The following is a 72,089-nucleotide window of genomic DNA, read 5'->3' as shown; positions in this document are numbered from 1 at the left end:
TGTGTTTGTCTTTCAAGGTAACGAGGAGTCCCTGGTTCATGCCTGGAAACGCGTGTAGGACGCGGTTGAGATACTTGTATGATGCAGGCTTGATGTGGGTCGGATCAAGCAAGTGATTGAGGAGAAACCATGTGTTCTTGTATCCCAGCTGCCCGTCGAGTCGGTAGCAAGTCTGATGCCATTGTTGTGCACTAAGTTTGGTAGAATAGGCTTCCATCTCTCGTTCGAGGCAAGCGATGCGAAGCTTAAGAGCGCGGCTGTGTTTGCGTCGGAGCTATCGAGCGTGGAGGCTGCGCATGGCTTCCCACATATGCATGAATTTAGCATCTAGGGTGGGGCCAGCTTCCTCCTGGGTGACTGTGGAGGTGGCGTTGACTGCGTCGCGGCGAAAAGTATCTCTTCATGTACCTACCGGAAAGCATCCCGGTTGGTGCGTTTCAATGAGCGGCGGGGGCCCTTGCTGTGTGTGGCTGTAAAGGTAGTGCTAAGAACATATTGATCGCTACCTATGTTCATACCGAGATTTTTTGCAGCGCGCATCTGGGATGTTGCGGGCGAAAGTGAGGTCGGGGCAACTGTCTTTCGTGATGCTGCTACCGAAACGGGTGGGCCATTCGGGGTCGAGGAGGAGCGTCAGAGCCAGTGTCTGGGTAGTACCCCCAAGCTTGGCTCCTTTACGACCGCAGGTTTTGCTTGGGTAGCCCCACTCGGCGTGTGGTGAGTTAAAGTCACCTACTATAAGTAGTATATCGTTCCGCGCAGTCACACACGCCTTGCGGAGGAGAGTGCCTAAATTAGTGCTCTTGTCTCTTGGGGGGCTGTACGCATTTAGGATGTCGAGTGGGAATTCGCTTAGGCTTTTTGGAAGGACCTGCACGAAAGCGTGAGGGACTTCGGGGTAGTCAAGATCGAGTTGATTTGCGGTGAGGTTGCGTCGTACAAGGATGGCGGTGCTGGGGTGGAGATCTGGCGCCACCGATTGGTTGTTAACGGTATAGCTGGCGAGTTTGGTGTCGGTGTATGATTCCTGGAGCGCTATAATGTGGGGTGCAAATGGCTGGGCCTACAGGGTATACTCCAACGCTCTTCGCTTTTCCTTGAAGCCCCTGCAGTTACACTGCCATACTGTGATGGGCGCACTAGCCATCGCGTTTCCTGTAGGGTTCGGGACGCTGTGGAAACGCTACGTCGGTTTTGAGGATACCGCCGGCAGACGCGCGTGCGGCTACACTCTCGGTCGAGGGAGGCGGAGCAGGAGACTGAGTGGGCTTTGGTGTAGTGAGGGCGTCAGTTTGCGGAGGGCCCGTAAGGTGGTCGAGGCGTGTGGTTAGGGTGTGAATATTGGCACCATGTTGGTGCAGCCTTCAATGAGCTGGTCGATAGTGGAGGTCAGACGTTTCAGGACGTCCTCTATTTCTTCAGGCTCTGGCTGGCTTTTGTAGGTTTGTCGAAAGAACAATCAGGCCATCGTCAAAACGAAGCACAAATTTAGAGCCAACCGTTCACAGGTAGGGTCCGCGCGATCACTGAAACTTCGGTAGTTAGCACAGCGGTACGAGAGTGCCGTCAATGCAGAAGCCAATCAACAGCAAATAAAAGGCGGGAAAGCGAAGATAGAGCTTTATGTGGTTGTCGCCACCGAAACATAGGATATCCGGCACTAATCGTTGTGCACTGGGGTGTGTAGAGTTTCTCACAATAATACTTTAGGGAACTCGGGAGCTGCAATCGTTGAACCACCATTGGAATGATTGGAAGTATGTGGGTTTGTCTGACCTTCGTGCTCGTGGATTCAGACCGTCTTGTTTCTTTGTTTATAAAGCTTTATATGCCTACATTGTCTTACTTTCAGAGCAATCTGTACTTTTCTTAGTTCAGAAGAAGCTGCCCAAAAGTGCAGTCGTTAATCATTGCAAAGATTCAGCTTGTCTAGGAGGCCAAATTGAAACGTGCCAAGCGATTCAAGGCACTGGTTTGTCCGTGACGAATTCATAAGGGCGTTTTATGTCGCTTTTCGACGCACGTGTCCTGGTGTAATGGTTTCAATATCGGGCTTCTGTGCTAGAGCCTCTGTGTTTGAATCCTGCCGTCAGACAAACTTAATAATGTTTATTTATTTATTACGCAGTACTTTGTTAAAAATGACAAATTCACAAAGTCACAAAGCTGTTTGAGACAGAAGGACGTAGTCTAGTAAAATGCGTGTACTTCCCATAATTCCTGTGGTGGCTGAACCGTCCTAATTGCGGCTCCCGTAGACGCTAGTGCCAGGGTTCCTTCCAATAATCATTGCATGACACTCTATGCTGAAGTGCACTGTGGGAGCCCATCAACCACAAATAAAACAGCTTCGAACGTCACCAAAAGCCAAAACTATCCCTCCGATAGGCTTCCAGCGACATGGCTCCGAGATCGCACATCAGTGGAAGGTGCGCCAGGGTAAGCTCGGATGCCTCGGCTCACTGCTGCACTCACGGGCGCCCGCCATGGTGCTAGCTGGGCTGTTGCACCATGGCGACTACTCTCTGGTGTGCCGCCGAAGAAAAAGCATGGGCACGCTGGAACTGCCGTTTCAGCTCCGCATAAACATTGCGCCAAAGCAGCAGTGAGCCGAGGCGCCCGCCATGGTGCTAGCTGGGCTGTTGCACCATGGCGACTACTCTCTGGTGTGCCGCCGAAGAAAAAGCATGGGCCCGCTGGAAATGCCGTTTCAGCGCCGCATAAACATTGCGCCAAAGCAGCAGTGAGCCGAGGCGCCCGCCATGGTGCTAGCTGGGCTGTTGCACCATGGCGACTACTCTCTGGTGTGCCGCCGAAGAAAAAGCATGGGCACGCTGGAACTGCCGTTTCAGCTCCGCATAAACATTGCGCCAAAGCAGCAGTGAGCCGAGGCGCCCGCCATGGTGCTAGCTGGGCTGTTGCACCATGGCGACTACTCTCTGGTGTGCCGCCGAAGAAAAAGCATGGGCCCGCTGGAAATGCCGTTTCAGCGCCGCATAAACATTGCGCCAAAGCAGCAGTGAGCCGAGGCGCCCGCCATGGTGCTAGCTGGGCTGTTGCACCATGGCGACTACTCTCTGGTGTGCCGCCGAAGAAAAAGCATGGGCACGCTGGAACTGCCGTTTCAGCTCCGCATAAACATTGCGCCAAAGCAGCAGTGAGCCGAGGCGCCCGCCATGGTGCTAGCTGGGCTGTTGCACCATGGCGACTACTCTCTGGTGTGCCGCCGAAGAAAAAGCATGGGCCCGCTGGAAATGCCGTTTCAGCGCCGCATAAACATTGCGCCAAACCAGCAGTGAGCCGAGGCGCCCGCCATGGTGCTAGCTGGGCTGTTGCACCATGGCAACTACTCTCTGGTGTGCCGCCGAAGAAAAAGCATGGGCACGCTGGAACTGCCGTTTCAGCTCCGCATAAACATTGCGCCAAAGCAGCAGTGAGCCGAGGCGCCCGCCATGGTGCTAGCTGGGCTGTTGCACCATGGCGACTACTCTCTGGTGTGCCGCCGAAGAAAAAGCATGGGCCCGCTGGAAATGCCGTTTCAGCGCCGCATAAACATTGCGCCAAAGCAGCAGTGAGCCGAGGCGCCCGCCATGGTGCTAGCTGGGCTGTTGCACCATGGCGACTACTCTCTGGTGTGCCGCCGAAGAAAAAGCATGGGCCCGCTGGAAATGCCGTTTCAGCGCCGCATAAACATTGCGCCAAAGCAGCAGGTTGTCTGCCTGCCTTTTCGGTCACTTTGCTGGTGGAAGTTTTCTGTTAACGAGCAAACGGCTACGCGGCCGGAGAGAGATTATGGCGGCGAGGAGGAGGAGCAGCGTCGAGCTGTCATTGCTGGGGATAGCAACATGCGAAAAGTAGAAACGCTGACAAGAGAAAGGGGAGATAGGTGCAGGCGAACGGCCCAGATTACCGTGCTTCCAGGGAAACCGGCCAAAAAGTTATCGCGAAGGCGAAGCAACACATTAGGTACCACACATTGCAATATTCCGTCGTGTTCGAGGACACTTCGTCTTGATTGCCTTTCAGACGAAAGAATGTGCTTAGATGCTATCACTTTGACAGATTTAACCCATACTAACGCGGCATCAATACGACGGACGTTGAAAGGCTGCATCTTATGCTACTAGCCAAGCAACCACGGATATCCGTGCACGTCTGCAGCAAGTGTGAATGTCCATCCATGTAAATATTCATGGCGTACCTCCATAGGACGTACAAAAAACGTTCTTATAGCGTTTGCATGTCCAGGGAACAACCGATCAGGATGCCTGGGGAACATTCCGTTTTAAACGTTCCTTGGCTGTACATGAATGGGCATGCCTAGGACATAATTAGGACATGAATCAATGTCCTAACATCAACAATATAGGAGAAAATTCTAAAGGTGTGTAATTCATTTCACATTTGGTATGTTTCTGCACTCTATTGACTATATATTGAATAAATATGAATGCACAACGATCGAACGCCCTTTTAACGAAGTACTTATTTTGTCCAGAGCGCCCGTCGCCGTTTTACATCGAGCGCCTACGCCTAGTCACTCTGCCAGGTCACACGGCAACATGGGAACCATCCAACTGACAATTGAAAAGAACCCGCCGGACCAACAAATGCTTCTGCGCATCCTCATGAGCCCTGACGTCACCAGCCGGGTACTTAAATGGCTCCTTGACTGAGGGCGGTGTCACACAGGAGCAGTCCAGGCAGCCACAACGATCGAACGGTCTTTTAACGAAGTACTTATTTTGTGCAGGTACGCCCTATTTACATCGTTACTTAAGTAATCGTTACTAAGGGCCGTATTGACAAACGGAACTAACCCTTAACTTATGACTTAAGTAGCCGATCAATGCTAAGCGCCTTTCATAGACAAAGCTTGTACTTAATGCAAACTTTAATCGGCACTTGAGTGCCGGAAAGTAAAGTACGGTCATTGGCAACCTTAAGTGCGACTTTCGCTACTGTCGCCGAGCAAGCAAGATGGCCGCCTTCTACGGCAGCCTCGACGACTTTGCCGATTTCGCCGGACGTGTGCGCAATATTACGGAGAATGAGACATACCGATACGTGTCGCAATTACGGCCACGGCTTAAGGATCGACAGAATCCCATGGAAGTATACAACGACGCGGAATTCTCGTGGCGGTACCGCTTTTCCATGCAAGCGGTGTTACGGCTGTTATAAATGCTGCCACTGGTCCCCAGAGACAACGAACGTGGTCACCCCGTGCCGCCGCTGGTCCAGCTTCTAATCGTGCTGCGATTCTACGGCGCCGGAACATTTCAGGTTGTCACCGAAAACCTCGTTAATGTTTCGCAAGCAACTGTGTCTCGAATCATTGCACGAATTTCAAGAATGATTGCCGAGACTTTGTTCCCGCAGCTCGTCAAGTTGCCAAATGCTAATGATTTGGCATGAGTAATGGAGGAGTTCTATGCCATTGCATGGTTTCCTGGTGTGAGCGGGTGCATTGACTGCACTCATGTACCCATCAGAAGTCCCGGAGGAGATGGCGCGGAGGTTTTTCACTGTCGAAAGGCTGCGATGGCGCGAAACGAACTCAAGGAGCACGGCGCGTTCTTCCTCGGAAAAGTTTGTTTTCCTTTTTTTGCATCGTCCGCGCGGGTTGAAAACACGCAACGCACATACACACTCTGCGCAAGAACACCGCAACTTTTCAGCAGCAAAACCAAAAAAAAAAAGTTGGTATGGCGACACGCAGAACCGCAGTGACTGCGAGAGCCAAAGGGAACTTGTGGCCAGACGAGTTTGAGTAAAGCGCTAAAACCAAACCGTTCTTTGTATTTTACTCAGAAGAATGCGCGAGCACGCACTGCAATAGTTATATCCACATTACTCTGCTGCAAAATTATTTTTTTTGCGATTGAACCTATCGTACACGTAAAATATTTACGTATCCTCGACACCAGACGACATACTTGACTGGAAAAGTGGTACTTTCGAAAGTGATACTTAAGTGTCGTTTTTGAAGTACTCCCCTAAAACTTTCCTAACACTTGTACTTTTCCCTCGCTTATTGACGCTCTGCTTAAGTTCTGTTTCTGAATACGGGCCTTAGGCTACCGGACTGCTCCCTGCTGTGTGCGCAATATGAATGAGAAGGCTCCTACGACCATTAAAGAACTTGCTAAGGCTTTGGTAGATTTGACTAGTTGATTTAATGAGAAATATGACGAAATGAAACACCACCTAATGATATTGATAAGAAGTGAGTTGGACCCACTAAAACAAGCACTGAACTTCATCAATGAGAGCTTTGCGGCATTTCGAGCAGAAATGCAAACATTAAAGAGCGAAATAACCAAAGTTAAGGACGACAATAGGGAAATAAAAACCAGAGCTTGCGTCTTGCAAAAGAACTCGGAGACATTAAAAAGAGTTAACTGGCATGCAGCAATACAGTCGTAAGAACAACCTGAAAAGAGAAGGAATACCTTTAGCCCGAGACGAATATCTAACTTCGACAATGAAAGCAATTTCAACTTGCATTGGCTCTGAGGTTGACGAGTCTAACATCGAAGTAATTCTTCGAGTCCCGTCGAAGGACACAGAGAAACCCAACATCATAGTAAAATTGCACTCTCGCAAAGTGAGGGACCACGTTCTGAGAGCGGCGAAAAAGCAGAGGCTGAACACGTCCACCTTGGGATTCAAGGATAGTTCACCAGTGTTCATGAATGAACACCTTTCTCCCGCAAATAAGATACTTTTGGCAAAAGCATTGAATGCAAAACGCGAAAAAAATTGGAAGTTCGCCTGAGTGTCAGCCGGCGAAGTGGTAATGCGCGAGACAGAAAATTCGAGGGTTCTGCACCGACATGCGCAGAGGATCTCGATTGAGTACAGTAACCAATCGAGATGACTAATAACGCAGAGGTTGTAAGGGAGTGGCAAAAACTAAAAAAAAAACATATTAATGTTCCATTGCAATATCCGCAGCATAAATAAAAATTTCGACCAGCTATTAATCTATTTGTCACAACATTCATTTCAATACGATATCATCGCAATAGCAGAAACATGGCTAAAGGAAGATGAGGATGTAAATATATCTGGATATGTGATGTTGTCACAGCCGAGAGCGCATGCGACACGTGGCGGTGGAGTAGCTATGTCTATCAGGAACGAGCTTAGTTTTCAGCGTGTAAAGGATATCTGGAGCACTCAACAATCTGCGGAAACACTATGTGCGACAATTGAATGTGGTGTCACAGCTGGTCTAGTTTATCGCCCCCCAAGCTCAAGCGTAGGTGACTTCATATTTCTCATGGAAAGTGTGCTGATTCGACGTTTAACCTCGCATTCCCAGATATTATTCAGTGGTGACTTCAATATACATCTGCTAAAGGATCAGTGCCATGACTACTTGTTCCTCCTACAAACATTTAATCTTAAAAATGTTATAACCGAACAAACACATTTTTCGGAAAATTCTGCCACACTTATTGGTCACATGCTGTGCAGTCTTGATACTAAAGTAGAAGCTGGTGTTTGTGATTTTGCAATTGCTGATCACCACCCGATTTTTCTTTTCATGCCACAATCGTACTTACGTCATTCTCGTAAAACAGAAAAGTTGCTCGCAAGATATCACACACGCGTTAATTATTCGCAAGTACGCACCCTCTTGCAACACACTACGTTCGAAACGCTGTATAACGATGACGTGCACGTAGAATGTGATAACATCATTTGCAGTATCACGAATGCAATAAAGCATACATCGTATACGTGCACCCGACGTAGGTATGATCACGCCATATGTCCTTGGACAACACAGCCTATTGTAGCACTACTGAAGAAAAAATATTACAATTACAATATGCTGAAGTTAAACAAAACAAATGAATATTACAAGGCTCAGTTTAAGTACTTCCGAAATCAGTAAGTTGGGCTATTGCGTAAATCTAAAAGGCCACATTATGCATGTCTCGTTGCCCATTGCGACACAAAACAAACATGGCAAATAGAGAAATGACAGGGCTCGATAACAAAAAGAAAATTCTCCGTGACAACGTCACAAATTGCCTTACAAATTATTTTAATGATTACTTTGCCACGATTGGTGAAAACATTACGAAACAATTTAGTACTGCACGGCCCACCACTTATGTTGAAACAGTGAAAACAGATTTAGCTTTCACGCCTTATCAGACGAGCTGGTGGCGTCTACTATAAAAAATGTATAGTTCAACAAAGCCACAGTAATAGATGGTATACAAGTAGTGTACTAAAAGACAGTCCAGACGTTGTGAGTGCTCCATTTTGTCATCTATTTACCATTCATTAAATCCGAATTCTTATCCAGATGTATTCAAAATGGCCAAAGTTGTACCAGTATACAAAACGGGCAACCATAATATTCCCAGCAGCTACAGACCAATATTCGTATTGAGTATAGCAAACAACAGCTGAAGGACTTCTTTAGCCATAATAACACAATTTGCCATGAACAACATGGTTTTGTCCCAGGGAAATCCACATCAACAGCGGTGCTTACTTTGTCTCAAATACTGAACCATGCCCTCAACCATCAAAAGATTGTTATTGGAATTTTTATCGACATAAAAAAGGGGTTTCATACCATTTGTCACTCGTCACTACTGACAAAATTGAAGTGCTATGGTATTATCGTTGGCGATCATGACTTCTTTTGCAGTTATCTCACATCGCGAAAGCAGAAAGTACCAATGCATAGCTTTTTATCCGGATCAAGGAAAGTCACATGTGGCGTATCGCAAGGATCTGTACTGGGTCTAATTCTATTCACTCTATACGTTAATGGTTTCCCGCGAATTCGACAATCATCTAAAACATTAATGTATGCATACAATACTGTAATTTTATTCACAGGTAGTTCACGTGAAACCTTACAATATACTGTATCCAATTAACTACTAGCTGTTTCAATGTGGCTTCGTGAAAATCAACTATTACTAAATGCTGATAAAACGAAATGCGTTATTTTCCATTCACGAATGAAAACACTGAACTACGTTTCAATTAACATATCATTAAAAAATTGAACCATTGAATGTGTTCCGACTATTAAGTATCTAGGCATCATATTTAACAGCAACCTTAACTGGAGAGACCAAATCAATAATGTTGGTAAAAAGTTGTCATTCAACTGTTACACTCTCATACGAGCACGTGAAAACTTTGATTTGACAATGCTACGAATTTTATATTTTAGCCTAGTTCACTGTCACCTTAGCTATTGTTGCGAGTCATGGGGCCAAACGTAGATAACATACCTTACTCTGTTATTCTGATTACAGAAACGAGCTGTTCGCGCGATTGCTTTCTCCTCGGTGCGTCATCCCCTCTCAACCTCTGTTTCAGAGGCTGCGTGTACTGCCGTTTACTGACATACAAGACTCCAAGATTTCCTTCTTAGTAAATAAAATAATAAACACAAACACATCTCTGCCACGTGCTATTTTCAGGTTTCCGTCCTTAAACACACGGCATGCGCGCAATGCTAATCTTAATCTCCGTTTATGTTCGAATCTGCACGGCGAAATATTAATTTAGTTCTCTGGTGTTAAGCTGTGGAACAATTTGCCTCTTGAAATAAAACTCGCAAGAAATTTTGTCATTACAGGCAAATGCCAATTCTTACCTTGTCAAGCACGTTCTTGATTTTTGTTTTTGTTGTGTTCGTTTTTAGCTCAGTTCTGTGATTATATATAGTATTTACCGCTTATGTATGATACTTTCGCAATATTGTTTTTAAACGACTGCTAATTATTGCAAAACATTTTTTGTATAGGACCAATCACTAGCCGCTTTAGGCTATAGGACCAAATATCTTTGTACGCACTTTTGATATTATTGTGTAATAAAATTCCCTTTTGATTTGATTTGATTTTATATTCTGAGTTATTTTGGGAGCAAACGAGCAGTTGACACATCCTTGCACAGCAGTAATACAGATTTAAATATTTGGACAAATCCACTGTAGCATGACGCATAACAGATCCCAAAGGCTGTGCTTTCAGTGTCTGTATGAACAAATATAGAAACAAAAAATATATCATAAACGCCATGAAATGGCAGATAATCTTTAAGGCTTTGCTATTTCTACGTATAACATTGCTATTTATATTCAACAGACACGATCTACCTAGCCGGAAACACGTCACAGACGTTTGGTATTTGAACACCACTTATTCCAAGAAGAAGTAGTTACATCACTGCCTAATTTCATATATAACAAATATGTTTCAACAAAAGTACTTATATTTGCGGCAAAGTGTCAAAAAGCGTTGGCAACGCATCCTTTTCGACGGCAGAGTCCTGCAACGATCCAATCCCAGTAATTGCCACAGTTTTAATGGCGGCGAAGCGATAGTGCAGTGTAAGTTCTTTACCATCTTCAGAGCCTGCCCGAAGTCACGTGCTTAGTTATTGAGGTATCACTGCTCCATCTCCTCTGCGAGGGGATAAATGTACTGCGCCAAATTTGATGCAAGGACCTAATAAAGGACACGTGCAAGGGGTAAGCGCTTGCCTATATAGTGTTTGTCTGTGTCTATTTCTACCTCCTTATGCTGAATTTGGCGCGGAACATTTATTTTCTCGCATTGTGAACAAACTCGTCCAACAATAAGTTTATTACATATATCTTTGAGTTATAGGAGCAATAGAAGAGGTTTTGTTCACAGGGGGCAACAAGCCCCAAAGTGAGGGGAAAGCCATAGACGCTGAAGAAAGCGTCACTGCAAATGCCACATTTGCGGACTTAAGATCTCGTGCTGGCAGCTAGAAGTCAATGGCCGTAAAAATCGGAAGTCGAAAATTGTTAACGTGTGTGTACGCCGTACACATGCGTTAGCAGTGTGCGGTGGGCTCGGTGGCTGTGCTACGATGCAGTCATTCAACCAGCTCGTTTTGGCTACGCTGGTTTTTGTACCACTCATCACCCAGATGCTATTCCTGTCCCTGGTTCCCAACCTTTCGCATGCCACCTCTGCCATCAAATCCCTTCATTTCAAATCTCCCGCCGGCCTTGTTGCACAGCTGCCTGCGGTTTCAGCCTGGGTGGCGGCGCCATGTCTGCTATTCCTTGACTGCCCCCGAACTCTTCCATGGTCAGCGACGGACACGACGACTATAAAGGCGCATCATCCATGCCTGGCGCCCTGTGGGCTCGGTGCAGTGGCGTAGCAACAGGAGGGGCCGGGGGGCCGTGGGCCCCGGGTGCACGGGGCCAGTAGGAGGGGGGGGGGAGGTGTCATATACGTCTGAAGACACCTGCAAATTGTCGATATCCTCGCCTTCCTCGACTACACCCGGGGGGGGGGGGGGGGGTGACAGAAGAGCATAGGGCCCCGGGTGCCAGACGACCTAGCTACGCCACTGGCTTGGTGGCTGCGCCACGATGCACTTATTCAACCCGTTCGTTTTCGCTATGCATGTTAGTAAGCAATACTCTCTTTTCACAAATAATATCGAGCAACTACTGTCTCCTGCAGCTGCCGAGCCCACAGTGCTGAGTTTCCATTGCTCTTGAATGTGCTGATGTCATGCTTACCCTGTTGCTCTTGGCTGGCGACGTTGGATCAAACCCAGGCCCCGAAAAGGTGCTAGAGGAACGGAAGGAACTGTTTGATAGTCAGTCACATTTAATCGCCGAGGTCCAAGGGCTTAGAAATAAAGTTGCAACAACGGTACAAGCTATTTCTGATCTGAGTAACACATTATCCGTCCTGGAAACTAATTATCAAGATGTTGTAACCCTACGCACCGACATGAATGCCATCTGCGCTAACACCACCTAAACAGCCAGAGAAATCCGAGGTATAGAAGCCCGTTTGGATGATGCCAAAAATCGCTCACGACGGAACAATTTAATTTTTTACAACATTAAATATGAGAATGCATCCGAAACATAACCCGAATCTGAAGAAACAGTCCTCCGCCTGTGCCGTGATCACTCAGACTAATCCATTGACCCAAAAGAAATTGAAAGGGCTCACCGTCTCGGGCGCATTCTCCTGAACGCATTCGACCCATAATAGTCAAATTTAGATCTTTTAAAACCAAGGAGCTGATTCTTTCAAACGGCCGTAAGTTAAAAAGCACCGATTACAGCATAGGGGTGGACTTTTCACGCGCTGTCCGAGAAGCACGAAAGCACCTTCTAAAGTTTGCCAAAACTACTACCACTAAATTTTCTTTTCGCTACAACACCTTGTGCATCGATACTAAACGTTATGCATTCCACGAGTCATCACGATCTGTACATGAAATCTCATAGCATACGAGTTAACGCCGCGCTACTAATCTTTCTTGTAAAAGCCTTCGCGGTAAACTGCCAAATCTTTCTTTTTGTATTATCTTTACTAACACACGTATCTTCCTCCCAAAGCGTGAACACATTTGTAATCTTGTTTCTTCATCTGCCAGCAATATACTCGTACTAACAGAAACGTGGCTAACAGACGACGTCACCGATCCGGAAGTTTTGGCTGATTTGCCGCAATTTAACGTTTTTCGCAAGCACCGCAAGAACTCACGAGGAGGAGGTGTTCTCATTGCCACTAACAAGCTGTTGCCTTGTTCTGTTATTAACATCCAATCGGAGCTTGAAATACTATGGGAAATCTGTCGTTCTGTACCACAAATCGTCATACTAGGCGTCTGCTACAGACCCACCTCCAGTAATCCAATCTTTTCTTCACAGTTAAACGATAGTCTGAATCAAATAACTGGCAAGTATCCCAACGCGCGCATTATTCTTTTTGGTGATTTTAATTACCCCTCCATTGACTGGCAGAACCTAACACCAACAAGCAACACCGAAATAACCAACTTTGTTGACGTTGTTTTCAATTTCAATCTCACCCAGTTAGTAACTGAACCCACACGAGTCGCACATGAATCCTCCAACATCTTGGACCTTATTCTAACTAATCACTCAGAAAATTTATCATCGCTTACTAACCTCCGCAATACCAGTGACCATAAAGTTTTACACGCTACTTTCACCGTCACCTCTGAATCACGTCAAACTTTCCGCAAAACAATTCGCCTCAATGACAGAGGGAATTGCGAAGAAATTAATAATCCTCTGACAGCGTCAGTTCCATACTTTGAGACGGGTTTCGATGTTCGATTACTGGAGGATAATTGGCTTACTTTCAAAACTAAAATTGCCGAACTCACCGCGAAGTTTATTCCCACCATCACATTTCGTGCCAGTCACAGCAAACCACGGTTTTCAAAGCTCTTGAAGACACTCGAGAACAAAAAGAAGAGACTTTTCCGAGCAGCAAAACGCAACCCAAGCGCATGCGCCTGGAACAACTATTACACAGCCGAATCAACATACCTGCAATTTATCCGTAATGCCAAACGCGATTTTTTTCCAAACTGACCTCCGCAAGACCCTAACAAATAATCCGAGGAAGTTCTGGAAAGTACTAAATCCTCAACAGGCTCCGATAATCACACTAGCAACCCACTTGGCGAGATGGCCAGTGACCTTGGTTGCAAATATTTTTACCGCCGTTTTCTCATCCGTCTTCACACACGAAACTGATACAGCACTTTCTACCGCAACTACCAACCTAAGTTTGCCTATGCCTTCAATCATGTTTTCTTCGCACGGCATTATATGTATTATAGAAAATATCAAGATGTCGTCTTCAGCGGGTGGTGATGAAATCACCCCCAAGTTCTTCAAAAAGACTGGCCATGCTTCCGCACCGTATCTATCAAAACGTTTTGCACAATCACTTTTCACAGGTAGCATTCCATGCGATTGGAAGGTGGGGAAGGTTGTTCCGGTCTTCAAATTAAGTAACAAAGAATCACCCCTTAACTACCGCCCCATCTCTTTAACAAGTGTGCCGTGCAAAATCATGGAACATGTCATTTATTACCACATAATGAACTTTCTTGACTCTGTTTATTTTTTTCATCCTGCTCAACATGGCCTCCGTAAAAACCTATCCTGTGATACACAATTAGCTATTTTCGTCCATGATTGCATGGACGAAAATAGCTCATGTAATGTCCCGCCAGGGACCCTTGAGGTTCAAATAAATAAATAAAAAAAATTAACCTCGACTGTAACCTTCAAACTGATGCAATATTCCTGGACTTCGCGAAAGCGTTTGACAAAGTACCCCACAAACACTTTCTACTAAATTTTTCAAGGTTAAACCTTCATCCTAACATTTTACAGTGGATAAGTGAATTCCTTGATAACGGCACCCAGTATGCTTACGTTAATAATCAAGCCTCTAGTCCTCTTCCCGTAACATAAGGTATCCCGCAAGTATCAGTCCTTGGCCCGCTATTATTTTTAATATATATTATTGACCTACCAACGCATGTCTCTTGTAACCTCCGTATTTTTGCCGACGACTGTGTCATCTATCGCACAATCAATAACCGCTCTGATCACCTCTCCCTCTAGAATGACTTAAAAAGCGTGCAGGACTGGTGTAACCAATGGCTGGTGGAACTAAACCCCAATAAATGTAAACTCGTGTCTTTTAACCGAAAACGTAATCCTCTCCTGTTCTCATACAAAATATCGCACGTCACGCTGGAATTAACTAACACTTATAAATACCTCGGCGTAACATTGTCCACTGATCTAACCTGGAATGCACATGTCAGAAAAATCATATCATCCGCTAACAGAACCCTTGGATTCTTAAAACGTCATCTACGACATGCCCCACAAAACCTTTAATTACTTGCCTACAAATAACTTGTCCGTCCTAAATTAGAATACGCCTCTACTATTTGGAGCCCTAACCAAAATTATCTAACAATTTCCCTAGAATCAGCACAAAGGCCAGCCACAAGATTCATATATTCGTGCTATTCATATAATGTTAGTATATCATCATTAAAAGTAGAGGCAGGTTTAACATCTCTAGCTTGTAGACGTCGTATCACTAGTGTGTGCTTGTTTCATAAACTTTATTGCAGCTCACTTCGTCATCCGCCCTACATCAATCCGCCGGCACCTATCCCCCCGCATTGGTCATCCCCTTCAAGTTGCACGGCCTCGTACGCGCACTACGTTTGCATCTTCATTCTTTCCGCGCTCAGCCCCGGGCTGGAAAGGCCTTCCACACGCCATCGTCGCAATCACCTGTACATCTAAATTTCTGAATTTTATAGCTACTGTATTTACCAGCGAATACTTTATGTTCATTACGCGTTTTCTTTGTTTATTATATGATTTATACATGTAACCCACCCCTTATGTAGCACTCCCAACCCCGGGGGCCTTTAAGGTAATAAAGTGAGGTGAAGCGAAGCAGTTGTGTGTCTTGCGATGTTTGTCGTTGTATAGAGGCAACATCAGAAATTAATGCCGATGATTGTAGCATGACACGAACCCCGACCTAGGGCTGTGCAGCGATGTGCTGTAGCCAATCACTAGCGCAGCGGGCACTAAAATCCCTTATAACGCTAAGTTGTATGCATTTATGCTTAAGAAAGCAAAAATCACTCGCTAAGCTGAGGTCGCTGAGTGCAAGTAGTCGACATATTATTTTAAAAATTCACGTGCGTTGGAAATTTCAGCATCTAATTACGAATATTTGTAATGGTTGTCTCGATATAGCGTTCTTCTAGCGAGAACTAAAGGTTCGTAGTTTCGAGTGTTACGCAAGCTTCTGTGTGAAAAAGAAAATGCTCTTTCTACGCGTAATAATAATTTGAATTATTAAAAAAGTATTCGCACTGGTAGAAATGGCAGTGCATTCTGTTTTAAATCTTTCCATCTAAGTGACTTTGCCACAGATACTTCATATTTTATGTGTTTCATATCTTTGAAAATTCGTTCTTTTTCAGACATGCGTTAGTTGTGTTTGAATGATAGCTTATATTATTCTGTGTAGACTGTTCTTCATGTCTGTATTACACAATCTTGTTTAATAAGCTCAGAGTGAGACAATAGACAGGGAAGCTGAGTTAAAACACTGTCTTCGTCCCACATATTTACATCCTTTGTCTAGCGCGTCCTCATACCTTACTGAATTAAGTAAACCATGATGCTTAAGATTCCACTGCACATTGTGCTGTCTGTTTGTGTTTTCCGCCACACGTTAATGCTTGCCCATGAATTATTTCTTTATTCTAAAGGTTGTGCCTATGATGAAAGTGCATAAGGTTCGACAGTACGGAAAAGTGAAAGAAATATGACAATCCTATGAGACCTCATTTATTAGTTTTGTCTTTCCCACATTTGTTAGGCTCTGTTTGACATGCTGAAAGGAGTTTCTACCATTCTTTTTTTTTTCTTTTTTCTACGCGCTGCTGGAACTTCAGTCTTGATATCTAGATCTGCTGATTTTCTTTTTATCAGGATGTATATTTGTTGCTGCTAAGCCGCTGCATTGTTCTTGTTAACCTTGCTAGAGGTAAGCCCAGCATGTGCCATACATAAACATGTGCAGTGGGGAAACGGACTGCTGATATAGAGTCCACTGCTTCCGATCTTTCTTTCTTTCTTTCTTTCTTTCTTTCTTTCTTTCTTGCTGGCTTGCTTGCTTTATTTTTGTTATGGATGTTAAAATATGCTTCTTGCTCTGTGTAAATCAACTGTTAGAAGCACTGCTAATCATTATGTGGAAGACGCTGCTATCCACAGTCCCTGCAAGGACAAGGCTAACAGAATGGTAAGCGCTCCCTGATTTCGCGATCACAACATTATTAGCAGTGTTTATTCTCCTATTGGTTTATAGGCTTACTGATGCCTTTTCTTCGTGCTAGTGTGCTATCACATTTCGTCTTAGTTGTTGTTGTGGAGAAGGAGTATGTGCAGGCATTTGCAATATTCTACTCAGTTACATTGCTGTAGTGGTAACATGGTTGAAATTGACGGTGTCGTAAATGAGGGGACAATTACTGTATATCAGTGCCATCCCGCTCATTCTTAACTACGTTACTGTTCCAGATTTAGGCACTGTAGGCTGGTTTTCTCACGTTCGTTTTTAGAGCTTAATAAGGAATGATATATATATATATAAATATATATATATATATATATATATATATATATATATATATTTTTTTTTTTTTGTGGGGTATATATATATATATATACCCCACAAATCAGTTCAACGAGAGCCCACAACATGGAGAAGGGTTCACAAGACCGAGAAATTGCGCTCCACCCTAATATAGCAAGGAGCTCCAAAGGAAGCTTATAGGACCTTCTCAGAAAGCAAGCTTGCACGCAGGAAAAAAACTGTCCCGATCCGTGGATCGCATCGCGGAGCGACACCATACCTCGGTGGTCGCTCTACCATATGCGTGAACCAGGAGGCTGCGAAATAGCAGCCCGAGAGGGAATCAATCCAAGCACAACACCAGGCCAATTCCCCTTACCAGGACAAACTTTTCTTGAACTGCGAAGCTTTGTGCCTGAGAAACACTTGTCGAGTTCCTTCGCTGCTCCATGCTATAGTCGAATCGATGACAATTTCTGCCGATGACAATATTTACATTCCGATGTATTGCATTTCTTGCAGCCTCTACAGTTCAATGTTTTATTGATATTCATGGAGTAGAAACTTTCATGATCACGGGTTTCAGCAAGAATGTGTATGTCCGTTTCGAATTACTCAACTACATGACTAAAAAACGCATTTCGGCTTGTTAGAAAACCAGAACGTTCTCAAGATAGAGTATAAATATTTGGTGCAATCAGCCGCTTCATTTTTGATTTGTTGGCATTACCTTTATTTGGCTTTGTTCACAGAATTTTTTTTTGTTCAAGTGCTTGAAAAAACTAATATTTTGATCCATTGCTAAGAATGGGATTCGCAAAACTGTGATTGTGAGGTTGTTGAGTGGAGTTTACTTTTTGCAAAGCCTTTATATCGAAGTGACCTGTATAATAGCTTATTGAAGCAAAAAAGAGGTGAGGCGTGCAGACAGGACACAAGAGTAGAGAAGTGGACAACACGAACGCCGTCCACTTCTCAACTCTTGTGTACTGTCTGCACGCGTCACCTTTTTTTGCATAATGAATGTTTACCAACTAGCTGAGCTTTCTGTCGTTGTAAGCTTAATAACGCTTTCTTCAATTGCATCAGTTACTTGTGGCACTAGATGTGTTGAGGGTGTTGGTCGCTGGTACCGACGGAAAACTAAACTCTTTGTCGGTGCTCAAATTTACCCAAGCAACAAAACGTGTATATGTTAGCCAGAAGCGTAGCTATGAGGGGGGGGGGAGCTCATGGGGTTTCAGCCTCACCCCCCCCCCCCGGAATTTTTTCGTGCTGTGGTGCACCGCCAATCAAAACAACCCACGGCGCCGGAAATCATTCTGAATTTTCTCTAAAATGTATTTTTCGCCCCCGAAAAAAACATTTCGGCGCGAAGATTGTGACCTCGCGCTGAAGCTCGTGATGACGCCCATGCACCTGCAGTCACATAAGGCCAAGATCCCCATCCGAGCACAAAATTTCATGTGTGCTTTGATGGCGAGTGGGCCCCCCGCGGCATCTCGCAGAGGCCACAGAATTTACGGAGCGCATGGATTTCAATTAAGAAACTTTAGAGGTATAAACATCGCATAATGCTTTCATGCAAAAGGTGTATTGACATTTCCAAAGTCGTGCTTTACATATTTAGGTTCGGATCCCTGTGGGTTTAATGTTCTTATTAACATTTGATGCCAAAGCTGCATTTACTTTTATAAAGTAGTACATCGGACCATACAACGAAACAAGCCAAATCAATATACTATCACACAAGTTGGCAAAACACGCAGCCAGGCCCGATGAGACGAAGTGTTGTGATGGTTCATATTTGCCATCATGTCGCAGAAAACAATATCAACATCTTTGTCACCGGCGCCAAAGCATCCATATCAAGACACTAAAGCCAGCAAAGGTAACTGCGTTCTTATTTATTTCTTCTACTTAGAATTTTATTCGCGGGGACACATTGAGCCATTCCAATCTTTTGTTCTCACTACCAGCGCGCTACCAGAGCCAGCCAGAGGTCATGCGTTTTTCACGTGTTGCCCTGACAACCGCGCGGCGCAATGTGGTGCGCATTCGTTTTTCTCTGGCCGAGCGTATTTTGGCCTCGGAGAGTTTTGGACACTTTCGGGCTAGCAGACGAGAAAAACAAACAATGGTCGCTCGCCGTCACTATTGTGGGGACTCGACACATTGCAACGCGTTCGCTTGAGGGCATCACCATCGTTTCGATGTTATCGCAACGTCTACGGAAAGTCTTATCTTGCCAGTGTAGGATAACGAGCAGCATGTATATGGTTCTCTGTGGGCCAAGCGTCTCACGTTTTCTTGGATATTCCTTAGGTAGCTACATTAGGTGCCCCAAGTAAGCATTCGATTGTGGCCCAAGATGCTTTCCTTTGCGTTTCTTCATTTCGGTGCCGCCCCCCCCCCCCCCCTCACACACACACACCGAAAGAGACATTGCAGCGGCGCCGTGAATTGTCGCATGCTGAAAGTTTGATTGTGTTACTGCTTTCGCGAAAAGTTGTGGGCCATGAGACTCTTCACTTGCCGGATACACTTACTACATTATTGCGATAGCAATTAGGTGGACACTCAAGGTGCATTCCTGTCGTCGCCGTCATGTTCCGTATGAAGTACAAGGGCGATAACATCGTCAGCGCGCGCCGCATGCTTTATGTGCGACTGAAAGCGTAGCGAGGGGGGGCAGGGGAGGTGAGAGCCGACGATGGTGGGTCAGTGTTGCGTGCGCAACGGAGAAAAGAGGGAAGGAAGCGCGCCGCCTTCCGTCGCGCGCGATGCATCGGGGGAGGGGAGGGATGGGGGGTGCAGGCCTTTGGATTCTGTGATCTGTGAATCTGTGATTGCGCAACATGTTTATTTGCCTTGTTTGACGCATTATACAAGGTCTTTTAGCTAACTTTAGCCAGAGTTAAAAAATATGCCGATGCACTCTAAAACGACGTGACCAAATGCATGTCGCTCACTTTTATATGCATTGTGTAGCTACACTCTTAAAATTTTCCCACCCTTATGGATGTAGTTCGGGTGTATTTAACTTTTCACCCTTGTAAACACCCTTGAAACACCTGTCTCTCTAATTTACACCCTAATTATAAGGGAGTAAGTGAACAAGCTTACAGTATATGATAAATGAACATTGCCTGTTAACGCGTTGATATTGACTACACATGAAACGCGCGCTTTCTGAGCTTGAATCAGGTAGCTGAAATGATTTGATCGGGACATCTAGGCAGCAGCGCACAAACTCCGAGCAGCGGTCAAAAATGAAGTTTCCCACGAATGTTGATATCGAATGGATGACACTAACGCACAGACTTTGCGTAGCCAGATATTTGCAAAAGGCTTCATATGATCAATGGCAAAATATATACAATGCTATCACTGAATACTTAAAGGTGTGCAACCAGTAAGACTGGGAATGGTTAGGAGTGAGGGCTAACGGTAAATAGCTCACCAACTTACGCTTTGTACATGACATTGGCATACTCAGCAACGCTGCAGACTATTTGCAACAAACGCTTGAGGACCTTGGCGAAGAAAGTGTGAGTCTGATTGAAAGTTAGTATGCAAAAGAGAAAAGTAATGTTCCGCAGCCTGGCGAGAGAACGAATGTCATGGTCGGCAGTCAGCCTCTAGAACCTGCGCAGAAATACGTTTATTGAGGTTAATTACCCGCAGGGGCTTCAGATCAAGGAAATTCACAAAAATAAAAAAAATTTGCTGGAGAGCTTACGGCAGGCATTACTAAATTATGACAAGGGAGCTTACTGCTAATCATTGCTTCCTACCATTACTAACGTATGGGGCCGAAACTTGGAAGTTACCAAAGAAGCTTGGGAATTCGTTGAGGACCGCGCAATGAGCGATGGAATGAAAAATATTAGGCATGACGATAATAGACTGGAAGACAGCGATGTGGATTAGAGAGCGAACGGGGATACCTGATATTCTGGTGGACATAAAGATGAAGAAGCCGTGCTGGGCAGACATTGCATTGCGTAAGAGAGAGAACTGCTGGTCTATTGGAGTTGCAGAATGGGTACTAAGGGAACGGAAGCACAGTCGAGGACGGCAGAGAATAATGTGGACGTGATGGAACTAGGAAACTTGAAGACACGTGGAACCAGTTAGCACCAGACAGGGGTATTGGAGATCGCTGGAGAAACTTTCGCCCTACGATGGACACCAAAATCAGCTGATGATGATGATGATGTGACGAGATCCATGCCAGCTTCGCGGCTTGTCATTCATGTTATGTCATGCATGAGTGTCATGCACGTTCTGATAGCTCGATTTGCGTCGATTGCGGGGTTGAGGGGGCGAGTAGCAGCGTAGCCAAGTGGGGCACGCCGGGCAATTGTAACGCTCACTAAGTAAATTTTTTGCTGCTAAGAGAATGGCCCCGCTTCTTCCCCATCCACGGTCAATTGGGACCCCCCCCCCCCCCCCCATCACACGAAAAATTTTCTCGCTACGCCACTGTGGGGAGGGGGGGTGTAAGATTGCTCTAGACCCTGCCCCCTAACTTGTCAACGGAAACGGGGGAGGGGAGGGCAGCTGCCACCGGGCCGCATACCTTAGGCAGTCATGTACCGGCTGCATTTCCTTGCGGACGTGAATGCTGCTCTAACGTCACAACACAGTAGGATTCATGGCAGTTCGAGTCCATGCGACAATAAAAAAGACCACATACAGCCATGAGCAAGTATTAGCTTGAGCAGATCTTTGGGAGCTGGGCGAGACTCTCATTAAAAAAAAGCTTGGCACAAGCCTTATATGCATTGTCAACTCTGGATCACCGCTGACAGCACATTTCCGAAAAAAAAGATCAAACAGGAACTCCTCTGGGATTTGTCTGAGTATACGTAAGAATTGTGACTCTTCCTCATCTACATGCAGTCCATGTCGTTATCAATGTTATGAGACTTGATCCGGCGACAGTGCTGCGTCGACACGAGCTGCTGTGGTCGGCGGCACCATGTGAATGGCGCAAGCAAAGTACTGCGGGTGGCGGGGCCAGTTGTGCTGGTGACGTTCCGTTCGTTTTGAGCCGTTAGTTATCGCTCTTTAGCATTTCTCATCCGCGTCGAACCATTATCAACCGTTCTCCGGCGGCGGCTGCTTGTGGCACGGCCGCGCGAACCGTATCTTGAAAGCAAACTGCAATGTGGACAGAGTGTGCTCACTGCTGAAAACTTCACGCACTGTGTTCTCACCGTTTCTTCGCTTTGAAAAGAGACGCGCGTACACCTATCTTGAAAGCGATCTGCGAAAAGCGCATAGTGCGGCATGAGCTGAGAGCTTTGTGAGCGATGTATTCTCGCCGCTTCGGTCGCGTTGAAGAGAGAGCTAGCATGAAGGTGAATTCACTCGCTGCTGCGGGTTCTATTTTGAAAGATATTGTGCCGTACGGACTGAGGATGGATGGTTTTTCTTGTTGTGTAAGTATAGAAATGCTTACGTTATTAAAAAATCGCAGGTTTCGCGGATTTCGCGATAACAACCAACACCAACCTACTCCCCGGCACCCCGCTTTGCGATGCCGTCTTGATCGCCCCCTCTCCACCCCAGGAAAAGAGACACTACGCCTATATCTCAGTTGAAGAAACGATGATGAAACTTTAACAATGACAAGAACGAAATTTTCTAACGCGTTGTCTTATGGCCTCCGAGATTTGCGCGCGAAGCTGGCGCGCGCGAACCTGGGGGGTCATAACTGGCCGCTTAATATCATAAAAAGACAAAAAATAATACCAAAGGACACATTTAAAAATGCAAACAAAGAACTCATCTCAGCTATACTGTTTGGGGAAAAGAAATAAAAAATTAGACAGCCGCAACACACGCCACTAAAGCCACCACCGCCGGCATAACGCGGAACCAACAGTTGGCAACATTCATTCGCGCTTCATGGCTTCGTCCGATTCGTTCTGCAACGAGAGCCGCCATCCCTTCGCGCCTGCCGTGTTGTCATAGTTCTGTTTTTCTGCAAGTCCACGCACGCAGCTCATCGGTAGATGCACGGGTGCGTGGCGTCGCATTGCGACCTGCGGCATTTTCTCGTGTTCGCTCAATCGGTGTGAGACATGTCGCATGTGAAATATTTGATAGAAGTGCCTCACGTCCAAGACAAGCTGCCGTACGGGTGTGTGGCTGTGTACCCCATTCTCGGAAGCGTCGACGGGTTTCCGGCATGCGGATTTCAGGTACAGAGTCGATCACACTTGTCTAGAGTGGCCCGAAGGCTGCTCCGCACCGCGCCTGCGACGCCTAGCGACAAGCACCGGTTTCGATATGTGTTGGCCGATAGCGCCACGCGCGTGGACGCTGCGGCATTCGCGGGGGACCAAGATACAGGCCTGCGTGATTTGCGGGTCGCGAGCACCGGCTTTTTATCACTGGACGAGCACTGCCAGCTGAACTGAGAACGTGACACGGCTGGCATGCTGCGGCCTGTATCTTGGCCGCCCGCGAATGCCGCAGCGTACACGCGCGTGGCGCTATTGGCCAACACATCTCGAACCCGGTGATTGTCGCTAGGCTTTGCAGGCGCAGTGTGGAGCAACCTTCGGGCAACTCTAGACAAGTGTGATCGACTCTGTTCGTGCAAATGCGTTTCGCCCTCCTATTGAGCTCCGGAGCAAAGCGTGCAATATTTCATGTGAAAGATGCAGAGCCCTTCATCATGGTGTGAATTTAGAGCGACAAACGAGAACTGTGGCAGTTCGCGCACACCGCGGCTGCTAAGTCAGCATGAAAATTGTTTTACGTTACCGTAATATGTTGCTGTCTGTTTAATCGGCGGCTTGTGGACAGCTAGCCCATTGACTTTTGCTTGTGGCCGTGATACGTATGTAAATGGAAGCGGTAATAATTTTCGAGAGCAGACAGTTGTTTCGCTGGTTATTTGGTCGTGTTCACGGCGTTATGGAGGCTAGAAAACTGTCTGGATCGTGCTTAGTTCTAACTCCAACGTTGGCTCTGTATGTGTTTGTTTTCCGTGCCGCGAGTACCACTTTCATGCTTTTGTTGCATGAGAGTGGCAGCTGCTACATGCCGCCTGGGCAGAATACAAGAAAAGCTATTTCCTCACTTTCATGCGTATGCAGTGTGGGGTAACAAAATTTCCAGCGTTTTATTCGGAGCGTAAATATCCAGTATAGTTTTGTAGGGAACTCAAATTCTATTTAGCGTAGTAGGCGTGAAACAAGTGAAATTCGCATTCCTTTTTGAATTTTTCGCCCAAACCGCACCGCCCGCAGATGCGTCATCGGGTATTTTTTAGTATCTTCGCTACGTGAGTTGATCTATGCGCGAATATTGCCTGGTTAAGTATCCTGCTGATTTATGCCGACGCTCGTTCATCTTAAGTTTAAGCGATTACTATTCCCGAGTACCGGACGATGCCAAACTTGTCCCGAGGTGTAGCAAACGTGGGAAATTCAATGTGGCGTAGCTGCAAGTTCTTGTTTTTAGGTTTCTTGCATTGAAATAAGCCAACAGACACAGTATCACTGATTTATTTCCATTTCTGCTGTATTTGATCTTTGCAATCTGACAACTGTATTTGCTCTTTAATGTTCTGCATTTACTGCCAGAAAATGCTTGAATTTTTTTCAGTATCCAAGTGCCGAAATATTTCACTGACGGCCATGTGTGAAACACGCAAGATGACTTAACTGATAGCAAAATTTTTTTTATACAGTTTGGACTCGACTTTTGGTGAGGATGTCGATCGACCGTCGGCCTCGTTACAGCATACCCGACATGGCCAATGTGCAGCCTATCAGTTGAGTGCCCCCTAATGGACCATCAACAACTGAAAATGAAGCAGAGCCAGGTAGAGGCAATTTTTACTTTGGAACAGAATACTGATAGCTGCCGCTTTATTTAAGTACTAAATATCGTATTTACAAACCAATCCTTTCTCTTTGTGCAGCCTACACAGAATTGTTTATTGTTTGTTATACAGATCTTCAGAAAGCAGTTCTTCTGAACCCTTTTTGCATGCACAAATAAATAAAAAGGAGTGCGCTTTCTAAAGAAATTGATGCACTGAAATGTGCGTTCGACATACACAGAGCTGCAAAATAACCAACACCTTTAAAGCGGTAAAACAAAAACAGGTTTGGAAGATGTTCTAACATTCTAACCCGCCTTGACATATGGAACTAAATATAACAGCAACAGAGGTGCATGCAGAGAAGTGTTTGTAATTGTTTGTAAGATATAGACATTGTCTAAGAAATTGTTTTATTTACTCGGAGCTTCTTGGTGTCATGGCAGTGCAGTAAAAGCTCAAGATGATGTCCTGCTCCTAATAAAGCACCTTTTGATTTGAAAATTTAATTAAGGGATTTTACATTCCAAAGTCACAACCTGAAGTTTTGGGAACCTGGCCTTCTTTAATGTACGCCTGAATGTAAGTGCCCATAAGCGTTATTGCATTTTACCCCTATTGGAGGGCAGCTGCCATGGCCTAGATTGAAGCTGGGACCAGCATGACTGAGCAGCATGGTATCATAGTAACTAGACTATAACACCAGGTCAGGATGGGAAATACTGCCTAGAACTACCAACTTCTTGGCTCACAAGCACTTTGCACTAAGGTAAAGGAGTATGGAGTACTGACAGCGACCGCTTATGTACAAATTTCTTTTTAGACTGTAGACATCATTAGAGTGCGAAGCTTCAATTAGTCAAAGCCAGCCTAAAAAACAGAACCGGCTCAAAACTAGCATCATGTGTAGCTGGATGTGGGCATGAAAATGGAGTCAATTCTTGTCGCCGAAAATGGAGGTGGCAGTCACACTATTTCATGCATTTTGCCTAAAACGTAGTCAATAATAATTAATCAATTTCTGAAATATTCTTTTCAAAAAGTTTTTTCAAGCATGAAAGGAGGAACCAAATGGTGTTCAGGTGCACGAGTGGTTAGTTGCACGGCACTTGCATGCATTCACAGGCTTCTTTCAAGCTTGAAAAAAATTGTATTGCACATATTGAGCAGTAGAAAGCTGGATTGGGAATTTTTCAGGATGCTCTACAATTTTCGCACTGACACTTTCGCTTTGAATATAGTATTTGAGCAGCTAAATAATCGTTAATAACTAATTACCTAATTAGGAAAAACGCAAAAATTGGTTTCACATGCTCAAAACGATGGCAAACGACATTATCTTGGTTCTGTCCAGCCACGTGGCACTTGTACATATTTAAAGCTTGCCCAAGTCACACAGACCACCTGGTACTTACAAGGCATATATAGAAGCAGCTAAGTTGTGTGAGCCAGCCATGTGTAGCGAATCATGAGAAAGACCCATGTTTCTTTGACTTAAGGGCATGATAAGATTTACATGCTCGACACCTTGTATCAGTGTGTTCTAGGCCTGTTCGTAGTTTAACTGCTACATAAACAATATTTCTCCACGTGTAAGCTCATATGCATCTTTCAAGTATATTGCCTAGTGTGTCCAAAATAAACCACCCTCGCGCTTCCTTCATTATGTCTTCATCTGTTGCTGTGATAAATTTTTAACGTGCAACTGCACAAAATTTCATTTAGTTTTCATATTTCCTCATTGTTTGGTGGGTTATTTCTGAACAAGTTGCTTTCTTTAAACCCTGTTGCACACAGCAGTACACAGTATTTCTGTCTAGAATGTGATTTTTTTTTCAGATTGACATTAATACACCTTGCCTGGGCAATGTAAGGCATTCTACATAACACGATCCTGCAATAATGTTGTATATTGCATTACAGCATCATGCAAAAGCTGTTTACTTACCAGATTAGAATATGTATAAGTGTTAGAAATAACAGAACTGGAAGAAGCCAGCAGATAATGAGGCCAAGGAAAGCATACAGGAACATGTTCTAATTTTTTATATTAAGTCTAGGAATGATAAATTCAAGGGAAATGGAAGTGGATGAAAAGACATCCACCTGTGGGTGGGGATGGACCCATAACGTTCACATTACGCATGTGATATACTAACCACTGTGCTACTATGGCCGCGTTCGAGCGTCGACAACCTGAGGGGCCATTGTGGACGGTTGAATGCTGCCTTGGTAGCACAGTGGTTAGTGCATCGCGTGCCTAATGCAAAGGCTGTAGGTTCGTTCTCCCTCCATGGCAGATTGTTTTTCTTGACAATTTTAATTTCCCTTTATCATTTCTACATTTAAATAAAAAATTAGAAATAAGTTTCCACGTGCCTTCCCTGGCATCTTCCAGCTGTGATTAAGAAAAATTTTGGCCCTCAGTATCCTTTCTTCTCGTTTGGAAGAACAGGAGCTTCATTTTAAAAATAATGAATTCACCTTGTACAGCATCTCAATGTGGTCTCAAATCTTATCACAGCATGTGTATTACTAAGTGAAGCTTTTGTTAAGATGATGATATAGCATGGAACCTAATTAGTAGCCTTTGTGTACAGAGATCTGATTAGTCTATTAAACAGGAGGATTTTAAGAAGCACTTCTAACACCTCCAGAACTAGTTGAGAAAGTGCAGGTTAATCAAGTGGAGATTATATAGTCACAGAAGTTGAGTGATTCTGCATCACATTCACAATATATACTTCATGATAGCTTTGCATTTATTACTTCAGTTATTAAGAATCGCTTTTGCATTGTTGGACAAAACTGCAGAATGCCAACATATTTTCTAGCATTCACTGGTAGCAAACATGTCAAAACTTGTTCTAGTTTCTGGATTACCGCTTTACCCGTAAACCTCCGAGTTAATTCCGGAAAAAGTTTCCAAATTTTCCAAATTTTTTACGTACTCATTTTTTCGGCGTCATTCTCACTCTAAAATTAGAAAAACTCTAAAATTAGAAATAACACAAAAATAAAAGCTGCTCTGGAGGGAAGCTTTCCCTCAATGCCGACTGTAACTCATCTTTAACAGTCAGAGCAGCATAACATCGGGCAGAAAGAATTCGACTCGTCATTGGCGATATTGGTACTACCTACAGTCACTAGTACAGCTCCGGATCAAGGGTTAAAGGTTGCGACTTTGTTGCGGCCCAATTTTAATTCTGCAACTGTTACACTTGGGTGTTGCGTGTGTATGTACGTGTGCATGCATTAAAATGACTTCATGCTAGAGCACAGCAAATGTAGTACAGAGAGGCATCAGTCATCTTTATATATTTTAGTCATCTTTATATAGTTTATCTTTTGCAGTATAGACTTGGCGCTCTTTGGCCAAAGATGCCCTTGCGCTACTAAAACCTATCAATAATTAGCTTCTTGCGGTAGCAGGTGCTTATTCTCTTTTTTCAGGATCGGTGTGCCAGTTTTGATTTGTTTTTCTTGAACTGTGCAATTCCCACTCACAGGACGGCATGTCATATGAGGTGTTCCTTTTTCAATCAAGAATGTTGAGGTTGTCTTTGTGAAACTCGATTTCTTGCCTCAAACGAGCTTGTACAAACTGACCAAGCTGATAATTCTACCGGCTTATATGTGTAATATGTTACGGTTATGAACCCACATAATTAATGACACAAAGTACAAAATATTGTGTTAAAACAATTTCATGAAATTGTTCGTGCTGTCTTGCGTTCGTGTTCACTTTTCTGCTCTTGTGGCCTGTCTGCGCGCCTCACCTCTTTTTTTTGCATATTAAATATCGTCTAAACTTAACCATAATTTTTTTACCACAATGCAGGGAGAAAAAGTTCCGGTAACACCATGCATTCAGTATGGTGGCCCAGACGTGCATGCAAGCAACCTCCTTCATGTTGACCAAGAACTACTCTTAAGTGTCTCGAAGACTTCCATGCGAAGCCCTCAACACTCTCGTCTCAGTGGAATGGCTGCTCATCTATAAGCGTGTCCATCACCAAGACTGCCAGTTGTAAAGCTTCTGAACCCGTTTAAGAAAGCTTAATGATTTTTTTATTTAGTTTTCACGGTTGGCCGTAGAATTTTACCATTTTATTTTCTAACATTTTTACCTGGCACAATGCGGTGCAATAACTTTAAATCAGTGTAATGCATTTAGGTGATGCTCACTCTAATGCCTATCTGGTTTAGCTAGTGTTTAATAAATTTGAATTTCTGATGAGGTAACAGCATTTGAATTTCTCATCGTGGCTCGTTTCAGTGAGCTGCTAGGAAATAAGACGCAAAACTTATCACAAGCAAGTTGCATCATTTTTGTTTTGATGACATTATACACGTTTCAAAGGATGAAAACTGGGGAAGAAAACCTCAAGAACATAATCATCCTAGGATTGTCATGTCCTTAGAGTTCTGCAATGACTAATGCCTCATACATCTTGGGAGCACATTGGTCGCAATGCCTACAGGTATCTTTGATAAGAGAATAGCTTCCACCAAGATTTGCCACACAGTTGATGGCTGATGGCTATTTTGTCGTCTTTATGTTACTACTATGTATTTAATATTCATTCAGATGTAAATGACACTACAGGCACTGAAGTATCAAATGGCAATTGCATTTCAGGGGACAAAGTGCCCAGCATGCCTGTCACAATATGTGTTCTAGGGGCTACCTTGCCTCTATAGGTAAATGGACACCAGATGCTCTGTGTACAGTGCAATCGGTGTACTTGTCAGGAGTGCTTGAAAGATGTGCTACGGGCTGTACTGGCACTGTCTTAAGATAATGCATGGCTCTAGAAAGCCTGCAGCTGAGCGTCTGCCACCGTACTGAAGGAACTGTCCTAATTTATTTTGTTGATGTGGTTGAAATTTATTAGCTGCAATGAATAGTTCTGAATGTGGCAGTGCTGCGGAACTAAAGCACAAATTACACACCTCGACTCACACAATGCACTCTGAAATTTTGCTATGTGGTATCTGTGTTTGCTGCCTGACCTTATGGCACCTTTAGGAGCAGTCGCAAGTGATTGCAGCTGCTGAGGCTTTATCAACTGGCAAGGTGAAAAAAGAATGCTGTGCCACCAGTGTGGCTGCACACTTCGATATGCAAGCTATCCTGAACCAAGTGTTCGGTAGACAGTACCTGTGCAGCCAAAACATGGTGTTTAAGCCCTATAGGCAACTGTGTTCACAACTGCCCATAAGTGTGCTGTCACAACAGAAAGTTGAGAACAAGCAGCGTTTTTACCGGTGTTCAAAACATTAGTGCAAGTCATTCTTTCACCAAGGCTGGTAATCATGTATAGGTAATAATAACAGGGCATTTGTGACACACAAGGGATCATGTATCAAATTTAATTAGATCAGTAATCCATGAGATGGAATTATAAAAAGTATACCTTTTGTTCCTCAGTGGTCTCTTGGAGAGATGACCATTTCCGACAGTATAGTTTTGTATTTTTATGTCTAGATTTGGTGTGCATATTGGCACTATAACTAACAGTCAGTGCTCTGTCCTGCTCAGTTTTTATGCTGTCTTTGTGATATTTGCAACATTTTGCAGTTCTCTGAGCAAAGTAATATCTTTACAATTACTAGTTTTCATGTTCAACCTTTGTAGTGCTCACCAGTTATTACTAGCCATGTTTTGTTCACATATTCCTTGGATTGTTGCGCGATGTGACAGGGACACAGACTACAAGCAGACAGGACGAGCGCTAACTCTCAACTAAATTGTTATTGAAAGGAAGAACACACACACACACACACACACACACAGACACACACACACACACACACACACACATATATATATATATATATATATATATATATATATATATATATATATATATATATATATATATATATATATATATATATATATATATATATATATATATATATATATATATATATATATATATATATATATATATATATATATATATATATATATATATATATAGGTGTTTGCAAAAAATCGCAGCATAAGAACATGACAAGGCATGCAGACATCAGTTAAACATGTCAGGAAGTAGGGAAGTCAAGAAAGGAAACAACAAAAAGACACTACGTCACATTAACACACGTGTTGTGAAGATACCAAAATTCGCATTCTAACAAAGACAAACATGCTTGGCTAACGCGAGTCTCTCCTAATCTTTTCATGTGGAATGCCTCGATTATTTCCCGTGTGGTTTGGCATTTGTGTCCCGAAATAATTTTTGTGTCTTCAAACAAACGTTTACAACCGCAATCGAAACAATGTGACGCTATATGTGAAGCATTAGGGTCGTAAAGTCGATGTTCGTGTTCTTTTAGCCTAATATTAATGCAACTGCCACTCTGTCCAATGTGTCTTCCCGCATTTGAGAGGAATCTGATAAAGAATACCAGTGTTAGAAGGCACAAAAAGGGACACATGTCTAACGCCGCAATCATCTTTTCTTTTTTTCCACCATGTTCAAGTTTCCTATTTATCATAGGGCACATGATAGACAACTTGCGGGGCCGAGAAAGCTTTATCCACGTCATATCTATTGGCCACATTCCCTAAACCATGGGATAATCTATATACATAGGGCGCCACAGCAAACCTTTTTTTTCTGTTTTTCTTGTTTCTTAGCGAGGCCTTTTACCCATTTAAATAGCTTTTCGCAGCTAAGTGATCATAAATGCACACGATAACTAGCCTTCTCGATACTATCTATTTGTCGTGAAACACATTGTTTCATATTACGAGGACATGACATAGCAATGGCAAACTTAAGAGCCGAGTTAACTAGTCATGTCCACACAATATGAAACAAAGTTTTTCACAACAAATAGATAGGCTCGAGAAGGCTAGTTATCCTGTGCATTTATTATCACTAACCTGCGAAAAGCTTTTAAAATCGATAAAAAGACCAGTCAACCATCAGAGTCAAGCATGAGCAAGCCTTGACGTTACTTTCCCAAGGCACTAGATATGGAGAAACGGGCCTGTGCTGTGGCCGGCAATGTCACCTGACCTCAACCCTCTTTAGTTTTTCTTCTGGGGCTATATCAAGGATCACGTATATACGACGGAAACGACAACTCCAGAAGTCTTACAGGAGAAGATCATTGAAGTCTGTCACAGCATTTCACCGGCGGTGCTCATGACAGCGACAGCAAGCGCCCTCAGAAGGTCCCAGTGTTGTATCGCTGCAGAAGGTGGCCTCTTCGAGCGCTTGCTGTGAAAGCGTATCAAAAATAAACATAAATTCAGTGAAACACTGCGTCTGGTCATTAATAATACCCTTATTCCACCATTTCCAGCCTTCTCAAAACTGTTTTTTTTTATTTAGGGAAGGTCAATTTGCTTACAGCTATCACGAAATGACGGACCTGCTGCTTCCGGCAGCACAACCGATAACCGCTGCGTCTTCTTATCGCTATAACGAACTTTTACGAGGGGTGCATATCACTGGCGTAAACGGCACAGCCGGCGCCTACGTGGTTGTCCTGTTTCTTTTAAGTTGTTGCGCGCCTATGGCTGTTTGTGCGCGGAACTTGGGGAGCAGTACAATCACGACGCGCAAGCGGGCATGTCCATAGTTTTGGAGTTCGCGGGCATTATTAGTAAGCTAAAATACACTAATACCTTATATATATATATAGAGAGAGAAAGACAGAAACTGTTTATTCGGGCGCTTTGCAAACCGCTCTGCAATTTTCTAAATGGATTTTTTTCCTAATTCGTTACTTCAGATGTTGGTTTATTATTCTTGAGTAAAACTCTAATTAGCAAAATATAGCGTGACACACTACGTACGAAATTGAGCAACATGCACTTGGTCGCGTCGTCTTAGAGTGCATCGGCATATTTTTAAACTCTGGCTAAAATCATCTGAAACACCCTGTATAAAGTTACTTTTGCTTCGATGCGTAGATATATTCATTACTTATACATATATTTAAATATCTTGTTGTGAGGTTGTGTGGATACATGCAGTGCATTTTATTTCCAGAGACGCTTTTTTTGCTTTTTATCAATTTTTATCTTGGCATTTGTGTATTCCATTGTACTTCGAATTTCTAATGTATGTTTTGCAGAACTGCTACGTTTTATATGTGATCTCTATTGCGACTATGATTTCGGTGCAATTAAAATACGCAACCGGTGACAGCTGCTCCTCCGCAGTACATTGGAATGAAAGACAGCGTCAGTGAGATTTTTCCCTGGCCGTTGCATATGTACCAAAATGTAAACAAGGCTTTCGAATGACAAAGCATCATTAACATATTTGTCCTCAGCTTGTTCATTTCACGGCCTTTACATTTATCATATCAGCGGCATGCACTGATATAGTTCTAAAGTACGTGTGATATTTTCTTTCTTAATAAGTAGACAAACAACAGGGAAACATTAATATCAGTTATTTTTGGCACAATTTTTAGGACATAAGAATATATTCTTTTATGAAATAACACATATTTTACTTGTCTTGCCCGTGCGTAGCGTTCGAGAATTTGTTTGCAGCATCTTTGGCAATTGCAATGCAGTTATTATTCATGTATTTGATCTCTCAACAAATTCAGTGAGGCGGCCAAGCTCCAACGTGAGCCCCCCCGAACGAAATTTCTGGCTACGCCACTGATGTTAACCAATTTGTTAATACAACGATCTGACTTCCTTGAAGGATGAAATCTACTTAACTCAAGCGTGCACATTTAAAGGCCATTAAAATCAGAGATTATTGAAATAAGCGAGTTCTCTCAAGGGTGCAGTTAAATACACTGGCTCAAGCCGTCTTTTATTTGAATGACCATGGAAAGTGAGCACGTAAATGCGGGGGTTAATTATTCCTCTAGAGACTCTTCTAGAAAAAAATTTTTTGTGCTGATTTGCCTTGTATGTTTGTCCTATTGCCACCACAAATGCTACGATGCATAGCAGAATACCCGAACAGATATCACGCGAACAGCATGCGCTCAGCGCATCAATTTCTCGTTTCATTTTACTTGCATAATATCATATTTATAATCATATCATATATCCTAATGTCATAATATCATATTGTTTTATTTGATCATATCTTCGCGTCAAGAAGTAAAAATGGTTGAGGATAAGCTAGCTATCCACCTATCATTGACGTATAGTGACAAAGACAAGAAATACAGTGATTTGTTGCAGTAAGGGACCTCCTCTAGTTAGGCGTGCCATTAAGGCGGTGCCTGTGTTTGTATTACAGTAAAAGCTCGTTAATTCGAACCGCAAGGGGAAGCCGCTTCAGTTCGAATTAACGAAAGTTCGAACTAACGAAAGTGAAGGAGAGCAACAGTACACTGCGGTTTGGAAGCACTAGGGAATGTCAGAAATTTGGCGTGTCAGAAAGTGATGGCGTGTGCCGCGGGCACACGCCACCTTCAAGTCAAAGCTCTCGGTCCGACTGTGCCACACCACCGATGTCCACCGAAACGAACGTTAGCCGAGGCTTAACACCATCACAATGAATCGCGACGGCCGATACCTCCTAAGCTGAAAACAGAGGTCCACAACCGATGAAGACTGCCGAGACAAAGACGCTGAACATGTGAAGGTGGCGAAGGCCCTGATTCGTTAGTTCTTGATTGCAAGCGCAACTGCGAAGTACTTGATTCGCTGTGTTTTGGCGCTTGCCGTGCCATCTCCGCACAACATTAGCAGCTGTACAAGATTTGCAAAGCTTCCGAGATTCGCAACGGGCAAGAAGTCTCGGAGGTTACGTAGAACGGAGAGGCGGCAGCCGCTGCTGCCTTCTGGCTGACCCCGCGTCGGTTAGATTTTTTTCCTATTTTGCCTTCTCCCGCCGTTCTCTCCGTTTAGGAGGCAATACAGCCTTGTGTGTAGGCAGTAGGTGCGTTTCTCTGGCCGTGTGCCAGGCGAGCGTAGTTCGAATTATCCGTGAGGGAACCTTTTCGCGTTCGAATTAACGGACTTTTTTATACATAGACTCCTGTGGAGCTTGGCCGGACCAAATCGTACAGTTCGAATTATCCATAAATTCGAATTATTGAAGTTCGAATTAACGAGCTTTCACTGTATAATATTGCGGGTGACAAAAATTACTAAATGTATTGCAGCAATTTTTGAAACCCTCACGTAATTTAACATAAATCTACTGCTAGGTATGGTGAACTAAAACAAAGCAACGACCACAAAATATTTATAACGTTAACGCTTCGGCTCCAACACAGGGAGCTTTGCTCACGGATGAGACTAAACGAGAAAGAACAGCCGCCTGAGTATGACATGTGGCCTGACCAAGAGAACCGGCCTACAAAGGCGGCAAATTTCTGTCGTTTCGATTAGGAGTGTGTGTGTGACGTGACTCTAAATAAAGAGGCATGCTTTGGTTATGTTCTTGTGCAATCACATGTGCCTGATAAAAACAATACATAATAGAATGATTCTATTAGAAGTGATATGAGAAGTTCTGAAAATTGCGCCAGGTGGTAATTATTGAATCATATGAATATGTTCATATTACCCAATAGATAAAGAGGCATGCTAGCTGTCGAGCCAGTGTCAACAGCTAGCTGCGGCTTATGCTGGTCGCTGCCCACGCATAGCTTTGCTATTCGCTTCTTCAGCAGCAGTTCGTACCTTGTTAGGAGGCTCCATGACGTGCATTCGGAAGTAAACATAGGTATCCAGATTTCGCGTGGCACCTACCCACCTACCTTAACCTACCTTAACCGTGGCACAATAAGATGCAACTAATGGACGTCGTGACACCTTGTGGAAGATAGAGCTACTGAAATGCAAAATTTACACGTATCGACTCTACGCGGCTGGCATTTCAAGTTCGTTCACTGCTCACGCGGTAGGACGCATGTACAAGGTATGTTTCCGCAGCAGCTGGAGAGCGCTGGCGTGGCGCAGTGGCAGAATAGCTGACTCCCGCGCAGAGGGCCTGCGCTCGATGCAGGTGGTACCTGGGTATTTTACCGCGACAGTGTCAAATGTCCCGTGTCACGGAAAAGAACAAATCATGAGAAAAATCACCCAGAACCACGCATCCCGAACGGCGCAGGTCATCTACGTGCCGCAGAAGCGTTACTGAACTAAAATTGAATTTCTCCAAGTAAAATGCGTCGGAAAATTCGGAAAGTGCGACTTAGCCTACAGGCATGATATCATCGGATTGTGATTTGAATATGCGAGAAAACATCATTGTGGTACGCGGAAACTCAAACACAAACCTACTTTTCCAGCGGCCGGTGTTGTCCGTCTTATTGGCCGCGGACGCTAAGTGTGGATACTGGGGGGACCTATGACCTTTGAACAGCTTGCACTTATGAAGGGGCAAGATTACCGAAATCGGGCATCACTGCATCCATAAAATGCTCCATTTGTTGCGTAATTTCGGGAACATCAGCTTTGGAATAATCGCGAATTGTCTTAACCTTCTTTGTGTAAGAAAAAGCATGTTTTTAAATCAAACTACCGCAATGAATGATCACTTCTCGCAGGAAGATAAGTTAAGGAGAAACTAGGTCGGGGGTAGTAGACAGCACTAGGTCAAGTGTGGTCAAGTGTGGTCAAGTGTGGTCAAGTGTTATACACAGAATATAAAGAGATGGTCTAAAATGCAGATGCGTACACAGACTAATTCAAGGGGTGTTGTAATGACAATAACGGATGAATTTAGGTTATCTTTGATGGCAATCAAAACGCCCCCGCCTGACCAGATATCGCAGTCGCACCTGTAGATTTGTAAGCACTTTCACAGTCGAATGTTTCACTGTTCTTTATTTTCACGTAAAGCCAAGTTTCAGTAAGGACAATGACGTCAGCGGAGCAAGAATCGATAGCTGAAGATAAAGCTGTTTGCTTGTTGGAAACGCTACGCACATTAGTAAAAAGAACAGACACACCATTTTGACAAGATCGACTCGAAGATAGCTATGCAGATTCAGAAGAAGGATTGTTAGGACCTGTGGCATCGTTATTTACTTCAGCGGCGAAATCGGAAGAATGAAGTTCGCAGATAGTATTGGGGACAGAAGAATACACATAGGTTTTTTTATTCATAACTAATTCAATTGTCCGCAAAGAAAATGATTGCCTGCTGACGTTTTCCGAATTCAATTAGTTTCTTTCGAGATTGGCGTGTAGCCCTGCAGAAATCTTCTCCCACCGATACTTTGTGGCCTTTAGTTGGCCTTTCAGTGACAGGATCTTTTCTCTTGTTTTGAATAATGAAAACTTGATAATAATGGGGTGAGTCTTGCCGACCACAAAAGAGCCAAGACGATGTGCTCTACCAATCGCTTCATCAGATATTTCTAATTTTAGACGGTTTTTAATAAGATCGCGCACGCGGATTTCAGTTTGTGCCCATGTTTCTGAAGCATTATCAACAACCCCATAGAACAAAAGGTTGTCCCTCCGTGATCGATCCTCCAAGTTGTCAAGCCTTGATTTTAATTCGGAGTTTTCGGTACTAACGGCAGTAGTAACTATTTTGGACATGTCCGTGGGAGGAATGGAAGATTGAAGTGTTTCTACAACGGTTTCAAGGCTTAGCAATCTCGTTGACAGGTCCGACACATTGTAAGTTAGGGCTTCTTGGGTTGCTTCTTTCCGTCGTAGGTGCTTCCGCCTTTCGCTATTCCATAAAATCTACCACCACAACCCTTTGTTGAAACAACAGCTTATCACCCAACCGTCATGCATATCATCTCGCACTGAGCACAGTTTCAAAGTTGGTGTACCGTCTTCACGTACTAAACTTTGTAGTAATACATTCAACCCTAGCACAAGCAATGATTGGAACCACATTCCCTCCACCATTGCAGCCATCCTGGATACCGACACCTTCAAAACCAGCATTCATGAAACGCCACGTTCAATATGTCTTTGTATATTGCACAATTTTTTTTTCACCCACTCCTTTCTGCAATGCCTTCGGGCCTTGAAAGTATCCTAAATAAATAAAAAAATCAATAAATTTTCTTTAACTCAGTGGAGCGTATTAGAGACGTACTGATGCCTACATCAGTAATTACGAATATTCTGAATTTTGAATGAGGTAATTATGCAAAATTAAATGGCGACTGTAATGAGTTTATTCTACTTCAACAATCGGATACGTTTGTATCGAATAAAAAATTTATTTTTGAGGGAACAAAAGGCGAAACAAATGACTCGCTTCTCCGGGCACACCTCAACCGTGCCCTGAGGGGAAGCAACGCCTGTGCGCTTGACATTGACAGAGGAGCGGAAAGCTTTCACTGTTCGCGGAGGCCGCTAGGAACGCCTGCGAATACACGTAAAGTGCCTCGAGCGGCCGGTCACGCGGCAATTCTGCGTGTATTCACGGGCTTCTTTCACGCTCACAAAAACACTTTTACGTGGAACGTATTAAGCAACAGAAAGCTGTATCGAGAGCGTTTCATGTTTCTCTACAATGTTGTCATTGACACGTTCCTTCTAATTATAATAATTTAGTTGATTAATTGAATAAGACTAATTATGTAATGAGGCCTAATCAAAAAAATAATCTGAGTACCTGCAAGTGACGGCAAAACATTACCTTGTTTCGCTCCAGCTACGTGGAATCTGCAATATTTTCAAGGTTTCGCTGAAGTTACGCGAAAAACACTGTATATTGAGGTTTTTGTGTTATTTGTTGATCAACTTTATGCGGACAATGCTGACGCTCTTTTTTTCTCCCTTGTTCTGAAGCCGCAAGTAACAATCAAAGACAGCCCTTCTTTAACTAATGGCTAGATGTATACTCATCGTGACGTGTGGTGTAACTGCTTCGAAGTTGGCAAATGCACTTGCTCGTGTATTAGGTTGCCGAGAATTGTGGTTTAATTTCATCCGAAGCATAAGCTGTGCTTGGCCTGGTGATGCTTTCGTTTTTTATTGTATGTGAGTGTTGTAGAAAAATAGAAGCTAGGTGGTATCCGCGCTTAATGTGGTTGAATGGATCATTCGCCCAAAGGGGCGTCAGCTTCCTGGAAGAGCGTTTGGCTGGCCGTCATGTGTCACGGGCGTCGGGAAGCAGATGTTCGGGGAACATCCAGTGTGTGCTGGACGCCAAGCTTGGTTAGACAGGTCTCGTGCGCCAACTCTAAAGTGCAGGACTGTTCCAACCTCATAAACCCATGGTGAGAATAGTCAAGTGAGGAGGATAATCTGCTACAATTAATGTGTTTCAAAACAACCTAGAGATAAAACTGCGAATCGTTTGTTTGTATGCTTTTATAGCTGTAACCATTGAGGTAGGAAGAATATGTGGAGAATCTCTACCTAGTTCGCGTTCAAGGAGAAAAGCGCGGGGAATGACACGTGATATTTCTTGCTGTAGCCACCACGTTGTCGTACACAATGCAGTCTTTGTTATGGTTGCAGGTGCTTTTTTGTGTGTGGTTGTGCGTGTTTCTTTCTTGCATCTCGTACCGTGTAAAAAGCGTCATATGTCCAGGTTTGCCTTACTTTCAGCGTTCTTCCGTTATGTTAGCGAGACCATGCTCTCCCGACTGGTATTGTGACCTGGTTGGACTGGAAGAAGCAAAAAGCGGGAAACGAGCGTGCATGCAGCTCTGTACACCACGTACCAGGGTACAGAAGGAAGGCGATTTCAGAGTATCCTTGTCGTCATCGACGAATTCATGTTAAAGTGCCACGACAACCTGACGGCGCTCGACTTAAGAATCTGCGCGATACACGACGTGCAGATAGGTCGGATACGTGCAGTGTTCAGGACTGCTTTTTGGAGTCCTGAACGTATACACAAATTGTGTAATTCAGTTCATGCTTAAATAAAACCACTTCTGACTCTGACTCTGGCAGCATTTGGGGCTCGCAAAACGGCCATGCGAAAAAATGGGAAAGAAGGGGTGTTGAGTAATTAGGGAACGAACACGACTTATGCATCTTATCTGTGCGGGGAAGGGGTGCAGAGAAGTGAAGGTTTGCTGATGCGGGTTCATTATTGAAGAAGGCTCGACAGACGAACGTACGCCTGCGCGCACATCAAAAGGCTGGCCGTCGCATGTAGGCCCAGTCAATTCTTCTTCTTCTTCTTCTCCTTCTTCTACTTGTTCTTGTTCTTCTTCTTCTTCTTCTTCTTCTTCTTATTATTATTATTATTATTATTATTATTATTAGATATGGTGACATACACATATAAGCGCACAAAGGAAACAGGGAGGGAGCAAGCTGACATGCCACCGAGAGGGGCACAACGCCTGCCTTCTCTTTCGGGAGGAGGAAATGAAAAGAGGAGAAGAGGAGGAGATAGGAAACAAAAAAAAGTAAATAAACAAATGACAGAGGCATAGACCCGGTCAACAATCTAGCAGCATGCATGGGCGCGAACTGTTTGGCACCACGTGGCTCCTACCACATGTCTTTGTTTACGTGAAGCCTCACTTACCGCCGGAAGAATGTACCTCAGGCAGCAGTTAGTGTATCTTAACCCGTAGTGACGTTCTTTTCCTCGGCACGGTATGAGTCGTCAAATCTCCGCGGTGTGTGGCAACCCGAAGCTTCTTCAGCAAGGATAACAATTCTTCAAGAGATGGCCAGCATAGGTGCTTGAGCTTGTGTGCTAGCCGGAGGTCAATGAGTCATGCCATGCGTAAACTTTGCTGCAAATCATCACCTGCGGTTTTCCCCTATGCAGTCACAATGTACAGATTTATTTTCACAAAATATAGCAAAAGTAGCTGGGATCGGCCTCGAGTTTTGTTGTGTGGGATGTATTGTGAATTTTTTGTCAATCCTAGCGAATAATATTTTGACATGACTTTGGCATCGGTCTCATGATCATACATCGTAATTGGATCCGTTGGTCGAATTGCGATGGCACCAGCACGTCCGCGCATTCCAGCAGGGATCCGCGCCGGAGCCGAGAATTGTTTTAAAAAAAGTTGCCTTCTACAAAATAACAGAGCAAAAACAACTTCCTGTGTCACGGAGGCTTCACTATGAAGGAGGTGAAGGCTTCTACTGTATTCTTTTTTCCTTCCTCAATGCTTGTAACAAATTGCTCCCGAACCAATAATTGCGTTGTGGGTCGTCTTTTCCTTGTGAACGCAAAAAGTAACAGTTGCGCTATCCTTAAAGGCGCTCACTTGAAAATGCACGCCAAATACAGCTCGTGTTTGGGCGTTAAGCAGGCAGCAGACAATTGACGACAGCGAAACATGGCGCGTTAACATCTGGGTTCCCGATGAAAGTTGTATGTAGCGAGATTTAGAGCCGGTGTTTATCGAAAAGCCTTGGCCTTATAACAGGCGGAGTCCACAAAGCACCATGTTGCAATATCTATTTCTGGAGTTATAAAATTTGATGAGAGCTCAACGGCTTCATCCGAGCCTTTTGCTTGCTGAGTGTTGGCTCTAGCATAATGCATGCATGGCCCGCTTTACTGAGAAGTTGTACAAATTAAATTTGGTCGTTTTTCGAGACAAAGTCACGATTCGATTATAAAGCCCGCCTAGAAACTCTAGATGGTCAGGACGCGAATTAAAGGGACGTTGAGCAGAAAAGCAAAATTGGTTGAAACGGGTAAAGTGTTCTCCAGAATTGCCAGAAGTGTACAGGTGCTGCGTGATCGTCTTTGCGCTTGTCTGTGTGATCATTTTTCAGGAAACATCTTGATTATTAAGCGGAAGAGTGAATGTCAAAGTTAATGTTTTTAATATTCATCACCAGAGCTCCAGCACCAATAGGCCATGAGACGTCGCGGGTGTGAAATAATATTTGTCTTATGTTTTGGCATTTTTCGCTGAGCAAAACTTCCTCAAAGTTGTTAGGATAACGTGTTAGCTCTCCCAGCAATGCGGTCCGTCCTTACCGATAAAGAAATAACTAGGCAGGAGCAGACGCCGCCAACATCCGTGGCTCCTTGACACAGCGAGCTGGTGACACAGCGAGCCAATCCGTGACACAGCGAGCTGGTGCTGGAGCTGTACGGTGGCGCCTCCATTCACGTGCTCTTTTTTGCCTCTTTTCTCGCTTACTAAGAGTCTTGCCACATGAAATGTGGCTGCTTTGATTATCATCATCATCATTATAAGCATATTTTATATAGACTGCAGGACGAAGGCCTCTCCCTGGGATCTCCAATTACCCTGTCCTGCGGCAATTTATTCCAACTAACGTCCACGAATTTCGTAATTACATCGCGACGCCTAGTTTTCTGCCGCCCTCGACTGCGCTTATCTTGTCTTCGCACCCATTTGCTAATAGAACTAAACTGGACATTTCGTTTTAATGTCTCCAGCAACTCTAAAGAGAATTGCCTAACAGTGCGGATTGCAACATGAGACCTGCTGTATAGACGTAGTGGCGGTTGTGCGCAAAGTTGCATTTGTTGGGAAAAGCTGAACTTGCGAAGGGTTTATTGCTTGCTTGTGTTCCTAGAGGGGAGTTCCTCCTACACTAAGTACACAGGAATCACCTGAACATTTCTTCCTACCATGAGTACCATTGAGATCGCAATGCAAAAACCCAGCCATCTCGCTAACCTGTGCATGGTGCGAAATAGCTTGTTTAGCATGCATGCACCATGTCTGGTATCCATTACCTTAGGATGCTCTTGTTCGCGTTGAGAAACACCTAGAACAATGATGAGCTGTTTAAAGCGCAAAGCAAGCAATGAGGGCAGCGCTTGACAACAGATGTTACCTTCTTTTTATAAGACTACTCAGCACAACAATAGAACAATGAAAGTAACAACAAATATGTTAATGCCACGTCGTGACAAGGTACACCTAATAATTAACATATACACATGGCGTCACTTATTCTTCATCCAGAAACGAGGTTCTTGATCCACATCAGACCCGCCAAGACGTAACGAACATCTTGAGGAATGTAGGGTGTGGCGCACTTCTGAAAGAAAAATTATTATTAGCCGCATTTCAGCAACTGTGCCGCTCTTTCCTCTAAGATCTGTAGAAATACATGTAGATGCGTCGGAAAAACGTCGCATGCAGGCATAATCTTAAATCTATAAGAAAGTTTTGTAGCTTATTACTGCCTAAGCTGAAATTTGTGAAATGTTTCATTTTCGGCACTCCCCCCGTCTTGTTGTGTCTGGATATGACAATGAATTTCGAGAGGGGAGCAAGTTGACACTGCTTGATTACTTCTTAAAAAGACGCATTTTCCATTTCAATTGAAAAATGGCTTAATATGTGATTACAGCCTATGTATGCGCATCTTTGGGCGATAACAGTAAGCAGACTGGACGAGCTTGAATTTTCGGTTTTCGCAACCATACAAAGTGGCAAAGAATAAGGCCAAGAGAAGGGACAGTGGAAGTTCGGTGTGTTTAAGGGTTTAATTATGTTAAATGTTAAAATAATAAGGTAAGCGCACATTGAAAGATACGAAAGGATGCAATACACGGATCGGTGTGGCATCGCAAAGGATATGTCTGCTATACGTTAAGCGTAAACCGTTCTTTTTTCAGTACCGACGCATCCAAATTGAAATCACCAACAACGACAACCATGATAGGTTCATCGCAGCTGATTAACTCAATTTGAGCAGCCGTGAACCTTACGTGACTATGAGTCACATCATTTTTTGCTTGCTTACGGGAGTATGAGCCATTACTCACGGGGGTAGGAGCCATTGATAATGGCAGTTTTTGACATGCTGTTCCGTATGCTGTATGCGCGGTTAGAAAGAAAGCACTCTTCGCTTCACTTTTCTGATTGCTTATAATCTCTGCTTTACGGGGCTATGAGCCATTGCATTTTTTGCTTGCTTACGGGAGCATGAATGCTGGATAAACAAAAGAAACGGGTGGAATTATAATAGTAGTCAGATCAAGTGCTACAAAAATAATTAGGTCATTATTGCATGGATACCGCCTAGTTGAGGTGACACAGACTTTATGCCACAATCCTGTTTTATTCTCCGCAGAAGTCATGTGAAGAGCACCAACCACATGAACACTGATGCGGCTTGCCATAGAGCTTTTTTCCTTACTCTACATCCACTGCGACAGCTCATATGTCTGTAGACTCTTGATAAATTGATGTGCAAATGATAGTTCATGTACAAATTTATGATGAAATAAATAATGTCTCATATCTAATAACTGAAACTCGAGGGAACCACAGAATTTTGTTTGGATTATCAGATGCAAGTGTAAATATGACCTGGGCATCATATTAACTTGTATGGCAAGAAATGTTCTTTTGATAGGATTTCTTGAAAAAACGGGAATTGTGGATTTCTTTAGTGCAGCACATGAGTTCAGTTCAGTTCAGTTCAGTCTGCTGACACGGGTGAAAACGACTACCTTGATTTTCCTACAGGATGCTTACTGTTTTTATCCTCTTCTGTCGGCTAGGGCTCACTGTGTGTTTCATTAACTGTTTGCAGCATTGCAAAAGCTGCACCCTTTGGCAGTCAAAATCGGTGGACTGGCATGTCTTTGAAAACCAGTCAATTGGTCAGGATACCGTTGAGAGGGTGCCTTCCGATTAGGTTTCAATTTGCACGTATTCTGTTATTTGTTGCCGAAGGCTGTGGTTTTCACAATGCTGCGCACTGTTCATGAAACAGACTATGGAGTGCTGTCATTTTTCCAGGTCAGTGTACCTGCTCCATGGCATGCTTAGTTGTAAAGATGGTGTGTCTATTTAATAGCAGTTCGTCTTTTCGAGCTACATGAAAGCGTATACATAAGATTGGTGCGTACAAATGGCTTGTGGTTAGCATGGCTGAGACAAAAACACCTAATATTACTGCTACGATTGAACAAAGTAGCTGGAGCTTATTCATTTGACAGTTACCAAGTTGTGGTTAATGTTTACATTAGGAAAGTGAATGCTGTTACTTTCTTTGTCATTGACTCTTCTTTAGCACACATCATGCTCATTGGAACTACAACGTTGCATGGGAATGAACATTGTTCCACAGAACACAGTGGTAGGTCAAGTAATGTAATTGCGGCTTTTTTTCCTGGAGTTTCATTGAACTTCTTCTCATCCTATAATTACCGAGCTTAATTTGGCAGGCTGAAATAGAACATATTGCACCATGCAAAATAGAACAATTTTATTATGCGTGTTGTCTGATTTAGCAGTTATCTAGTGAATTTTCAGAATACAAAAAAACGAGAGTTTTTATGGATTTATAGCTAGAAAAATGCAGCTACTTCAGGCGCGACGTAATGTCTTACAACAACATCTTTTCGCGTCTTTTGTTCCCAGCATGTAATTGAATTGTTCATTGAAGTGGAAAGTTCTAATTTGTCTGCATCGGTCTTTAAGGGCCAAAAGGGTTGCTTATGCTCAGATTTTAACGTGCGGAAGGAAAGTAGTGTGCGTCTTTCCGAGCATCGCTCTGTTGCAAGGTACCCTGGAAAACTATGTGATGCTGCTGCTAGTACGCTGGCGAATGCCTACTCGAGCTTGAAGGATTCAACGGGAATTGGACATGTAAGCAGCTACTGTTATTGCAAACAAACCATCCTTATAACTCGTTTTGATGGTCTATATTTGGATGACCATATGCAAAATGAATCAGTTAGATAGTATTTTTTGATGATGTATCCTTGAGGTAAACACAATCTTGAAAACCCTGTCGTTATCCAAGGAAGCATGTTTCTGCATGCACCTATTGAAGTTGTTGGATTGGCTGCTGGTTATATATAGGAGAAAGGTATTTTTGCTTACTGAATTTCGTTCTATTGAGGCTACGTTTTCTCCGTTGCTTTCCTTGCCTCATGTATAGAGAAAGGTACAGGTCGCTTTGCTAACAGGACACTGGTCTGCAGGTACAGTTCTACGCTGCGCTTGCCGTCTGCATTGATTGTATAAGGGCTGTTGCTGCCTGCTTAAGCAATACAATCGCCAAAGCTGTGGTAAATGTTTCATGCCCTGCAGGATTCCTAGGGAGAGGTCCTGAGGTTCAAGGCAAAGTATGAGCGCAGATGAATGAGGCCAGAGACTAGAGGCTATAGAAACGACTGCTAGGGCACGCAAGCCTAGTGTTCCTGAACACGTCCTGAAAATAGTTGCAAGACCTTCTGTGCAATGAATATAGGCACCACATTAGCTTCTGCTAGGAGCATTTGCTTGTGCAGTACCTAAAATGTTTCTTTTCGTTTTCTGACGCCAGTGATTTCTGTGAAGCAAAGGAAGAAGAGAGTGTTGCAGCGCACATATTTGGCATGCAGAAAGAGTTCAGGAAGGTGGGGCCAGAGAATTTTGACACCAATGGCAGCATGTCCAGTTCATTTTTGGGATGACGTGCTTGGGTTTCAAAGGAAATACCGTGCGTGGAGCAGATCACAGAGAAGTACCCCGCAATGATGCTGGTAACATTGGTAATTTTACTATTCGAGCCAATGCGGCTATAAATTTTTTCATTTTTGGACCTAGGAGTATGCAAGTTTGGCTCTCTGAAGAAATTGTGATGCTCATTTGAAGTATGTAATTAGATTTAATGCGACTCTTATAGTTGATGTGTTCTACGATCTACAATACCAAAATTCAGTGAAGCCTCGTTAATACATACGTGGCGACAACGTGACATCACGCACTAAGCAGTACGCATTGAGTGCCATGTACAAATTACACTCTTGTGAGGAGCATCGCCACTACCATCAAAGGCAGGAGTGCAATGCCACAGCTCAGATTACCTAGAATATGAATTTCCTTTTACAAAGCACGTAAAGAATTGGCTTTCTCGGATGATCGTGCAATGACGAGGAAAGACAATATGCCACGATGCTGGTACCAATAAGCATTTGGAAGCTTTCCCAGAGAAAGCAGCTGCAAGCAAGACCGGCACAGCGGATGAGTCGTCCTGCTTTTTCTGATGCGTGTGCACGTGTTCGTACGAAGATAGGACACTTGGCTAAAGCTGGGAAAACTTTATTGAAATATGATACCACGTGGTGCCATTTATCCAGAGCAATTTGTCTGCAAAATGTCACCTGCTAGCTCACACCATCTTATACCGGCAAACCTGCACCAGTGTTTCCTGGCGGCAACCATTTATTGGGACTCTGGGACCAGCTATGTAGTGAGGTATTTCGGTGTCCGTGCCAGTCCTAGCTAATCTTGCCGACCCAGCCGACCTTGTTGTTGAACCAATGTGGCGATGGTGAGCTGTTTTGCTTTGTGCAAGCAACGTCACTTCAACCGGTGTCCCAGAAAGAGGTGGCAGAGAACAGCGGCAAGTTTAGGTTCCAACCTTGAAAACGCATGCAGTACGCGTTCAGCGGTGCTATGCTCTATGCCACATGCACTTTCGATTTCACCAATACTCAACTCCATTCTCAGAGGATGGTGTTTCCTATCCGCTGATGTCGTTAGGAAACATTCCCTGGCGGAGCTGTGCAGCATCACAAAGGGAGTGTTCTATTCATGGCAGAAGCACTGAATTCATAGGATCAACTCGGAAGGAGTTTACTACGAATACGACAAGAAGAACCAGCTTGCTGGGAAGCGCAAGCATTTCATTTGTACGAAGGTCGCAAACTTTCTGGACAGAGATCGTATATTGAAAATTTAAAACTCCATCAGTAGTGTAATGGATGAATATTTGCTTTCTAATTTCGTGTAGCAAATTTTTTGCGTGGTATGACTACATATTTTTGAATGATTCTAATAAAGCGTAAGACTGGCTTCCTACTATCCCGGAGATATATAATTTCTCTGTGCTGACTCCATCGTTTTCAATGATTCTACTGTAACCACCCATTGTTCGTCCTGGGCTTATGCGATTGAAAAAATTAAATCATTTCATCAAATAGTTTTAATAATCTTGCAGAGAGGCATGACGATGTACAGGTTACTTTTGGAAAACTAAAATTGTTTTGCAAAGTTGAGAAATTTGGAAAACTAAAAGTTACTTGCTTTCATTAGCTATTTACTTGAGCAGTTCTGGGTAGTACATGTGAAGTAAGGTTTTGTTGATGTCTCCCTTTTTTGCACTGTACTACTCAAAGGTTCATAGCGAATTTCATTCGAACACAGGAGTTTCTTTGCTGCGAAAAGTGGAGGATATGATGTCTACAACTTCCACAAAAATGAACGAGGTTGCCAAGAAGAAGCGCCACTTGAAGCATTCCTCTGGCTCTTTTGAGGAAGCGTTGAGTGTCGCACAGCCTACCCACGAAGCTATTTTTGTTGGATGGGCTTTGAGCACTTTTAGTGGAGAATTAGTGCATCACTCTTCTTCAGATTAAATTCTTAGAGTACCAGTGCAATGTATAGTGTCGCAAATGTACTATCGCACTTTTGAAGGTTTCATATACATTCAGCGTATGTGTTGTCAGGAAAATGTACCCATGCCTGAAATGGTGGTATAGCTGAGTGGGAACACCACTTCTGTGCGCATTGCTGAATGTATTGATAAGCGTGCAACTTATTTGTAGTTTAGCAGAGCAGCGTTGCTGAAGGTCCTGGAAGTGCACTCGTATTTATGTCATGATAAAACTACAGCACAATATACGAAGCAGACATGAAGGCAGCTCATCGCAAAGGCTATAAACCAAAGGCTCAATCGAAATTTTTACTACTGCTCTTATTGACATGCGTTTCCAAATCCACTGTTTTTCGCACGTCCAGCTCTACGTTAGAGAAGGAGAAATAAGAATATAATTGCACACTTGTGTAAAGAAAAAATGAATAGCCGCAGGCCAGCCAATCTGGTGTTTCTAAAGCTTGTACCAGGCTCTTGTATTGGGTTTTGTGACTCAGCGGTTAAGAAAACTGCAATGTTCAAAGTTCAGGTTTACCCTGCATGCAATTGCGCACTGAGCACTCAACATATCATAATTAGTTTAGTTAGTTGCCCAGGGAAATTTGAATTGTTAGTACCATTGCATGACAGCTTGTGCCCCAAATCCAATTAGGCTGCGAGTATTTTCTGAGCCAAACACACTCCTACGTATCAAAAAGCACAGAAAGTGCTCTTCCCTACTCATTTGTCGTGATGTTGTGAATTTTCACCAAGTATGCAGTCAAAGTTGCAAATGAACGAATTGTCTTGGCTGCATTTACTACTCTGAATTGAAATTTTGCTATTTTTCTTGCATATTGGTCACTAAGCTGAGTTACACTTGAAAGTCAGAGAAAATTTTGTCCTGGTCAGAAGTTCGAACCTCGGACCACAGACTTATCACGGCGGTTTCTCTACCAACGGGGCTATCTATAAGGCTAGCTGTTTGGAGCTAGAGAGCGAATTAATCAACTCGAAAGCACGACTGACCAATGGATAGTCGACTTATACGTGTTTGTAAAATGGGTCTCAATGTTGCAGTTCTTTTACCGGCTTTCGCAATGAGTGGTTTAGGGTGTTCATGCTTCACCTGTGTAAACTTTACGTTTCAGACCTGCATCTCCCAGCTTCAGTTTGTGTGCTGTGAAGCGTCGTAAAGGAAAGGATGGACGCTTTTATTTCCTGCCGCATAAGATTATCGGCAACTTGCATGCTGATAATAGACTTGCTGCATGGACCACTTATCTAGGGCATGCCTAATAATCATATATTTCTTTTGGCACGAGCAACCCACTTTTTCTTTTTGCAACACACGGATGCTGCAGATCATGTGCCTACAGTGACCTGCGAAGGCACTAGCCTGCTGGAAGCAACAGCCCATGTACAGCTTGAAACGTTTAAAATGGACGGAGGTGGCCTCGTTTATGCCCTCACAAAGATATGTACTTTTTACTGGAAATTCAACATTGTTTTCGTACTGAAAACACAAAGAACATTTCATTTCATATGCCGCATGGCTGGTGTTCACCGTGGTGGGCGGCCAACTGCGCTTGTGGGTGTGGCGGACACGTACTACATTAATATATACAAAGTGTTTCACTGTTTCAATTTAGTCCATATTTTATGTTACAACTTCCCTAGCAGCTGTGGTTGTATGTCGGGCGTCTGAAAAGCACGTTCGAGACAAAAAATTTAATCCAAATCCAAATAGCTTTGTTCAGTTGTTGAGCCTTTGAAAATGATCTTCACGACAAAAATTTAACTGCGTAAGGAGTAACAACTACAGACATGGCAGGACAGAGCAGTTGATCCACTGGGGAGCAATGGGAAGGATCAGCACTTGGTCGTCAGAGAGTAACTGCAAAGGCCAACAGTTGGTCTTTGAGAGTAAGTGCAAACATCAGAAGTTAGACCTCAGGAAGCAACTGGTGGGACTAACAGTTAATTTTTGGGGAACTGGGCAGAGTAAAATTTAATCGTCAAGAGAGTAACTGGAAGAACTAAAGCCTATCTCCAAGAGAGTAACTGCTAGGAGACTAACAGTTCGTCCCGTTGCCATTGGTGCCTAAAGGGAGTAATCGTTGTGGCAACGCAGCTTGTAACCTCTAAACCCCCGTTGGTCTCTTTTGGCTTGGAGTGTATCTATGTATGTATCTATATGTTAGTATCGCGGCGTCTTCCCGCCTACCTAGGTCATTGGGTAGTTCGTGTTCGAATGGGTAGCACATCGGGATGCTGTGCTGAGTTAATAGGTGCCAAGGCAAACATCGCACGAACTTTGGTCCCTGAGCACGTGGTTGTTTGAGCATACGTGTAGATTTTCACAGTACGTCCTTCATGCGGATATGGGTCACTGTAGATGAAGGACTGGGCAGATACCGTTCGTCGTAGAACCTGGTGCCGACTAGAATCACTGAGTATGCGCCACTCAGCGCGAATCTCCCACGAAACTATTTAAACCCAACTTGAGTCACTGGGTATGAGCCAGTACTCGTGTGCCACTCTTAATGGACGTCTTTGAAGCCAATTGGGAAATTAGGTGCCATTTTACAAAAAAAGAAATAGATGGTTTAAATTTCTACAATTAAGAGCGAAATTGAATAAGCGTCAGAAGAGTTCCTCAAGGTCAGCAACCAGACGCATCGTAAGGCTGCGCCGCAAATACACTGCGTATGTTCCGCTTTTCAACGAACGCCTTTCACGCCAGTACTTTAGCTACTTTCGTCATCAATTCGCTATGTATGGGCCCTTCTTCAAGGAGCTCTCGCTCACATTGCGCACTGGGAAGGTACCACGGAGTGTGTAACAAGCTCGAAGTAACAGTTCTCATCGTTAGCAGGCATCAGCGCGCCAGACTTCTCGTCTCGGAGTCCATGCGCGGACATCCCGTCAGTGCTACTGCATGGGACATAGTTCCCAGAAAGAAGGACGAGAGAGGAGCCCGGTTACCGCATAACGCCTTTTTCGTTGTTAGAACGCACTGGCTGGCCATTTCTTTCAGAGGCCATGCGCAGGCTTCGCTGTGGCGGCGCTATATGGCGCTGAGTGTCCTCAGGAACGCGCGAACGAGTAGCCCCGCAGAAGTACACGCCTCATACATAACTCGTTTCGCCGGTGTCAATAAGACTTGTCGCACTATTGACTCAATACTAACATATTGCCGCCGACAGTCATCGTGAGATGAGTTTTCTCGTATTTTTTCTCGATATGTGTGAAGAAAGACTTAGATTAAATTGTATTAATAAATTTGTAATTATCAAAATTGCTAATGTCTGCTTGTCGACCGATACTGAAACATGATGCAGTGTTCTTAAGCCGGATGTGCCAGCTGAGCATCAAAAATTTTGCTCAAGGCTAGAGTAAAAGGTTGAAGCTAATTATGGCACAACAGCCACACACACATAAAATGAGCACGGCAGGTGTTGTCTTTGAGAAGTACACGTACCCTGTAAGATTTCATGGCTGCAGTGAAGTTGAAGTTGTACTTCTTAACCCATCCCTGTAAAAGACACAAATTTACAACTACTTAGAAACTCGAACGACACATCATATAACGAAACTTCAGACAACACCTAAGTTATTCTTTTGTTATGCCGGAAATACACGCCGAATCGATGGGCATAAGGATGGGGAACTGGAACTAAGGATGGGAATGGGAACTAAGGATGGGCCTTGAATGATGTCTAGGATAGCAGCACGCACTAAGCAAAGTCAGTAACAGAAAAAATACAGGACAGACACTGAATGGCATTCGAAATTACACTCAGAACAAGTGCGCATCTTTTTCCATAAAAATATAATTGCTGGACAACACTTAGCGCTGGTCCCGTCTTTCAGTGTCATTCACTGTGTGATGCTATAACGGGCTTAATCGAGTCTAACCGAGTGAAGGCGGATAGTCAGAGAAAGCAGACTTCTTCACAAAATTCGCAATTCTTCTTCATTACGTGCTACTTTAAATAGATGAAATGCGAAGCATCGATGGCGATAGCAAATTACCGGACAGCAGTACGAAACAAGGATAGCAGTCTTGTTTGCCCTATAAACTTGTAAACGCAGGCACACTGACTAAATTACTAGGCATGGTGTCACGCGCTCACAAGCAAACATCAACACTGCTCACTCGTAGTCCGTGGAAAATCGTTGTCAAAACGCTGGAGTGAGGAAGCTCGGCAGCAGCCGCGAGCGAACATACCTTTTTGCTGCGTCTGGTAGCAACGCGAACTAAGGCGCGAAAACAGCGCGCACCGGACCGTATCCCCGCCGCGGATGGCTTTCAAGGTACAGAGGCCCGGGCTCATCTTTGCAACTGCTGGTAAGTAAAACGGGGCGTGGCATTTGCGGACCCCGACATTGTGTGCAGGTACGAGAGCGAAAATGTGGGGGCTTCTGCTCCTTGAACATTTTACTTTTCCTAGGTACTATGGAGAAGTATTTTTGCTCGTTTTGTTAGCGCTTGTCACTAGCTGTGCCGCAAATGCCGCGTGAGCTCGCGCGCTGGCCATGCCCATGCACGAGCTGGTTCAGGTCCTGGCCCTGGCTGCCGGTGCGAAAATCCAGGTGAAACAGTACGCACTGACGCCCCATTTGGTGATCTCTATGCGTAAAGTACATCAAGTAGGGTAGCTCGCGCCCACGGCGCTCGTGTGGAGTCATTGATGGCGGATTATACATTTCTGGCACTTTCCGACGCTTTGCCTTCGAAATAAGATCACTGATTTTCACGGGGATGCAGTAGGGACGGTAGAAGAGGCCGTGCCAGCTCTGCTGGAGCAGTATAGTCGCTAGCACCAGGCTAAAAATACGTTGGACGTATCTGCTTCGCTTCCGTCTCGGTTGCTCCGCGGCCCTTCCGCCTACCGATTTTTCCGCAAGTTTCTGCGCGAATACGTTTATTTTACTCAAAGGGTACCATTGAAAGATGCTCCGTAAAAGTCACGAGCCGCAGCATACAAAAAACCTGGCATGAGCGAAGATATATACTGCTCCAAAAGAGCATGGCCGGCCTCTACTGCGGCTTGTACAGCTTCTCCAGGAAAATCAGTCATGTTTTATGAAGGCAGAGGGCCGTAACGCGTGAGAAAGTTGTAATGCGGCCTTACTCACTGAGCACGAGCGGGGCAGGAGCGGGAGAGTCTGTCATACCTACTTTTAGCTTTGGCATTCGCCTACGTCCGACATACCTTCATACACAGCGATCACCAAATGGGGCTTCATTGCCCACTGCTTCACGTGATTCACTGCGCCGGCAGCCTGCGTCGGAGCGTAAACTCGACCGCACTCGCATTGCTGGAACCTCTAGGGACAAACGCACAGAACTCGAGCAAAGAAACTCTTCCTCCTCGGTACCTAGGCAAAGTCTGATATTCGAGGAGAAAAATTCCCCAGATTTTTTTTCTTGCACCCACTCTAACTCGCACCTGTGCACAAACTTGGGGTGCCTCCGGAAATGCCACGCACCGCTGCACTTACTAGCGATTGTAAAGTCGCGGCTCGGGCTCTTGACGAGACGTTCATTTGAGGGATCGCCAGACTTTGTTCGCACGCGCGAGTAATAGCGGGCGTGAGAGAAAAAATCTGGAGGCTTTTGCTCCTTGAATATACGACTCTGCCTAGGCACTACGAAGGAGGTTTCTTTGCGCGTGTTGTATGCGTTTGTCGTTTAGGCATGCCGGCACTGCGGGGTGCGGTCGAGTTTGTTTACGCTCCGCTACTGGCTGGCCGTGCGATGTGGCAATGGGCACGGACGCCCCATTATGTGATTGCTGTGTCTGAAGGGGCAAGGTTCTGACTGGTGCTGTGGAAGTCGCGGGTCGCATGTTTCGTCGCGACGATAGACTGGATATTTTACAAGCACTGCTCCAGCAGGGCGCATGTAACCGGCAAACGGAGGCTTCAGGAGAGCACCCGAAGTTATAATTAAGCAGGTGGCGCAGGATCTCCAGGGCACCCAAGGGGTAGCGGGGGGATCAAAGCTGGATGCAGAGCCGCTCGTAGGTTGGGGCCGCGGAGGCGGTAGTGTGCCAGGGGGTATTCACATAAAACAATGGCTGTGTGTGCGGCCGGGGCTGTACTACGGTCGCCACTGCTCCCAGAGAAACATCTATGACGTTATTTACAAGGTACATTGCAGTAAGGCGCGAGAAAGCTATGATCCGCTACGACTGACTTCGCACGAACGCCGCAAATTCGAGAAAGTCTGTCCGACGCAGCGGTCGATCAGTCGATAACTCGGGCGTCAGTGCTCGCTGCTTCACCTATTTTACTGCGCTGGCAGCCAGCACCCGAACGTAAACAAACTCAACCCCACTCCGTAATGCCGGCACGCCAAGGGACAAACGCCTACAACACGCGCTAAGAAGCCTCCTCCGTAGTGCCTATGCAGAGTCATATATTCAAGGAGTCAAAGCCCCGAGATTTTCTCTCTCCCGCCCGCTCTTACTCGCACCTGCGCACAAATAGCTGGCGATCCCCCAAATGAACGTCTCGTCGGCTCGTGCGGCTGCGTGCGCTGTCCCTAGTGGAACGTGCCTTCCTTCCTACTCTCCACCCGGAGTCTTGCGCGTGATGGAATACGGCGCGCTTCCTCCCCGCTTTCCTTCCTTTTGTCCGCGAGATTCACCTGTGAACGCCGCTCACCCTCTCACGCTTTCAGTCACGCATACAGCATACAGGATGTGGAGACGGTTTAATGGTCCTTCTACTTTATACGTAACCTCAAGGCGACGCCGACGGCAGAAAGGCGCTTGTATGGTCCATATAGTAATGTAGATATATAATCTGTGATCTATATAATATTGCTATCGAAATAAAATGAAATTCAAACCGGAGAGGCATGAGAGAGTTGCAGAAATTTTGTGTATTCTCTGCTGTATTATTTATACAGCAACGGCGTTGAGAGCGCGTGCACACTAATGAGGGCAATAAAACAGAGCTTTTGTTTTGCATGCAGCTTGAGTCATCATTTAACAAATAGGGTAACATGAAATGGAATGCTATTGAATTAGAAGACACTGTAATGTGTTGTTATTAAAGTGCTTATTATATGCAGGTGTGGTGGAATGCTTCTTTAATTGTACTTACCTCTTCAAAGCAGTCTTGTGACTCTCTACTAGACAGAGTATTTAGGCAGCGCTTGAAGTGTCCGAAGCAAGTCGACGTCAATAAGCATTAGTGTGCTCATTTAAACAAGGATAAAATGACACTATAGCCGCGCAACGGAGTGTTCACCTGTATAGCAGTTATTTATTGACTTATTTTGCCCTCAAAGCTCATGTGTACATTACAGATAGTAGGGGCAAGATTATGACATAGAGCTAGATTGATAGGCATGTTATAAATCCAGAAAAAATGCGACACGATACATAAAACTTATTATCAAGCCAAATACAGGCCAGTGCACAGAAAAATACAGGAGAATTCACAAGCTTTAAGATATAGTCATATGCAAAAAAAAAGATGCATTGCCTCATGTTAAGAACTCCATAGTATAGGGTTATAGAGCATCTTTAAGATGAATGGGCTCGCTAATGCTAGTAACAGATACTGCTAGCTGTCACCAGTCTTTCGCAGTCATGGGAGAATACGAAACTTAGTGTGCAAACATATTAGTTGTCTGTATGCTGACCTTCTGAGGATGATCAAGATGCGTAGAAATAAAGAGCAGGGCGAATCCACAGTGAACGCCGATATGTGTTGTCATGGTCAATTTTGTCGCAAGTGCATATACGAGAACGTTCCGTCGACTGGTGAGCGAGAGAAGCTGAAGTGATGGTTTTATGGTTGTTATGCTCCATTTACGACGATAGTTAAATAAAATTATGCGGAGTGCACCGTTTTGCACAGCCTCGCAGTTTTGTGTCAATATAGCTTGATGCGAGTCTCATATCGACTTGGCATACTCAAGTTGCGGGCAGATAAATGTAGTGTATAGGAGCAGTTTTAAAGATGATGGCAGCATATAAATGTTTTGGCTCAGGTACCCTTATAAAGTGAGATTGTTTTTCGAAGTAGCGTGGTCGCTGTGTGTCTTGCAAGACAAGGTGTGGCTTAAATATACTCCGAGGTAACAGTACGTTGTTACTAATTCTAGCGGCGCCTCGAAATTACCGGTGTTAAATTCCATGTGCCCTGCACGGCACCATTTATGCACTGTGTACAAGTCCATGTGAAGAAGTGTCCAGTCGGAAGTATTCGTTTTCTGACGATGTGTCACGCAGGCGTCCGAAAATGAACACATTTGTGAGAAAATGTTATTAGGCGTACCATTTGTAGAAGCAACAGTAAACTGTCCGAGGACCGGTCAGAATGACACGGCAGATGGATAATTTGTCGTCGGTGACGTTGTGTTATTACTAAAGACAAAGTGAACAAAGGTCCACGAGATGGATGCGACGGATCGCTGAAGCAATCTGAAACCTAAGCAAGCTAGCGCATTGGTACATTTACTGCTTACTTTTGCATAAATGATTAGAACTAGGTTACGGAGAGGATATACCTTGTTATGTATACGTTGTAAATCCTTTACTCTTCTTGTTTGCCCAAACTCTTTCTCGCAAACATCCCTGCACACAAGATGTCAAACAAATGGGTTACTACCACAGATCACTCCATCGCTACAGAGTGGAAGTAGTCCTCCACGGGCATTCGGAAATGTCATTATGACGTAGTCTCTGCGCTAAGCGCATGCATATAAGCGAACTGTTTTCTCAATAAAGTGTTAATGAAATTGACCATTAATACACTAACAGCACCGGCGGCAATTGAAGTCGGAGGTATGGCGCCAAGACAAGAAACACGTAAGCTTTCCTATGTAACTAAAGACCTACTAAATAAAAGACGAAGCATGAAAGTGTCTTCCTTATGGGATCAGATCGAATTCGCTGAACTGTCAAAGCTGAACGTTAGCGATATTCTAAATCATTACCTTCCAAACTGGGAAAGTTGGAAATTTTGGATTAATAAAATTGTGGATAAAGAAACTGAGCATAGGAAATAGAAAGACGTAATAAGCACGGCGAAGATATCAGCAATTTTGATGGCATAGTAAAGGCTGTAGTTGTCTTCTTTACTGAACTGCAGAGTGCCCAAAGCTGCCGCGTCACCTTGACTGGAAATAGCGACGAGCAGGGTCCAGAAATTCCATGCGCAACTAGATATCAGATGCGAAGGGCTTTGCAAGGCATGTCTGTGGCATCATGGCCTACGGACCGGCGAAGAAGGGACCCAACCAGCCATAACCCAACAAATGATCTCCCTTTACTTTATGACACCCAATTAGATGCACGGGGACAACAGCGCACCCAAACAGGGTTTGAAGACAGATTATCGAAACGAAAACTACCGACACAACATATCCTCCCCTTCAATCTTTCATTGCTGTAGTAGACTGTTAGAGGGTTGGTACTGCAAGGTGCTTTGTACATTACCAACTGGCGCTCATAAGGGAAACATAAGGCAATGGAAAACGGTGGCTGGTCAACAACAAAGGAACATCACTTAACGCAAGTATACACAGCAGCAACTACAAATTATATATACAAAACTTATGAAAACTCCATTCTCTCCCTACAAAAAGGTTAGCTCTACAAAATGTTCAAAACAACATATATATGAGTAGAACGAAAAATCTAATAGAGTTGCCACATATCGTCGCCGTTACTTTTCGGAGGTTGTCTTGCCGGCGGTGGTTTGACGCGAACCCGAGCCGGACCCGGTTGCGGCACAGACGGGTATGGGTCGGGAGTGGCCTGGTTGTCCACAACAGCAGGAAGAGGCGCACCTGCTTGTGGATCAGGTGTGTCTGGGCCGAGAGCAGATCGGGGAGCCACAGGAGCAGGCAGAGACGCCACCGCCGATTGAGATGCCTCACGAGCAGCCGGTAGCCCAAGGACCACGTTGTGTTACCCTCTTGCGCGTCGCAGGTCTCCTCTAGATACAAAGTACGGGGACCCGAAGGTACCCTGGCAAGTTTGGATGCATTCCAGGTCCTTCCATCATCGAGGTCTAAAGAGGACTGTCCGCACTGCTTCAGCACTTTGTGGGAACTGCCAAACGAGGAGTCTCCCTTGAAAGTGAAGAAGAGTTTCCGCACCCGGACAAACTCACCAATTGCGATTTTAGTCTTCTTCGTGGCCAGACGAAAATATGTATCCTTCTTGCTGCTCTCTCGCTCATGCTTCACCTGACGACGCAACTTACAGAGCTCAGTAGCTTGGCCCTTAAAGAAGGAAGACGGTGGGAGCCCGATGACGTCTAGGTTTATTCGCGGCAGCCTTCTATGCAGCAAGAGAGCTGGGGCGACTCCCATGGTAGTGTGTGGTGTGCACCGGTAGGTGCGAAACTAATCAATGCGCGGAGTGGTTGATGTTCCAGCCAAAATTCTTCAAAACACAACTGAATCATTCTACAAGTCCAGTTACGTTGGGTAGTACACCGAAGAGTGTGTGAGGCGAATGGCATGATCCTTCAGGAACTGGTCAAGCTCCCGGCAACCAAACTGAAGCCCGTTTTTGCACAGTATCGCTTCAAGTTAGCCTTCTCGAGCCAATACTGAGACCAGAAAGATTGTCACGGTGCGCGTCGGCACCTCGCTGCAAAACTGTACTTAAGGCCACTTGGAAAAGTCAACGTGGGTGATAGCGAACCTGCAATCGTGCGGCGCTCTTTCCATGGGACCAACGACGTCTATGGCGACCTTCTGCCATGGATGATCTGGCAGCCGCTCATGTTGTAGCGGAGTTACTGCCGTTTTGGTACTCTTGTCTGCAGCCTGGCAGACTAAGCAGTTGTGGATGGCAATTTCCACTAGGTTGTTCATGCCAGGCCACCAAACTACTCTCGTAGTGGCACTTTGGTTCAAACTTCAACAGGGTTGGCTTCATGCGCGGTGGAAATGATCTGTGGTGAAAGGGAAGGAGGAACTAAGAGCCTTATTCGCCCGTTTCATACCCCTGTATGCCCTGAAAGATTAACATTCGCATCAAACAAAAAACAAAAAAACTACGAGCCTTTCTCCGCGCTAAAGCAGGTCATCGACCACAGACAGCTCTTCGTACATGGCGAAGAATGGCTGACGTTCAGCCGGAATAGACTTGTTGGGAGACCGAGAAGATGGGACGTAAGTGCTGACTTGCTCCAAGGTAGCAACTTCGCTCAGGGAGTGCTGGAATTGTTCTTTCGTGAGGCGGAGTGGAGCAATGAGAGACACGACCTCTTCGTTGTACGAAGCACCTTCTTGCAAAACAGACACTGGAATGCAGGCGGGACAGCGCATCTGCAATTGATTCTCTGACCCCTTGCGGTGGACGTCTTCTTGATCCATGAGACGACAAAAGGGAGACAAAGGCTTGGCTGTCCGTACGACGTGTGTAACGCCGTCCCCAGAGGAATGTGTGTGCCAACGCTCGCAAGCCTAGACACACGCTACTGCTTCTCGTTGACCAACTGCATATTTCCTGTCTGCTGGGGAGAGTGGGCAAGTGCGCAGCTGACGCCCATTCATTTGCTCAAGATCGGCACCACGGCCGCATTCAGAAACATCCATGGAGACACTACCGGAAGAGTGGGATCAAACATCTGAAGGAATTTGCTGGATGACAACAGGAACTTGACATTCTGAAAACTAGTGTCGACGGTATCACTCCAGATGCAGGATTGATTTTCGCGTAGAAGTTGTGACAACGATGCAGACGCCCTTCGTCGACGCCAAACTAGCACACATGTGGGAGGCGCGGCACTCGCTCACGCGAAGATGGAAGCGTCAACGACGAAACAAGAAGCTCATCAAACGCATCGCGCTCCTCAACAAACAGATCGCTGAATACGCAACCAAGCTGTGCCGAGAGAACTGGATGAGTACGTGCGACGGGCTGCAGGGAAAGCTGTCGGCGCACAAGACCTGGTGCCTGCTCAGACACCTGATCGACCCGTTGAGCAGCAAGACCGCAACCAACCGCAACCTCACCAAAGTTCTGAACGCTTACGATGGCAACGGCCAAAGGCTCATTGAAGACCTCAAGGCGATCAACCTCAAGACGGAGAGAGGGCGATTTCCGATACCGGAGGAGTACGGGGGACCGGAAAATCCGGCATTGGATGAACCGTTCACCATCACGGAGTTATTAACAGGCATAGACGAGAGTAATAAGGCGAGCGCACCAGGAACGGACGCCGTTACATACAGGCTGCTCAATAACATGAGTGATGCGGCGGCACGTGGGCTCCTGGGTCACATCAACAGAACCTGGGAAAGCTCGAAGTTGCCCGCAGAATGGAAAGAGGCCGAGGTACGAGTCATACCTAAACCCGGCAAACCTCTGACCATCGAGAACATGCGCCCCATCTCGCTCACGTCCTGTGTGGGCAAAGTCATGGAACGCATGGTTCTCAGAAGACTTCAAGCACACCTGGACAAGACAAATCAGATGCCGGCGACAATGTATGGATTCCGCCAGCACCTGAGCACCCAAGACGTCTTGATCCAATTACACAAATTGGTGATTAGAAAAGCAACGAGGCACGCGCCCCGGGGTATACTGGCTTTGGACCTCAAAGGGGCCTTCGACAACGTGTCCCACGCCAGCGTGCTCGAGAACCTGCGCAAGACGGGGTGTGGCCGCAAGACCTACGACTATATCAAAGATTTCCTAACCAATAGAGCAGCAACTATCCGGATAGGAAATGAACGGTCAGAGCCTGTGGAGCTCGGAGACAGGGGTACCCCACAGGGGTCTGTCCTGTCGCCTCTGCTTTTCAACCTAGCACTCCTGCCCCTGCCCGGACTACTCAATCAGATCGAGGGCGTGGACCACGCGTTCTATGCCGACGATATAACGGTGTGGACGAACCGCGCGGGTTCCGATGCCTGGGCGGAGGAAGCCCTGCAGAGAGCGGCAACGACCGTCCACGAGTATGCCAGGACCTGTGGCCTGAGCTGCGCTCCACAGAAATCGGAGCTGCTCATGGTACAGCCCGGAAGACCAAAGAAAGAGCCGCCGCCAAACATAATCATCACCATCGACGGCACAGAGATCAAACCAACGCAGTAGATCCGGATACTGGGCCTGCTGTTGCGCAGCGACGGCAAGGCGCACGCAGCCGTCAACAAAATCAAGACCACATCCGAGCAAGTCCTCAGCATGATCCGGAGAGTCACCAACCGGAACAGAGGAATCAAAGAAGAAGACGCACTGCGCCTGGTGCAGGCATTCGTCGTGTCACGCGTAACGTACTCCGCCCCGTACCTCCAGCTTGCGAAGGTGAACCGCGAAACGCTGAACACGACCATAAGGAAAGCCGTAAAACTCGCCATGGGCATCCCAGTCTACTCGTCAACGCAGAAGCTGCTGGAAATGGGTGCCCACAACATGGTGGAAGAGCTGGTGGAAGCACACCTATCCCACCAGAGGGTAAGGCTGAGCCGGACTGAGCACGGTCGGGCCGTCCTACGCAAGATAGGATGGCAAATTGAACAGCTACCGACAACGGAGCCGCTCCCCACAACGTGGAGAGACATTATTAAGATCAAGCCCCTCCCCCGGAACATGCAGCCGGGGAGGAACAACGAGAGATGCTCTGCGCGGGCCAAGGCACTGGCTCGACAGCTGGAAGAGGACCCCGAGGTCCTCTACGCGGACGCCTCACTTCCCAAGCACGGAACCAGAGCAACGGCGGTCGTCACCACCATTGATAAACTTGTCACAGGCGCGTCGATACGGACGACGAATACAGCCGAAGCAGAAGAAGTGGCCGTGGCCCTCGCACTCGCACAACCGGGAGTGAGGACCATTGGCACAGACTCCCAGACCGCCTACGCAAGCTACCGCAGGGGGGACATCTCTTCCGTGGCACTAGCGATCCTCAACAAATGCAAATCACCGGGGCGGGCCGTTGAGCTCGTGTGGGTCCCGGCTCACTCGCAAGTGGAAGGCAACGCACTCGCCGACCACTATGCCCGAGAACTATCGATCCGGGCCGAGGACGAGCCAGGGCTACCGCACCCCGTGACAAGCTACAAAGAAATCACGCAAATGTACAGAAGCGGCAGATGTAGGCTTCCCCGTCCGCATCCGCAACTCAACCGAATTCAGCAAACGATCGTGCGACGCATGCAAGCGGGGTCGCTAGCGAATCCAGTGCTCTTGCATAAGATGTTCCCAACAGAGCATGACACTTCATGCCCTTTTTGCAGACGGTCAAAAGGCACTCTAGCACACATCCTTGCAGAGTGCACTAAGCTCAAGAACCCCCCACCATCAATACCCCCCACCCTCCCCAGCCCCAACCCCCCCGAGCGATGGGAGACCTTGTTGTCCAGCCCCGACCTACCGACCCAGCTCGCGCTGGCGGCTAGGGGCCAGGAACTGCTGGACACATATGGGACCTGAGAATAAGGTTCCACCCCATCTGGTGCCAGTGCGCACCACCCGTTAGTAAGGGCTCAGCACCAAAGTTGATTCTCTCTCTCTCTCTTGCGTAGCAGTGCGCATATCGGATCCACGACTCCAGTAAGGCAGGGAACAAGGTTGCCATAGTAATCGACCAGGCCGAGAAATGAACGCAAACCAGTGGTGTCAGTGGTAGCGGGTGTGTGTAGAATGGAATGCACTTTTTCTGGCAGTGGCGAGATGCCTGGGCAATGATCCTGTTGCCCTAGAACGACAATTCTTCAACGCAAGAGGTACATTTGTGGTTGAGCTAAAGTCCAACTCCCTTGATGCTGCGGAGAACAGCAGCCAAGTTCTTTAGGTGCTCTTGTTCGGTCTTGCCGTACACAATAATATTGTCAATGTAAAACAGAACGCTGGAGCACTCTTTGAGAATCTGCGACATCGACTGCTGGAAGGCTGCGGGGGCAGACACCGGCCCAAAGCATACCAGCTTGAAGCGGAACAGCCTGTCGTGAGTGACGAATGTAGTCGTCTCGGCTCTCAGGATGGAGTAGAACCTGGTGGGAGGCGGATGCAAGATGCAGCTTGGAGAAAGTAGTGACACCGACGAGGCTGTTTAGGAACTCTTAAAAGTGAGGAAGCGCAAAGCTCTCAGCGATGACTACTCTGTTAGGTTAACGGACGTTTGTACAGAGTCGAATGCCGGGATACTTCTTCCTTACGGCGACGATGGGGGACACCGTTTACGAGGCATTAACGCACTCGACGACCTCCAGTTCTTCCAATCAACGGAGCTTTTCCGAAACTTGAGGTCGCAGTGTCAGCGAGAAGCGTTAAAGTTTCAATGCCAAAGGAGGTACCGCGAGTCGGATCTTGGTCCCATGGACTAAACCCTTGGCGAGATGGAGGCCTGGGGCAAAGAGGGAGCTCAACTCACGAGATAGTGTATTTGGAAGAGCGTTAGGTGGTGAAACTTGGCGCGGGCCTGAGAATTGGGCCACGTCGAGTGTAGCTGGCGTGGTCGATGTCTTGAAGCAATGCAGAGACGACCTTTCAATGTGCAGTTCCAAACCCTTGATCACATCAATTCCGAGGATGGATGTGGGTTTGGCACAATGCAAAACACGAGGTACACCATGCGTTACTTGAATGTGACTTCCGAGAAGAAGGAACCATGTATGGGAATGGAACACTTATATCAATCGAGAAGCTTCACTCGCGGAATGGCAAGAAGTGACTCTTTAAAAAATTATTTCTTGAAGAGGTGCTCTTCCAGGATGGAAAGAGACGATGCAGAGTCGACAAGAAACTTCAAGGGCTTGCCAGCGACGAAAACGTCAGCGAAAATGCCGGCTTACCTCGGTAAGAACGCTTAAACATTCAGCATCATCGAACGAGTGCTGGCAGTCGACTTCATCGAATGCAGTGGTGCAATGACGCTATCGCCTGCTACAGACGTAGCGCAAGTGGGCAAGGTGACGAGTAAAAGCAGTGCTGACCTTGTGTTGAAAAGGAGGATGACGAGGCGCGGTCGAGCGGGAACCGAACCAAAACATCGCGTTTACGCCTTGTTCCAGTCGCGACAGCGCTTAAGGGAAGTTGACTGACAGGGAGACGAGTGCAGCCGTGTTGTATCCCCTGAACGCCGAACCTATGGTGAAGTAGCCTGCTGAACGTGCCCGGGAGCAAGCTCGCGATCTTGCTGAGCAGGCTGCTCTAGTGGCTGTGCCAGAAGCACGGCGCGAGAAAAGGAGAGCGATGAGCTTTCTTTGAGTAACCATTCACGATGGTGTGACGTGATGCCTTCTAACGACCTGTCACGGAGGGAGTCGTCAAGGGCGGCGAAAGAACATATAGCAGCAAGCTGTCATAAAGCGACGACGTACTCTTGTATGTACTCGCCGGCCGCGTAACCGATGGCGTTCTGCGATGGCATTGCTTGCAGAAGCAAAATGCTGCGTTAATGCAGCGACAGCCTGGTCGTAGGATGACGAGGCAGTGGGTGACTTTTTGGCCCATCGGACGCTGTCACGCTAAAAGCCGGCGGGGCGGGTTCGGATACGTGGGATGGCAGAGCGAAGAAAATACGGTGACCTTCAATTCCCAGGCTGTGTAACAGGAGGGCTTTGCGTCGTTCGGCCAGGAAGTGAGATGCTACGGATGTCAATAGAAAGGACACAAACATGCGAAAACACTACGGCCATGGAACCGGTGGGCAGCCCTGCACATGCAGAAATGGTGGAAGTGGAGCGAGACCGAAGAAATTCATGATGTGGTCGGCGTGGTTGCAGGGTAGGTACGGCTTCAGAAAAATATGAACAATCTAGTGCCCTCGTCACCAATGTGGTATAGCGGCCTACGGGCCGATGGAGAAGGGAGCCAGCCAGTCATAACCAAGCGAATGATGTTCCTCCATTTCATGGCACCCAATTATATATTTAGGGACAACAGCGTCACAGTCGGTCGCAGGGTTTCCAGGCGGGATATCGAAACCAAAATTAACGACACGTACAACAATGTCCATGGTAAAAGCAGTAGGAGAAAATGAAAAAAAAAGAATTCATATGATCAAATACGCAGGCGAAATTATAATCATGAAGCTTGCGACTTTTTAATCCCAGTGCCTCAAGACTTCACGGAAGAAGTATCACGAGTGTCATAATTTAAATAAAGCAAACCTTATAGGAAATGAAAATTTCATGCGCATTAGTTTTCTTCCATTCTTTTACAAAATATTCACCAATGTGATTTCCAGTAGAGTCAAGGTAACTTGCTAATATTCAACCTGGAGAACAAACTCGCAACAAGAAGGGAAATTCGACAAATGATAATATGTCTGCCTTTAGTTTTGCCTTAATTGACATGAACTGTTAAAGCACTTCTCGGTACGGCCTTCATAGATTACGAAAAGGCACCTGGTTCAATAGAAATATCAGCTGTCATAGACGCATTGCGTAGCCAAGGAGTACAAGCAGTGCAAGTTTATTTCTTAGGAAATATCTGCAAAGATTCCACAACCACCTTAATGTACTGAAAGTAGAGTCATAAAATGTTCGCAAGAAAGGAGCCTGGCGCACATACACAATCTCTTCGCTGCATGTGAGACATATACAAGCTGCTCTACTGGGAAGCATTAGTAAAAGTGAGGCTCAACGCCAAATACCTGAGCAACCTGCGCTTCGCAGATGACATTTCTCGCTTTAACAATGTTGGAAATAATTTGCCGACAATGATTAAGGACCTTAGTAGATAGGAAGCGCGGGTTTGAAGATTAATAAGCAAAAGAGAAACGCTGCGGGTAATAAACTGGGATAAAATACCTTTCATGTTTGTCAGTCAGCCTCTAGAATATCTTGAAGAGTAAGTTTATCTAGGCCAGTTACTCAGACGCATCCTAGATATTGAGGAGAAAAAGAAGACTTGTCGTAACTTCAAGAAACACGAAAACAGCGGTGTGGATTAGAGTGCAAGCACGAGTCGCCGATATTCTTTTAGAGATTAAGAAGACCAACTAGAGATGCGACGCCATGTACTTAGTAAGGTGACCTGTTAGATCAGGTGAATTGGCACCGAGGGAATGAAATCACAGTAGAGGAAAACAAATAAGCGGTCTGATGAAATTAAGAAATTTGTAAACACAAAATTTGCCGTCAATCGGTTCAATATATATATATATATATATATATATATATATATATATATATATATATATATATATATATATATATATATATATATATATATATATATATATACATATATATATATATATATATATATATATATATATATATATATATATATATATATAGTTTATGAGTATCCTTATATTGTATTATGGCACCCTTTCATATTTATTATTATTTTGAAAAATCTGCAAGGAAACCTTGCGCTTCCCACAGAAAAGTCAAAGTGAAGCCAGGTTGCGATGTAGTAAGCTTTTCAGAGGACTCACAATAGGAGCCTATGAGCACATAACCGTCAGGGGCGTAGCCGGGGGGGGGGGTAGGTCGTATGGGGCTTAGGCCGCCCCCCCCCCCCAAATTTTTTTCGTGCCTTGATGCACTGCCAACCAAAACAACCCACGGCGTCGGAAATCATTCTGGATTTTCTCTAGAATGTGTTTTTCGCACCCGCAAAGACATTTTGGCGCGAAGATTTTCAACTCGGGCTGGATTTCGTGGCAATGCCTATGCACCTTGAGTCACATAATGCAAAGATCCCCATCCGAGCACAAAATTTTATACACGCTTTGATGGCGAGCGGGCCCGCCGCGGCATCTCGCAGAGGCCACAGAATTTACGGAGCGCATGGATTTCAATTAAGAAACTTTACAAGTATAAAGATCACATAATGCTTTCATGCGAAAGGTGTATTGACATTTCCAAAGTCGTGCTTTACATATTTAATTTCGAATCTTTGTGGGTTTAATTTTCTTAATAACATTTGATGCCAAAGCTCCATTTACTTTTATAAAGCAGCACATACAACGAAACAAGCCAAATCAATACACTATCCCACAAGTTGGCAAAACACGCAGCCAGGCCCGATGAGACGAAGTGTTGTGATGGTTCATATTTGCCATCATGTCGCAGAAAACAATATCATCATCTTTGTCACCGGCGCCAAAGCATCCATATCAAGACAGTAAAGCCAGCAAAGGTAACTGCGTTCTTATTTATTTCTTCTACTTAGAATTTTATTCGCGGGGACACATTGAGCCATTCCAATCTTTTGTTCTCACTACTAGCGCGCTACCAGAGCCAGCCAGAGGTCATGCGTTTTTCACGTGTTGCCCTGACAACCGCGCGGCGCAATGCGGTGCGCATTCGTTTTTCTCTGGCCGAGCGGATTTTGGCCTAGGAGAGTTTTGGCTAGCAGACGAGAAAAAAAAATGGTCGCTCGCCGTCACTATTGTGGGGACTCGACACATTGCAACGCGTTCGCTTGAGGGCATCACCATCGTTTCGATGTTATCGCAACGTCTACCGAAAGTCTTATCTCGCCAGTGTAGGATAACGAGCAGCATGTATATGGTTCTCTGTGGACCAAGCGTCTCACGTTTTCTTGGATACTCCTTAGGTAGCTACATTAGGTGCCCCAAGTAAGCATTCGATTGTGGCCCAAGATGCTTTTCTTTGCGTTTCTTCATTGCGGTGCCCCCCCCCCCTCACACACACACACCGAAAGAGACATTGTAGCGGCGCCGCGAATTGTCGCATGCTGAAAGTTTGATTTTGTTACTGCTTTCGCGAAAAGCTGTGGGCCATGAGACCCTTCACTTGCCGGATACACTTACTACATTATTGCGATACCAATTAAGTGGACACTCAAGGTGCATTCCTGTCGACGCCGTCATGTTCCGTATGAAGTACAAGGGCGATAACATCGTCAGCGCACGCCGCATACTGTGTGTGCGAGTGAAAGCGTAGCGAGGGGGGGCAGGGGAGGTGGGAGCCGACGATGGTGGGTCAGTGTTGTGTGCGCAGCGCAGAAAAGAGGGAAGGAAGCGCGCCGCCTTCCGTAGCGCGTGATGCATCGGGGGAGAGAAGGGATGGGGGGTGCGGGCCTTTGGATTGTGTGATCTGTGAATCTGTGATTGCGCAACATGTTTATTTGCCTTGTTTGACGCATTATACAAGGTCTTTTAGCTAACTTTAGCCAGAGTTAAAATATATGCCGATGCACTCTAAAACGACGCGACCAAATGCATGTTGCTCACTTTTATTTGCATTGTGTAGCTATCTTTGTATATTGTTTAATTAGATAATTAGTCAAAGTTAATTAGCTTCTGAAGCAACGAAGCAAGGAAAGACATTCGAATTAGAAGGTTTTAGAGTGGTTTGCGAAATGTCCGACTAAACAGTTTCTGTCTTTGTATCTATTAAATATTAGTGTTCTTCAGCTCACTGCGGATTCCCGCGAAAAAAAAAAACACAACGCTTGCGTGTCGTGAGTGCACTACTGCCAAGCTTTCCGCGCACAAACAGCCATAGGTGCACTAGCTGCCACTTCAAAAGCGACAGAACAGCGACGCAAGCGTTGGCTGTTCGATTTAAGCTAGCAACCATTATCTCCTGCATGTGTAAAGCGACTGACGCACGTGGTTGTAGTGGTAGGTGGTAATTCCAGACAGCGATAAACAGACTGTCGTGCATCGGCTGCTAAAGCACGAGCAATTTTGTGATTCCTTTTTCCAACGAGGAAAAAGGCGAACATGATCCTTGCCCTAGTAGCTGCAGGCAGACAGAGATGGCAGGCTGCAATAATATTTCGAAGCTGGCACCTGGGTACGCGACTGAACCCGATGACGATAATCACCACCTGCGAGTTGCTGAAGCAAACCGGCAGCTTTGTAAGAAAGAGGCAGAGAGCTTCAGTCTTAAATAATGAGGTTCGCTCCAACTTTTTCTCTTTCACGGCGGCTAATCCTTACGCTAGCACGCGCAGCGTGGGCGCACAGTTCGATGTGTCCAACTCAACTGCCTGGATGATTTTGAAAACAGCTGGACTGCACCCTTATCACCTGCAGTTCCATCAATGCCTGGAGTCGAGGGGTCTTTAAAAGAGACTCGACTTTGCGAATTGTATTTTGATTCAGGAAGAGCAGGAACCTGACTTGCTGACCAAGGTATCCGGACTGACGAGATTAAGTTTTCCTGAAATTCCTAAGTAAATATCCACAACGCCCACTATAGAAGTGAGCAAAATCCCCACTTGCTAGGAAGATCCCGCCACCAATATCAGTGGTCATTTAATGTTTGGCGCGGAATATATGACAGCACAGTCATTGGCCCAGTGTTTTTAACAACACTCTGACCGGCAAGAGGTATGTCAGTTCCTGAAAGGGCAGGTTGAAGACTTCTGCTGCAACATGCCACTAGCCCAGCTTGACGCAATGTTCTTTCAGCACGACGGGGCCCCAGCCCACAGCTGCAGTCAAGCACGAGCAAGCCTTGATGTTACCTTCCCAGGGCAATGGATAGTGGGAAATGCGCCTGTGCTGTGGCCGGCAATTTCACCCGACCTCAACCCTCTTGACCTTTTCTTCTGGGGCTATATTAAGGATCACGTATACACGACGAAAACGACGACTCCAGAAGCCTTACAGGAGCAGATAATTGAAGTCGGCCCCAGCATTTAACCGACGGTGCTCAAGGCAGCGACAGCAAGCGTTCTCAGAAAGTCCCAGTGTTGTTGCAGAAGGTCACCTGTTCGAGCGCTTGCTGTGAAAGCGCATGGAAAATAAACGTAAATTCAAGGAAAAACAGCGCCTGGTCATTAATGATATCCTTATTCCACCATTTTCAGCCTTCTGAAAACTGAGTCTTGTTATTTAGGGATGGTCAATTTGCTTGCAGCTATCGCGAAATGACGGACCTGTTGCTTCCGGCAGCACAGGCAATAACCGCTGCGTCTGCTTATCGCTATAACAAACATTCGCGAGGGGAGCACATCGCTGGCGGAAATGACACAGCCGGCGCCTACGTGGTTGTCCTGTTGCCTTTTAAGTGGTAGCGCGCCTATGCCTTGTGCGCGGAACGTTCGGGAGCAGCACAATCACGACGCGCAAGCGGGCATGTCACTAGTTTTGTAGTGCGCGGGCATCATCAGAAACCTAAAATACACTAATATATATATATATATATATATATATATATATATATATATATATATATATATATATATATATATATATATATATATATATATATATATATATATATATACATGGAAAGACAGATATTGCTTATTCGGACGCTTTGCAAAGCGCTCTGCAATTTTCTAAATGGAATTTTTTCCTAACTTCGTTACTTCAGAAGTTGCTTTATTAAAGTTGACTACAAGTCTAATTAGGCAAGATACAAAATATAGCGTGACACACTACGTACAAAAGTGAGCAACATGCAATTGGTCGCGTCGTCTTAGAGTGCATCGGCATATTTCTTCAAATCTGGCTAAATTTATCTGTAACGCCTTGGACAAAGTGAATTTTGCTTAGATACGTAGATTTATTGGTTACTTATGCGTATATTTAAATCTCTTGTTGCTATGTTTTGTGGATACATGCAGTGCACTTTGTTTCCTGAGACACTTTTCTTGCTTTTCATCAATCTTTATTTTCGCATTTGTGTATTCCATTGTACGTCGAATTTCTAAAGTATATTTTGCAGAACCGCGGCTTTTTATATGTGATCTCTGTTGCGACTGGGATTTCGGTGCACTTACAATACGCGACCGGTGACAGCAGCTCCTGCGCAGTGCATTGGAATGAAAGACAGCGCCACTGAGATTTTTCCCTGGCCGTTGCATATGTACAAAAATGTAAACAAGGCTTTCGAATGAGAAAGTATCATTAACACATTTGTCCTCAAATCGTTCATTTCACGGCCTTTACATTTATCATATCAGAGGCATGCACAGCTTTGCTGGTTTCGCACTGATATAGTTCTAAAGTTCGTCTGATATTTTCTTTCATAATAAATAGACAAACAACATGGAAGCACTGTTATCAGTTATTTTTGGCACAATTTTGAGGACATAAGAACATATTCTTTGATGAAAAAATACATACTTTACTTGCCTTGACAGTGCGTCGCGTTCAAGAATTTGTGTCCAGCACCTTTGGCAATGGCAATGCAGTTATTATTCATGTATGTGATTCCTCGAAAAATTCTGTGAGGAGGCCAAGCACCAACGTGAGCCTCCCCCCCCCCTCCCCCTCCCGAACGAAATTTCTGGCTAGGCCACTGATAACAGTCTCATGTTTTCTTAGAGTCCCACAGTTGTGGATGTCCAGGTAAACACTGTCGTACTCCGGATGCACTTGGTAGTTTTCACAGCATGCGAAAAGCATTAACTGCAGGTCTGGGTTGTCAAAAAGCCCCATTACTGCAACCTGAAACAATAAAGAAGAGTGTAACTTCATGCTCTCACCGCTTTGGCTGAGATTTCAGCAAGAGCCAGCTTGTCAAGACAATCCAAAATTGCTGCCATTGTGGCGCGGACGTCCTGGAACGAATTGCAGAAGTACATTAGTTAGCATGAAGTAAGAACTGGAATGTTATCGCTCCTAATGGTTTCGGTATGATTGTCTGTCAGGGGCTTGAAATCGAGTAAAGGTTGAATTTCGGCAGTAAAGAAGTTTAAACCTATCAATTCTAGAATTACATATTAGCCGACAGTTAGTGCTCACGTTACGACAAAAGTTTGCGGTCATAAAGTACAGGCCGCGGTTAGCTGCTGTTTGCTCCTGACCACTGGTTTCTTAATTATGAACATGCAGAGCCGTTGGGCATTTACCGTGAGCAGTGACTTTACCTCTGCTCCGTCGTGAGCTTTAAGATGTAGAGCGTGCTCATTGCCCACATTATTATCTGCTCTTAGTGACGATGATAATAATATCGGTGATGATGACAATACTACTAAGCTCCCTAATTGTGGCTCATACCCGCTGTGTAGGAACCATCAACAATTGGTTAGCTTGAGAAAGCACAATTTAAAAGGTCTTAAAATAAGGCGGTTTCGTACTATTGAAACAAATCTTTACCCGTCCGCAGGATTAAAAAAGGAATAACATATCAAGCAGAAAT

The 72,089-nt window shown here is 45.1% G+C and overlaps 1 long non-coding RNA gene across 1 annotated transcript; it reads right to left on the bottom strand.

Moving 5' to 3' along the window:
* Window positions 1-51,551: 51,551 nt before the first annotated feature.
* Window positions 51,552-71,882, bottom strand: LOC135912229 (uncharacterized). The gene is made up of 3 exons (XR_010567586.1): window positions 71,818-71,882; window positions 71,434-71,508; window positions 51,552-51,605 (listed from the first exon to the last, which is right to left on the bottom strand). It is a non-coding gene; the product is annotated as an uncharacterized lncRNA (long non-coding RNA).
* Window positions 71,883-72,089: the final 207 nt, after the last annotated feature.

The sequence above is a fragment of the Dermacentor albipictus genome, chromosome 1 (assembly GCF_038994185.2).
Source record: "Dermacentor albipictus isolate Rhodes 1998 colony chromosome 1, USDA_Dalb.pri_finalv2, whole genome shotgun sequence".
NCBI classification, from domain to species: domain Eukaryota; kingdom Metazoa; phylum Arthropoda; class Arachnida; order Ixodida; family Ixodidae; genus Dermacentor; species Dermacentor albipictus.
Note: the sequence above shows the minus strand (reverse complement) of the source record. Positions and strands in the feature narration are given on the sequence as shown.